The 71,854-nt window shown below is 40.3% G+C and overlaps 3 protein-coding genes and 1 pseudogene across 6 annotated transcripts in view; 3 read left to right on the top strand and 1 right to left on the bottom strand.

Annotated features, from left to right (window-relative positions):
• LOC148862382 (transcription repressor OFP8-like) overlaps positions 1–2,534 on the top strand; it is a 7,052-nt gene extending 4,518 nt beyond the window's left edge. The window contains exons 2-3 of the mRNA XM_088981413.1: positions 1,934–2,185; positions 2,221–2,534. Of these exons, the coding sequence (XP_088837539.1) occupies positions 1,934–2,185; positions 2,221–2,534 (566 nt within the window). The remainder of the gene's footprint in view (positions 1–1,933; positions 2,186–2,220) is intronic.
• An 11,249-nt stretch (positions 2,535–13,783) lies between these two features.
• LOC148862381 (uncharacterized) lies at positions 13,784–19,641 on the top strand. Of its 3 annotated transcripts, none has more exons than XM_088977806.1 (3): positions 13,784–14,048; positions 18,467–18,879; positions 18,963–19,641. In XM_088977806.1, the coding sequence occupies exons 2-3, from the start codon at positions 18,622–18,624 to the stop codon at positions 19,512–19,514; spliced, it is 810 nt and encodes a 269-aa protein (XP_088833932.1). In that variant the 5' UTR covers positions 13,784–14,048; positions 18,467–18,621; the 3' UTR covers positions 19,515–19,641. The 3 variants fall into 3 exon arrangements, 1 of the variants encoding a protein (XP_088833932.1); XR_016109824.1 differs by lacking the exons at positions 18,467–18,879; positions 18,963–19,641 and adding exons at positions 14,195–14,348; positions 14,487–14,565 and having other exon boundaries at positions 13,785–14,048; XR_016109825.1 differs by lacking the exons at positions 18,467–18,879; positions 18,963–19,641 and adding exons at positions 14,195–14,348; positions 14,601–14,823 and having other exon boundaries at positions 13,793–14,048.
• An 8,995-nt stretch (positions 19,642–28,636) lies between these two features.
• Positions 28,637–30,077, bottom strand: LOC148862380 (G-type lectin S-receptor-like serine/threonine-protein kinase LECRK1; annotated as a pseudogene).
• Positions 30,078–45,146: 15,069 nt separating this feature from the next.
• LOC148862379 (pyruvate dehydrogenase E1 component subunit beta-1, mitochondrial-like) lies at positions 45,147–70,823 on the top strand. Of its 2 annotated transcripts, none has more exons than XM_088977805.1 (15): positions 45,147–45,335; positions 46,105–46,195; positions 46,357–46,431; positions 47,267–47,347; positions 47,437–47,463; positions 47,598–47,660; positions 47,841–47,927; positions 53,651–53,776; positions 67,189–67,322; positions 67,418–67,490; positions 67,608–67,673; positions 69,294–69,332; positions 69,453–69,577; positions 69,665–69,779; positions 70,387–70,823. In XM_088977805.1, exons 2-15 carry the CDS (start codon positions 46,145–46,147, stop codon positions 70,453–70,455), a joined length of 1,131 nt encoding a protein of 376 aa, XP_088833931.1. In that variant the 5' UTR covers positions 45,147–45,335; positions 46,105–46,144; the 3' UTR covers positions 70,456–70,823. The 2 variants fall into 2 exon arrangements, with proteins under 2 accessions (XP_088833931.1, XP_088833930.1); XM_088977804.1 differs by having other exon boundaries at positions 45,148–45,737.
• Positions 70,824–71,854: the final 1,031 nt, after the last annotated feature.

Below are 71,854 nucleotides of genomic sequence, written 5' to 3'. Positions count from 1 at the left end.
AGAATATGCAGTTCTTTTAGCAAAACCCTCTCCACCTTCTTTCACATCTTCATCTAATCAATCACCACCACTTACCACTTCAGATAATACCACTATTGATCAAACCCCTTTTACTAATGTTTCACCAGATCCCATACAAAGTACACATTTTGAAACCCGACCTAGAAGATCATCCAGGCCTCATACAGTTCCTTCATATCTTGATCAATATCACTGTCAAATACCAAATCTTAAAGTCAATTCTGTTTTCAAAACCTCCAATCCTCACCCCATATCTTCTACCTATTCCATTCACAAATTATCTTCTTTTCATAGGATCTTTGCTACTCAAATCTCCCAAACTAAAGATCCTATAACCTATAATGAGGCTATAAAATCACAATGCTGGAAGGATGCAATGGAACTTGAGATCAAAGCATTATAGCAAAATAATACTTGGGTTTAACCGATTTACCTATAAAAAAACAACCTATAGGATGCAAATGGGTTTTTAAAACCAAGTATCATGCAAATGGCAGCATTGAAAGATACAAGGCAGGATTAGTTGCCAAGGGCTATACTCAACAGAATGGCATTGATTATCTTGATACTTTTTCTTCAGTTGCAAAAATAACAACTATTAGATGTTTACTTGTTGTTGTAACTATTAAAGATTGACATTTGCAGCAACTGGATATTAACAATGCCTTTTTGCATGGTGACTTACATGAAGAAGTTTACATGACTCTTCCCCCAGGTTTTGAAACTTCTGACCCTTCAAAAGTGTGCAGATTAACTAAGTCACTCTATGGTCTCAAGCAAGCAAGTAAACAATGGAATCGAAAACTCACTGGTGCCTTGTTGTCTCAAGGATTCACTCAGGCAATTTCTGATACTTCTCTGTTCACAAGACAAGTTGGTTCTCATTTTATAGCCTTGTTAATTTATGTCGATGATGTCATTTTGGCAAGTGACAACATTGAATTGATAAATGAGGTCAAAAGGTTCTTACATGATACTTTCAAAATTAAAGATATCGGCCAACTCAAGTTCTTTCTTGGCCTAAAAGTTGTCAGATCCACGGTTGGCATTAATCTCAACCAAAGGAACTATGTGATTGATCTCTTGGAGGAAACATGTTTTATAAACAACAAGCCAGTATCTACTCCTATGATTACCTCTCAAAGGCTTGATAAAGATATTGGTACTCCTCTAACAGATGTTACTTCTTACAGAAAATTGGTTGGCAAATTAATTTATTTATGTAGCACAAGGCCAGACATTTGTTTTGCTGTCCAACATCTTTCTCAGTTTTTTGACTGCCCTACAGACCTTCATATGCAAGCCGTACATAGAATTCTTCGATACTTAAAAACTAGTCCTGGACAAGGAGTGTTCTTCTCTGCTTCATCATCTCTACAGTTGAAAGCCTTCTCAGATTCAGATTGGGCTTCATGCCCTGATACCAAGAGATCTATCACTGACCATTGTTTTTTTTGGGGAGATAGTCTCATATCTTGGAAATCCAAGAAACAATAAATTGTTTCCAAATCTTCCTTTGAAGCTGAGTATCGTGTCCTTGTTGTTGTTACATGTGAAGTTTAATGGCTTACTTATTTATTAAAAGATTTGAAGATCCCTCAAGTTGCTCATGCTCTTGGTTTTTGTGACAATTGATCAGCTATTCACATTGCTCATAATCCTGTTTTTTATGAGTGTACAAAACATATTGACATAGATTGCCACATTGTAAGGAAAAAATTGCAAGCCGGTTTGATCCACCTGATGCCAGTAACTTCTGAAGACCAATTAGTTAACTGTTTCACTAAGCCCTTGCCACCTCACTCGTTCAATAGCTCAATCTGCAAGCTGGACATTCAAAACTTGTATGCTCCAGCTTGAGGGGGGCTATTAGAAGACTAAACTTATAATATTTACGAAATCAATGAAAGAGAATTATCTCTCCCTCCAAATTGCAATAAATTTCAACCAAAGGAGAGAAAGAAAAGGCTGAAGGAGACTAGGAAGACCCACATGAAGTACAAGAAGAAAGAGAGTTTCTACCATCTCAAATCCTTGTCTGCAGAAACTAATGGTGGTGGGTGGTTCAGCAGTGAAGACGAACTAGACGACGAGACAGAGACGTTTTTCTCATCGAGGAGCTTCTCTTCTGATTCCTCGGAGTCTCGTCACCTAAACAAGAAGAGTTCTCGCCGGAGATCAGAAACCAGAGCTGAACAGAGAAGAATTCCGATATGGGATGCTGTACGTTTTCCACTAGGGGGAAAGTGCAGGAAAGTTTCGCAGTAGTGAAGCGCTCCAGCGATCCTTACAGTGATTTCAGGACATCAATGGTGGAGATGATCATCGAAAAGCAGATATTTGCAGCCAAGGACCTCGAGCAGCTTCTGAATTGCTTTCTGTCGTTGAACTCCATTCATCATCACAAAGTGATCGTCGAGGTCTTCTCAGAGATATGGGAAGCTCGGTTCTCTAACTTGTCTTGGAGAAATCTGCTATTTCTTCTTGTTATATTTAGATATCTGAGAAAGTAGCTAGCTTTTTTTCGTTTTTGCTGTTAACTCTTGAAACTATAACTGTTATTTACTATGTTAATGGTACTCTTTCTGGTTTTTCCTCTCAAACCTTTGGGTTCTTCTTCTTACTTCATTTTCATTGTTTGTTTATTTCCTTTCTGTTCCTCCTACGATCTAATGGGGATCAGTTAAAGAAAAAAAAAGACAAGGCAGGCGAGAAGCTAACAAGAGGGAGAATAATACATGAAGATGCCTAGCAGAACAAATATAACAAAACAAAAGTGGAGATATCGGTGGACGCTTGGCCGCATCGGGTATTACCATTTTTCAGTTGGCCATGAAAGCAAAGCTGCGAAGAAGAAGGCGGGTTACGAGGGACGGGACCAGGAGGGAGAAGATCAAGCTGAATAGGCGGATCGGTAGAATCCTTTCTCTCCTCCACCATTTCATCTGCATCCCTTAAAGCATAAACCCGTTCATCAGCTTCTAGTTCTTGTCCTCTCTACTGTTAACAATCCCAACACCTAAGCCCATGCAAAACCCTAGACCTTTGGCGCTAACCTTATGACTCTTGTCCTCAAAAGCGAAGGCGTTGGAGGTGTCTCCCAATCTCAAACCCAACTCCATATCTCTCTCGTACAGACCAAGAAGAAACCCTCCGCCACCCTTCTTCATCTGTTAGTTATTTCAGTACTCATTTTACAAAAGTGCAAAATGGGTATTTGGAAAAAAATATGCATAGGTAAATGTTTTCATTCTGGGGAGGTTTTTATCAATTTTTTTAAAAGTTTATGGGAGGTTTTTGATGAAATGAAACTATATGAAAGGTTTTTATGATTGTCAGAAACTTCAAGGGAGATTTTTGTATTTTATACATTAAAAAAACTCAAAAAACAAAGCTTTGCTTTGGTACCATTTGAATGTAAAGACTGGGCAAATTTCTTAAATTATCCTTATAATTTAGTTAATTGACTAATTTTACCTTTATTGTCTATATTGTCTTAAAATACTCTTATTATTTCTTTGGGATAATTGTCTTAAACCTCCCCTTCAGTTAATTCATCATCTGTCATAAATAGTTCACATGTGACTTCATGTGACTCATATTTTTTCAAAATCCCTAAAATGCTCTTTTGTTACTAGACCTGTTCATGGGCCGGGTGGCCCGGCCTGGCCCCCGGACGGGCTTGAACAGGTATATAGGCCTGCGGGCTTAACCTCGGGCCAAAAAGCCCGGCCCGCAATAAATTCGAGTCGGGCTCGGGACTTGCCAAAATAGCCCGGTCCGACCTATAAATAAACCTAAAAACCCTAATTGAATACCCCTCTTTTTTTCACCCATTTCCCTTCTTTTTCCAACTGAATTCTTCTTCTCCACATCCTCTTTCCCTTCTTTATATATATTTTTTAATATAAATAAATTTTGAATTTATATATTTTTTTAATATAAATAAATTCTGATTTATATTGATTATTGAATAGGAAAATTTTCTAATTTTTTTATTAGGTCGGGCTTCGGGCTTGGGCTTCGAGCTTTTTATCAGGACTAGTCTCGGGCCCATGTTGTAGGCCCATTGGTTGGGTCGGGCTCGGGTTCGGGCCTAACATATTTCTGTTAATGAAGAGTAAAAACCCGGCCCGACCCATGAACAGGTCTATTTGTCACATAAAAGAATTCAAACATTTGAAAGCCTTTGAAAAAAATAAACCTCTACATCGACTTTCTCTGAACTAGGCTTTTTGTTGAGATTTTGGAAGGCTTGTTTGCACTTAAAATGACCTTTGACAAATATGGAGAAGGGCAGCTCGTAAGTGTTGACAGTTGCATTTCAGATTTAAGTCTATCCAGCTCCAAGGGCCCTGCACTTGAAGCTTGAGATCCCAAGCTAGTATTCTTCTGAGATAAAGCTTCTAAATCCTTCGAATAGGAATAACAATCTCCTGCATCTTTTGATTTGCATGTTTTATTTTGAGATCATGACAACCACTTCAACCCCATCATTAGCGTTCCTCTCTGTGACGGTTTTGTCGGTGTTCAGAGTAGCGTTTGCATTAACGTCCATGGAAAACCACTCACTGAAAACCAATATCACTAGAAGCTCGTTTGCAGGTCTACACCTTGCTAGGTAGCAATCAAATTCATGTATCACTACTAGTTTTTCCTGTAACGATACGAACACCAGCTTGCTATATTAAGAATTTTTAGCAATTTAAATTCAAATTTATTCAAATATCTTCCTGGCCTTCTAGGGTTAGTTTCTTTGTTCAATCGTTAAATGGGAATCCTTCAATTTGATTGGATTGAATTCGATTCGAATCGAATCGATCCAATTCAGCTCAGCTCCATTCCCAATCGAGAAGATACTTGTAGGGGTTGGAGTCGTCTCATTTTGTTTACGATTATGAGCTTTCAACCCCATCATAATCGAGGTGGTAATTGGGCGAGTTGAGTTGGGTTCTGTTTGGGTAGAATTTAAACCCATTCCATCTAATCTACCAACTCATTAATAATCCAATTAGATAGAATTAAATAAGTTGGGTTCAATCCAAATCCACCAGAAAATTACACAAAAATAATGAAAATTATACAAAAATAATCGAAATTGCATGAAATATATTAGAAATTAAACAAAAATACAAAAATGCATAAAAGTATTAGAAATTACAAAAAAAAAATTGAAAAAAAAAGAAAATTACAAAAAAAACTGAAATTGCATAATTATATAATAAGAATTATAGAAAAACAGAGAAAATGAAGAAAAATAACAGAATTTACAAAAAAAAAAACAAAGAAAACTAGAAATTGCAGAGAAAAAGAACAGAAATTCGAGAATGATATTAAAAATCATAGAAAAACATAGAGTGAAGAAAAATAATAGAAATTATAGACAATATAAATAGCTACTAGAAAAATCACAAAAAGTTGTAGGAAACCCACGTTGAGCGAAATGCCTGTCATTGTATATAAGGATACTTGTCATTTGGATATCTAGCAAGCAATAACAGTAGCCCCATTGCACACACGCCTTAATACTATTGATTCCAGATTCCAATGAACCTCTTCCCTAAAAAAACAGTTGAGAGGAGGCAATCCAAGAAAAAACCCTAACTCAAATGATGGTTTCTCTTCCTCCAACAATCTATCTTTTTCTAAACCATACTATTGTCATTAGATTAGGGTTCTAGCCCAAAGAGAGAGAGATTAGTAGAGGAGGAGACATGTCGCCCTCAAATCTCAAATATGTAGAGGAGGAGACTTATGTTCTCGGATCTGGAAGTTGTAAAAAAGGAGACATGTTGCCCTCAGATTTCAAAGTTGTAGAGGAGGAGACTTGCCATTCGTGGAGGAAGAGAAATTTGTCGAGATTTCTCTCTAAGATATAAAAAAAAATGATGAAAAACTATAATTCTTAATTGATGGATGTCCCTTGGACACACATGACCCAACCCATTTAAAATTTCGTTCTTGGGTTAACCCACCCGCTAAGAACCCAGTATTAAAAAATATGACCCAACCCGCTGATAAATGGGTGGGATGGGCGGGTTGGGTTAAAAATTGTCACCCCTAGCCAAGAGTGGGTTCAGATAGCATCCATTACGCCAATATCCATAAGACCCTTCTCTCCAATCTTCCATGTTATGCCAACCATGGTCACGGGTGAGATTTCCTTTAAATTGGGGTGATGGGTTTTTGTAGCAAATTAGGTTTGTGCTCCGAGCTCTTAGACTTTGTGCAAGTACTCTTAGTATATATTTGACATCTATGCTACTGATGTGTGGGTTGGAAGCACGCTTTCTCAGAAAACAGTGTCTTTTTTTGTTTGAAAACATTGCTGCTAGGTAGGATGTTTTTTGGAGCAACAATAACGTTTTCTATTTGGTACCAATGCTACAGGAAATGTTTTCAGCACTGGTACCTATTATCCAGTGCCACATCATGTCCCTGTCACTACCACCTCATGTCCCTATTGGCAGCAATGAGCTGCAGCTCCAAGAAACAACAAATTCAGCGTTGCTCCAAGCCATGCCTTTCAGATTTCCAAGGCATGGCTTGGAGCACCGCTTTTATGACGTGGCGCTAATGTGTCGCCATTTTTTGGAGCAACGATATCGATGCCAAACATATACTTTGTATGTTTGGCATCGATGCTGCAGGTACAGCACCGTTTTCTCACAAAACAGTGTTGTTGTTGTGTGGGTTGGAAGCACAGTTTTCTCAGAAAATGGTTTTTTTTTTTAGGGAACGTTGCTACCATGTAGGATATGGAAAAATAGTTCCAAACAAACAGACATTTCTTGGAGCACTATTTTTTCTGACGTGGCACTGATGTCTTACCATTTTTTGGTGCAATGACATCGATGCCAAACACACACTTAAACGGCTTAGTTTTGAATTCTAATTATGGTGATCGGTCATGTGCAACTCTGAGAATTTTGCACAATGATTTCTCCCATTGTTCCAAGGCTTCTAGTGTCTTCTCCCATATTTTGGTGCAGTTCGTTAGAAGTGTCTTTCGTGTTTCATGTGCTTCAAAAACCGTCTGAAACCGATCTTTGTTTATCACTTACACCGCAATGACTGAAGCAACAATATGTCTGCTTTTCATAAAAAAAAAAAAAAAGAGAAAAGAAAAAAAGAACCTTGTTCCCTTGTTCCTTTGGGTTTTATTTAGAAAATTTGATAAATAATGGAGGGTAAATCCGATATTTTTTTTCATTACGATTTAACAATTGCGACAATTGTAAGAAATAGTAAGGGTACTTTAAGACAATACTGAAATGATAGAGGAATAATTAATCAATTTCCTAACGTTAGGGGTAGTTTAAGAAATTTGCACTTTTTTTGTAAGAACAGCTCATGTGTACGGAACATGAGGTGTTCATTGGTCATTGGTCATAAGAATTCGACGAATCTTCTACTTTTGAATTAAAAAGGGAAATTCCTTTGCACCATACAATTTCCGATTCAATCAAGACTCGTTAGATGATAAAAAATCGTTGATTTGGTCAAAAGCCATTCGACCTGGTGATCAGTTTGTGGGTTGTATACTCAATGCATCTTCAATTGGGGTTTTTCTAGGTAACATTTTGACATCTATGCATCTCAAGGCATCATAACCCCTTTTTACCTCAAATTGCAATTTTTAATATTTAAAAAAAATAAAATTGAATTAAAAATATAAATTAAATATAAAAATAATACATATAACATATCTAAAACATATTTATATATTATTTATTGCTAATATATATCTGTGTGTGGCATAGTCTAAACCAACCAACCAGTCAATTGAACCCATGGCCCATGACCTAGGGGCAAAAATGATTCAGCCTCCAATCGGTTTTTAAAACATTGCTTCCCTTATTGCAATTGTGTCACCTCCGTGATACTTTTGTCAAGAGTTAAAAAATATCTAAAACCCACTTTGAAGGGATTTCATTCGAACTCTTTCCTATTTCCTGTTCTTTTTCTATTGAGCCCTAACCCAGAAACATCCCACCAGCGATCTTATTGTACACTGGTGATGCAGCGCGATCTGACTACTCTCTGTTGGAGGATGATCTGGATTTCAATCGAGCAACGAGCTAGGTGAATCTCCTTGCCCTGAGTTTAAAATCCTGTTCAGCAGTTCGAACAAAATACTGGCCTGGAAGAGGTGGTACTTTTTTGTCCGGAACCCCGAGCGGTGGCCCTTCCTGACTCATTGGCGAGTGGCCATTAAACACTCTGGGGTGAGGCTAGATGCGGAGACCAGAGTAGTCGTTAACTCTTGGAGGGACCTCGGCCTGGAGATGAGAGATATCTTGGACGAGAAGAAGCTTGTGCGAGCTGGGCTGAGCCCTCCTGGTATGCTTCCACCTCGGTGCTCATATTCTTTTCTATTTTGAATTTACTTCAGTTCGCGACTAACCTTTTTCTTTTTTCTCTTGCAATATCCATGCCGAAGGTCGATGCAGAGAACCTTCTAAGGAGCTTTTAGAGGGGGAAAACGAGGAAGGCCTCAAAGAAGTCTCGCCCGGAGACCGGTCCTTCTGCCCCCGTCCCGCCCGAGGTCACTGTGCCAGAGCCGATCTCAGCCGAGCTTCCAGAGGAGGAGGTCCGTCCCCAGCCTCCTATCGTGGACCTAGTTGAAGACCAAGATGAAGGAGCTCCGCCTTACGAGCCGGAGAGCGCTTCTGGGCCCGACCCTCAACTCTCGAAGCATAGTATAATGACCCCTTGGCTCGGGCTCTTCAAAAGTAAGGACGTCATATTTCCCGCTGAAGTCGTGGAGTGGGCTGACATGCCCACAAGCCAGCTCGGAGGTCAAGCTGCCAGTTATTGTATGGTGGTGAGTACTAAGTACTTTACCTTTATACTTCATTCAAGGTGCTTACATCTGCTTTCTTTTTGCCAGGTGAACTCTGCCATTCGCTCGTTGGTCTACCGGTCCGAGATCTGCCTGAAGCGAGCTCAGGAAGCCAAGGAGAACGCTTGGAAACTTTATCGCGAGCTGAACTTAGCTCGGGGTGAGGTTCTCCAACACGAGAACAAGAACCTCGATGCGATGATCAAAGAGCGCACCGAGATCTTCGAGACCGTCATTCAAGAGGCATGAGCTGAGGAGAGAAAGTGCGCCATCGAAGGCTTCAAAGAGTCTCCGGAGTTCCACAATCTCCATGTCGAGTATGGATCAAGCTCTTATCGGTTTGGCTTCAAGCTATGCAAATGGATGATGTGGCAAAAGTTTCTCGAACTGAACCTCGGAGTTGTCTCCATGTCTAACCTCACTCCTGAGATGAAGAAGGCGGCCAACAAAGAACCCAACTCTTCCAAAGAGGAAACCGACGATGAAGTCCCCAAGGCATGCTTGTCAGGTCGAAAGGACGCAGATGAGGACCACATGGAGACTGACTTGCCTGGCAGTTCGGACACATGATTCTTGCCTCTTTTCTTGGACCTTTATGATGTACACTCCGAGCCTCCGAGCTCGATTCATAGTGATAATTTCTTCTTTCTCTTTTGTACTCAAAGTTTCACATTAATGAAATACAAGTATTTTGCAATCTTTGTGAAATTTTTCTAAGTGTAAATAACTCACAAACCAGTGAACTAAACCAAAAATAGGAGTGGATTTTTTCTAAGTATTGGTTACCCTAAACTGTCGAGCTAATGAGCTGGACCACGAATAGGGATAACTTTGCATCATTGTGTGCGTCGATCCATAGTAGGAATAGATTTTTTTCTAAGTGTTGGTTACCCCGAACTGTCGAGCTAACGAGTTGTCCGCAGAGGTGGGCGAACACTGTAGGATATATACCCGACCTATCTGCACACGAGCTACTCGCTTAGGTGTTGGTTATCCCTTGGTGCTGAGCCATCAGGCTTGGCTTCAAATGGGATCAACCTGTTGTTATATGCCAAGGTGGGCTAGACATAGCATGGTTTGTACCCGAACTATCTATGCCTTAGGCGTGAAAACTGGTCTACCTATGCCAAAAAGGCCACTAGAACTTGTCTACCTATGCCGAAGAGGCAACTAGGACTTGTCCGCCCATGCTAAAGAGGCAACTGGGGCTTATTGACCTATGCCGAGGAGGCAACTAGGACTTATTGTGGTGTCGATGTCTTATGTCAACTCGGAATCATGGCCCTTGGGCTTCTAGGAGTGATTTGCTGTCCTCTCTACAGTTTGGTGATCCTTCTTGACCAATTCAGTGGTCACAATTTGTACCTTCATAGGTTGCCAATGTTCCATGCTCAAGGTACTTTCTTCCCTTCCAAAGTCTTGATCTCATACGTACCTTCCCCAAACACCCGTCTTACTCGGTACAGACCTTCCCAATTCGGTCTGAGCTTACCAACACCAGGCTCAGGTACCATAACCTTTCGAAGAATTAGGTCGCCAATGCGGAAGTGTCGCATTCTGACCCGGGCATTATAGTACCGAGCTACTCTCTGTTGGTAAGCTACAGTCCAGATGTAAGCCAGGTCTCGTACCTCCTCTTCCATGTCTAGGTTGGTGCGGAGCTCACCATCATTCATCTCCTCGTCATAAGCCTCTAAGCGTAGTGTAGGCACTTCGATTTCTGCTAGGATCACCGCTTCGGTGCCGTAAGTGAGGTTGAAAGGAATCTCACCTTTGGCAGTCTTAATGGTAGTCCGATAGGCCCAAAGGACACTAGGCAGTTTGTCTACCCACAACCCCTTGGCTCGAGCTAAGCGAGCTTTCAGTTTGCGAACTATGGCTCTGTTAGTGACTTTCGCTTGCCCGTTCACCTGGGGGTGTGCCATCGAGGTGAAATTTTGTTGAATTCCCATTTCGGCACACCAATTCTAAAACTCAATATCCTCGAATTGCTTCCCATTATCGGAGATGAGTACCTGAGGTAGCCCGAAGCGAGATACCATGTTCTTCCAAAAGAAATTTTGTATGTTGCAGGCTGTGATTGTTGCCAAAGGTACAACTTCCACCTACTTCGTAAAGTAGTCTACTGCTACGACCAGAAACCTCCTCTATCCTGTCACTAGCGGGAATGGGCCAAAGATGTTGATTCTCCACTGCACGAAGGGCCATGGGCTAGTGAGGTATTTTAGATCGGCAGCAGGTTGGTGGTGGATGTTGGCGTGCCTCTAACACTTGTCACACTTCTTGATGAGCTCGAGTGCATCTACCTTCATCGTGGGCCAATAGTAGCCTTGCCGCAACACCTTCTGTGCGAGAGCCCTGCCCCCCAAGTGTTTGCCACACAAGCCTTCATGGGTGTCACGGAGTACGTACTCGGCCTCTAAGGGTCTCAAGCAACGCAAGTAGGGGAGCGTGAAGGACCTTCTGTACAGTTGTCCATCTATAAGGACGTACTTAGCTAACTGGCGCTCTACCCTTCGGACCACATTGCATTCTGCAGGTAGGGTCCCGTGAAGCAGGTAACTCACGAGTGGGTCGATCTAGCTCGGTTCCACTTGTGCTACAGGAGCGACCTCTCCTGCCCCTCCGGGAATGGTAGGCCGAGGTAAGTCCTCTATATACACGATCTACATGGTATTACTGCTTGTGCTGGCTAATTGGGATAAGGCGTCGGCTTCAGCATTCTCGGACCTCAGAATCTGTCTAATGAAGTAGGAAATGAAGGCGCGCAGGATCTCTCTCACTTTGGCCAAGTAAGCAGCCATAGTGGGGTCGCGGGCTTCATACTCACCGGTGACTTGGTTGACCACAAGTTGTGAGTCGCTGCATATGATGAGGTTCTTTGCCTTCATTTCCCTTGCTAGGGTTATCCCAGCGACCGATGCTTCGTACTCTACTTCGTTGTTTGATGTTGCGAACCCGAACCGGAGTGCGTATTCCAACTTCACCTCGCTTGAGTCGTATAGAATCATTCCTGCACCACTTGCTTGCTGGTTGACACGAGGTCGGTTCTAATTCTGCTGGGCTCCTGGGTGCTAAAGTGGAATCGGCTATTGGTTCTACGACAGTGGAGGGGAACTCTCTGTTGGTACTAGGAATTGTTGAATTTGTTGCATCTAGACCTGAATTGCCCAGACGCACTGCACCAGGTTGTTGAACTGGGACGGCCCGACTCCAGGGGGAACCATAGAAGGTGCAGAAAAGGTTGTGCCTACCACTGGGGGAAGTGGGGCATTCACCTGTGTGGTGTTCGGTGGCATGGTTAGCGTTGGAACCCTAGGGAGTTGGGGTTGTCCCCTGGAGACATTCATCTCGCTGCTTTGTCTAGCGTGACTGGAAGATGTCATTGATGTAGAAGTAAGGTTGATAGTTGTAAGGAAGAGGGATGACTTTTTCGGTCGTTTCCCACAGACTGCACCAATTGATGCAGCGCGATCTAACTACTCTTTGCTAGAGGATGATCTGGCTTCCAATCGAGCAGCGAGCTAGGTGAATCTGCAAAGCAATGGATCAGAAAACCCGGGGTGGCTAACCTGGCGAGGTTGCTCTAATGCTTAAGTTAGTGTACTGTGGTGCGAGCTGAATGCTTTGAGAATTCGAGAGTTGGAGAGCTAGAGAGTTGAGAAATCACGCGTGCCTTTTGTCATTGGGGTTGGTGCCTTTATATAGTTGAGCTCTTGTGGGTTTTGCGGATCGGTTCCGGGATCTTTGTCCTGAGGGGATCCGTTTCCGCTTTAATTGGGGAGTAACGTATCAATTAATACAGTTTATCAATTCCACCCGATCCTGAGGGGATCCGTTTCCGCGTGATCCTGTGAGTTTTGGAGTCTAGGGAGAAACTTCCAAAGTCGTTATGTGGCGGTTCGGGTGGGTAGCCCCGAGCTGATACTTCGGTTCTTTAGTTCCGAACTGGATTGAATACCAAGGTGCCCCGACGCCGAGGTGACTCTGTGTCGAGGCGACTCTAGGCCGAAGTGACTTTATACCAAGGTGGCTCTATGCGTTAGTGACTTTATATTGAGGTGACTGAACACCCGTGCTCAAACTTTGCAAATTAGGTTTGCTAGGCTGAGCTGTCATCCCTTAGTCAGGTCATGTTAACGTATCCCCTTCTCGCTAGGTCGCGCCAAATCATCATTCATCAACTCGCATTCGTGGATGCAAAATCCATCGGTAGTGGGTCAGATGTGCTCCTCTAAGATGTTATCGTCACACGGGTCGTGATCTTCATTCCCGGAAGCCACGTATCAGCCGTGAAATCCAAACTTTGCCAAACGGTCATTGCCCCTGCATTTTCTGTCTGCTAGACATCACGAGCATCGGAGTCCGTTATCTTCATCCAGTCCTCCAAAGTCAATCTCAATGTCGCCGAAGGCAGGTTCTTGACTGGTCCCTCCCTGTTTGCAACCCAAACATATGTTCAAATGGGTATCGTGGCGTACCACATACCGATATAGTAGTTTGATCTGCCATTGCTGCTGAAAAATCCAAGCTCCAATGTTCGATTTCTGCTCAAAATGGTTGAATTTCCGGAGACTATTATTACATATTCCATCTCTAACGTTTTGCTCTTGTTGGAGGTAGCAACCCTTTCATTTGCAAAATCCACGGTTTGAGCGACGTCGTCTAGTCTTGAAAGGTTTTGATCCTTTCCAGCAACCATCCACCAAATTAAGCTAGCGAAACTTCGAAGCCGCAATAGAGATTGATTCTTTCCCGATACTTACCTTGTACTTCAGGCCGAGAGTCAATTTAATATTTGAAAGTATCCGACGTTAAATTATCGTCAATTAGAAGATAAAATGTCCTAAATACACCCAGTTATATCGAATAATATATGAATTACCGAATAAAATTATTAAAATATCCCCATTATCCATTTCGACCACTTAAGTGAGAACCACTGCTCACGCTTAGATTCCGAAACTCAGCTACCTCACGTTGGTGGTGTCAAGCGAATGCGCTGCTGGAAAAGTTGATTTCGACGATCGAACACGATGCTGACAAGTTGAAGTCGATCCAGAACCGTTGCCAGAGAAGATGATTCCTATTGCCCATCGCTAGAACATTATTGCGCCCACTTTTTTACTCAGCAGTTGCCGGAGAAGTCGACTTGTTGGCAGTGTCAGAAGAGACAATCAGGGTATGTTTATTTGCTATTATTTTCTATCATTTTCTATGCATTTTTTAACATCGACTTCTCCTTGATTTCTCTACAAGTGAGTTACTAAGATTTTAATTCAATATTTTTTAGGGTTTTGATTTTTTTAGTGTTTTTCATTGCTTTAGTTGTAGACACGAGCCGATCGCTCGTAAGGCCATTGATCTCATTGATAACCTCTGTCATTCTGATCATCCCTCTATTTCTGGCAATTTCAATACTCGGATTACTGAACGCCTTTTTTCTTTTGCTTTGTCTTGGAGCCGTCAATAGGTCTACCCGGTAAGGTTCTTCACTTCTTTTAGTAATTTTTGTTTTCATTCTGGTTAGATATCGAGTTCTTTACTTCTCCTCCATCCAGATTCGAACTTGAATTTCAAAGTCTCCTAATTTTGATCTTCTTTGTTCTTCTTATTCAAGTTTTTCTGGACAAATTCGAAGTGTTTTGCTTCATCTTGATTGGATTTTTCTATTAAATTGGAGAAAATTTTGGCAAGCACATAGATCTGCGTTTTCAATCTCTGCTAGTTTCAGAAATGCAGGGTCACTTCAATCCAAATTTCTTAAGAACAAGATGAAGAAAGAATTTCCGCCTCCAATCTTCTGAAATTTCGTAATCTGTCATTTTGGTGAAAAAAAATCCACTTTCACTTTGTGTGCTCTTTTCACATACAACTGTTCGCCGAAACATTTTTAGATCTTCTTTGCCGTATGAAATGGTTCAGATCAGAGAACCATCTTTCTTCGTCGTATAAAATGTTTCAGATCTGAAATCTGTGTGTGGTTCTGGAATGGAGTCCGTATAAAAACTCCCATCAGATCTATGCGCGGCTCTAGAGATTTTGGGGGAGTTGGGGGAGAAGCTTACCACCTTTCTTCGCCATGCTCGGAGTGAAGAGGAAGGCTGGAGTTGAATGAACTCTCCTCTCCTCTTTGTTCGTTCAACCATAACGAAGATAAAAGGGGATTAGGAAAATAAGAGGATAAAGGGTAAAATGGTCTATATATTTTCATAAAGGGTAATTTTGGTATTTCAAATTTTTTAACCCACACTTAATATCACGTAAGTCTTCTAACTGATGATAATTTAATGCCGAATACTAAATTATTGCAAACGGAAAAAATTCGGATACTTGATTATAGCGATTTAAAATTTAAATACTAAATTTAAACTCGACCTAAAGTAGAGAGTACCTATCGCAATTTCCCTTATATAATCCTCAATCTTTGTAAAGAAGTATACGTTTCACCGACCCGGAGAAAATCTCATCTTTATCCTTAGTTCGAGGTTACGTTGAATCATCAGACCATTCGACTAAAGAACTTGATGATGCAACCTGGATTGTCAATGACCATTAAAACGCATAGAAGAGCGGCAATAAACACATTGGAAGAAACGATTGTCAATGACATCTGAGCCATTTTCAACCGTTCTTCTTAGTTCGGCGCAGAGCATTTTTTTGTTGCCAACAACCAATAGATTCAGAGATGGAAGGGGAATACTAAATGAAATGAACTAATGAAATAAAAACAATAATAATACTAGAAAAGATTCAAATAAGAGAAGATGAGAGTGTGCCATGATGGAGAATTAGGGAGAGCACTCGGTGTAAATTTATGAGTCCTTTGTGGGCATTTCTTTTCGTTTTGAATTTCCCTTAACTGAACCGTAGAATTTCTGATTTTCACGGCGTTCCTTTTATGCCCAATTCAACCAATGAAATTTAAAAGGCTGACGTGATCGTTTTTGGTTCATGCTTCCCGCGGACCCACGAGTTCACATGATGCTAAATCTTTTATTAATTTCACACTACACGCATCACACCACCAAAAAGCTAAACTTTTCCTTGCAACTTCTGGATCGCTTTTGATTCTTAGCTTTTTATCAGCGACGATGGCCTCATGAGATCACTCATACACAGCAAGTTGCTCAACATGGAATTAATTATTAGATCCTGTTTGGCATCAATTCTAAAATTTTTCATCCTTGGAATCAATCCAAAAAGAATGAATTCTAGATTTTCTTAATTCTAGGAATCAAATGTAAGTGTTTGGCAAAGAACTTTGATTCTTGTTTCCAAGAATCAAAATGGCTTTTGATGGTGCGTGATCCGGTCGGTTCTAGCTATAAACGATCTTGTCTCTGACTGGAGCAACAGGGGGCATGAATCGGAGAAGAAAGTGGGGGATCTCTGGGGAGGAACCCGGTGAGATTGCTTCGAAGCTCAAGTTAGTACTCTCTCAAGGGCAAGATAAAACCAGATGGCGCAAAGTTCATATACCTTGTTCTTGGGGGTAGGGAGCCTTTTATAACCACTCCCCGCACTCACTCCTAAGCTTCTGTCAGGTCGGGTATGATTATCTCTACGCTCCTACCAGTTTGGGTGTCATCACCTCTACTGGGGCAGAACCGCCACTGCTCTCTTTGTCGGAGCCGTCTCTGTAATTGGAGATGGCGGTGGTAGGTGACTGTTGATATGCGGTTGTCAAACGTCAGATCCCAAGTCAGTCAGGTGCGCCACCCCTAGATACGGACTCCTTCGGTGTCAGGCATGGTACGGTTGTTCAGTTCGGCGTCCTGGAGGCAAAGTGCTGAAGTGGTGAGCGAAGTGGTCTTGAGTTCGGATAGAGGTGTGTCTCGAACTGCCATGGGGCGGGCCAGTTCGGGTTGTTGCCCTTTGTGTTCGTAAGGCTCGGGGCCTAAGGGAGAGCTCGGGCTCCTTGTGGGGAGTTCGGGCTCCTTGTAGGGAGTTCGAACCGCTGGTTCCTCCTTTCGGAGCTTGTGTCTTGGGCGTGCTGTTGTGTCGAGCTGTTGCCTTTGCAACATGTTGAGTGATTATGAGTTCGGGCCAAATCTTCCTTCATCAATTGCCCCCCGCTCCTCGCGCTAAGGGACTTGCCCTAGCGCGGGGAGTTCGCGAGGTGGTGGGTGGATTTGTCTCTTACTTCGGATTGGTTTTGACAGATAGCGCGAAGTGCACGTTGTTAGGATTTTTTTGGGTTTCTCGAGCGCCAAAAAGACAGGAAACGCGCCAATCTGTCTATAAATGCTGACAGACGTGACGGTGCGCATTTCTTTCAAAATTCAAAAAGCGCGCTGCTGGGAGACGTGACAGCGGGCATCTTTTCAAATTTGAAAAAATGTGATGTTGTTGCCTTTAATGCGAGGAGACGTGCGCTAGCGTTCTTTCAGTTTCAGAAAGACGTGCGGCCAGTCATGTCTCAGTCTTAGTAGACGTGCGGCCAGTCACATCTCGGTCTCTAGAGACGTGTGGTCAACGCGACTGTGGGCCGTTGGATTGGCTTTGATCTGAGCCGTCGATTCTCGGTTACTGTGGGTATAAATAGTGGGGGACCCCAGTCGTTGTCATTATCCTACGTTTTGCTTCTTGAGCTCGCATCCAAGTTTCAGCTCACGTTCAAGCCTTTAGCTCGCGTTCACGTTCACGTTCCCGTAATCCGTTTGTTTTTTTTTTTCGGGTCAATTTTTCCTGCAATCCTTATTCTCCTTCTGATGTCTAGCTCGAATAGCTTAGATAGTTCTTCAGGGGGGTCAGATGCAGGTTCTACGAACCGAGTTGCATCCCCCGACAGTCCTAGTGAACCTGAGGTAGAACTCAAGGAAGAGTTCGAACCCGTAGGCCGAGTTGCCTCGGGTAGTTTGGCGTCCTTCTCTCATCGAGGTCGGACGTTAGACAAGTTTGGGCCCTCGACCATGACGCTCGAGGGGCTTCGCTCCCTTATTACCCAGTTCAACTTACCTAGGGAGTACACCTACTTCATACCCTCGGGCAGTTTCCCTTGGGAACACGGTCCTGATGAGATCGTGATATTCCGGGAGCAGCTCGTTGCGGAGTTGCGCCTACCTTTCCACCCTCTCATTGTCGAGGTTATGAACCACTTCAGCATTACTGTTGGCCAGCTTCACCTGAACTCCATTCGTAACTTGGTGGGGACAATCTCCCTATTTTGTGAATAGGTTTTGCCTTTAGACCTAGAGATCTTCTCCTCTATATTAATGCTTAAGAAGCAAGCGAGTCCCCTTCTCGGGCGTAGGCGGGCGTATTACCTGTCTCTACGCCCGGGTTTTAAGCTTCTACACGAACTTCCCAACAAGGTCCCAGCGTGGAAACGGGACTACTTCGGGGTGCGAAGTGCATTGGGGTGGCCGTTCCAAACCGGATGGGAGATGGCTGCCCCTGACGCCGGTGTTACGCTTGATAAGGAGACGGCGAAGGGCCTCTGGCAATGGGCATGACTTGGGCTAAAATGTCACCATTATCTGGCGGAGGTCAAGTTCATTGAGGTCGGTCTGAGTTCGGGTAGGTTCCTTACTCAGAGGTTTGTCTTTTGTTTTGCTCTGTTCTTTCATTTTTTTTGATGCCGAGATCTTTTTGCAGGTGTGATGAACTCAGAGAAGACTCGTGGTGGGCACCTATTTCACGGAATGAAGAGGAGGAAGCGAGTCGCCAAACGAACTCATGCCGAGCTGCCCTGAGATGTGAAGCCCGAGGTACTAGACTACCCATCAGTGGATCCGCTCAGGGAGCCCGAGATGGCCCCTACAGTATATGAAGCGGCAGGGGCCCCTTATGCCGAAGCTACTTACACGGGGGCTCCCGCTTATTCTGAGCTTGCTTATACGCGAGCTGGGCCCTCAAGCTTGGGAGCCCAAGGTGAGTTTAAGAGCGTGTTGTCGTCGAACCACACTCTTCAAAAGAGTAGGGAGGCCATCTATCCTGAGGAGGTCGCGGCATGGACCAAGCTCCCTTTGAACCAAGTAGCTTGTCGTGCTGCCACTCATGCCATGGTGGTAAGTCAAATTTCTTGCCGGGCTCTTTGCTTTTATCTTTATTGTTGTCATTCTTTTGATCATTTGTTCTTTCCTTTTGGCAGGTGAATTCTTCTATCCATGCCTTGGTGGCCCAAGTGGAAAGGAGCTCAAGGCAGGCGCGAGTTGCCGAAGAGGCTTTTCGTGCTGCCGATGCAGCTTCTCGAACTGCTGAGGTGGCTTCTCATGCTGCACAGGCCAGGCAGGCAAGGTCTCAGAGAGATGTCGAGGACATGGGAGTTGTAATGAAGCACATGGCGGACCTGAGGCTAGGTTTGCAGCATCAGGTTGAATACCTTCAAGAGGATATTAGGGAGAGGACACAGATCTTTTCTCAAGGCATTGAGGATGCCAAGAAAAAGGTCGTCGATGAATACATTCCCTCGTCACGCTTTGATGACCTGATGGTGGACTCGTACATAAGGGGCTTTAAACTGAGCCGGTGGATGATCTGGAATACGTACCCCGAGCCCGATATTAGTGTCATATCCACTTCGCGCATTACTCAGGAGATGGCTGACGCCGCTGACGGTGAGTCGGATTCTGAGGGCGAGGTAGGACCTTCGGGTATCGTTGAAGTGCCTTCTGATGATGAAGAAGTACCTTCGGGCCTGTGAAATGTATTTTTTTTTGAAATGTACACAAAGTATTTTGCAATGGAATGATTTTCTTTTGATTAAGTGTTGGTCGCTTTTTCCTCCAAACTGGTCGTATTGCCGAACTGACCATATGTCGATGCCCTTATTAGTTCATTGTTGGCACTTTGCCTGAGCTTTTAGTTTGCATCTTTTGCCTTTGCTTGTCCATGCCGAGGTCCTTGTTAGTTCAGCATCCTAGCCCTTTGGCTCTGGTAGTGACTTAATCCACTTCGCTTGGTGATCTATAGGTAGTATCGTCTCAAGTTAACGACGTTCCAAGCTCGGGGTACTTGTTTGCCTTCTAAAGTTTTGAGATCGTATGCCCCCCAAGCATTCTCTTTACTCGGTAGGGCCCTTCCCAATTCGGTCCAAGTTTGCCCACACCGGACTCGGGTGCCATGATCTTACGGAGAACCAGGTCGTCGACGTGGAAGTTTCACTTTTTTACTCTGGCATTGTAGTACCGAGCTACCTTTTGCTGGTAAGCTGTGGTCCGGATGTATGCAAGGTCTCTTACCTCGTCCAGTAGGTCGAGGTTGGTATGCAACTCATCTCTGTTTGTTTGATCATCGTATGCTTCTAGTCGTAGTGTAGGTATTTCAATTTACGTCGAGATTACCGCTTCAGTGTCGTAGGTAAGGTTAAAGGGGGTTTCTCCTGTGGCAGTTTTTTCCGTGGTTCGGCGAGCCCATAGAACACTTGGTAGCTCGTCCGCCCACAACCCTTTAGCTCGATCTAGTCATGCTTTCAGTCTGCGAAGGATAGCTCTGTTCATTACTTCTGTTTGACTGTTTGCCTGTGGGTGTGCGATCGATGTGAAGTTCTGCCGAATTTCCATATCTTGGCACCATTCCTGAAACATGATATCCTCGAACTGCTTTCCATTGTCGGAGATCAGTACCCGAGGTAACCCGAAGTGACATACTATGTCCTTCCAAAAGAAGTTTTATACATTTCGGGCTGTAACTGTTGCCAGCGGTTCAGCTTCTATCCACTTTGTGAAATAATCTACCGCCACCACTAGGAACTTCCTCCCACCAGTTGCTGGTGGGAATGGCCCCAGGAAGCTGATGCCCCATTGCGCAAAGGGCCATGGATTGGTGAGGTACTTGAGGTCGGCGGCAGGCTGATGGTGGATGTTGACATGTTTCTAACACTTATCGCATTTTCTGACGAGCTCGACAGCCTCTACCTTCATTGTTGGCCAGTAGTACCCTTGTCGAAGTGCCTTTTGGGCGAGGACTCTGCCCCCCAAGTGGCTGTCGAACAGACCTTCATGAGTGTCGTGGAGTATGAGCTCGACTTCGGCAGGCTGCAAGCAACACAGGTAGGGGAGCGTGAAGGATCATTGGTACAACCGTTCGTCTATTATGACGTATTTGGCCGCCTGGCGCTGCACCCTCCTAGCTGCATTGCGGTCCGCAGGGAAGGTTTCATCTAGCAAGAAGCTCACGGGTGGGTCGATCCAGCTCGGCTCTGCTTCAAGGACGGGAGCAACCTCCTCTGCCCCACTCGAGAATGCTAGGCCGAGGTAAGTCTTCTATGTACACGATTCTCATGGTGTTGTGACTCATGTTGGCTAAATGGAACAAGGCGTCGGCCTCAATGTTCGGGATTTGCCTAATGAAGTGTGACTGGAAATTGAGCAGAGCCTCCTTTACTCTTGCCAAGTATGCGATCATAGTGAGCTCGCGTGCTTCGTATTTGCATGTAACCTGGTTGACCATGAGCTGGGAATTACTGCAGATAACTATGTGTTTTGTTCTTATTTTTTACGCTAGGTTCAGCCCGGCTATCAATGCCTCATACTCTGCCTCGTTGTTGGATGTCGCGAATTCAAAGCATAGTGAGTATTCCAATTTCATGCCACCCGGGCCGCATAGCATTATTCCAGCCCCGCTGCCCTGCTGGTTCAAGGAGCCATCTACGTGGAGGATCCAGGGTTCTTCATCCCAGTTCACGTTTGGCTTAACCAGGAGAGATGCCACACTTGCTGCTACTTCACGGGGTTCAAACTCTATTGGCTTGGGAGCTTCGGTTTCAACCGAACTAGGGATCTCGGGTCCAACCGGCCTAGGGACTTCGAGGCTAAACATGCACTCGGCGATAAAATCTGCTAAAGCTTGGGCCTTAATAGCAGTTCGTGGCTTATACTGGAGGTTGTACTCGTTGAGTTCGATGGCCCACTTCGTCAACCGACCGGAAACCTCGGGCTTGAGTAAGACTTGTCTCAGTGGTTTGTCAGTCAAGATGATGACAGTGTGAGCCTGGAAATATGGGTGGAGTTTCCGAGCTGCAATTATCAATGCGTATGTTAGCTTTTCTATCTGCGGGTATCTCGTCTCTACTCCTTGCAAAATTTTACTAACACCCGATCTACTTCTTTTATTAGTACCGAACTAACCACCTCGTCGCTTGCCAAGAGATACAGTTCTAAGACCTCGCCCTCCTCGGGCCTGGCTAAGATTGGCACAATAGCGAGGTAGCTTTTTAGCTCGTCGAACGCGAGTTGGCAGTCTTGGTTCCATTTGAACCCTTTGCCTTCGATTGCCTTAAAGAATGGCAGACAGCGGTCTGCCGATTTGGACATGAAGCGGCTCAGAGCGGCTATGTGGCCGTTTAGGCTCTGAACCTCTTTTACTTTTCGGGGTGGTCTCATATCTAGGATGGCCTTTATCTTGTCCGAGTTGGCCTCAATACTGCGCCGGTTGACAATGTACCCTAGGAACTTACCCGATGTGACATCGAAGACACATTTGTTTGGGTTCAGTTTCATGCTAAATTGACACAAAATTTGGAAGACAGAATCTAAGTCTTATATTAATTCCTGTAAAAAATGTGTCTTGACGACCATGTCGTCTACATAACATTCTATTTTCGTCCGAAGGGCATTCTTCAGTCTGAAGAATGCTCAGAGCAGACTCAAAAGCCAGAAAGTTGCTATGAGAAGACTTTTACAAAAAGGAATGACCTTGTAGTAGTACAAGGCAAACTCGGTTATGAAGCTAGTTTTTTCCTCATCGGACTGGTCCATCTTGATTTGGTTGTAGCCCGAGTAGGCGTCCAAAAAGCTTAGCAACTCATGTCCCGAGGTCGCGTCCACTAGGCGGTCAATTCTGGGAGGGGGAAGCAGTCTTATGGGCAAGCTCGGTTCAGGTCGGTGTAGTCGACGCACATGTGCCACTTGCCGTTTTCCTTTTTCACCAACACTGGGTTGGCTACCCAGCTCGGGTAATGAACTTCTCGTATGAAGTCTGCTGTGAGGAGCTTTTCGACCTCCTTGTCAACCGCCCACCAACGCTTCAGGGCTAAGTTGCGTTTCTTCTGTCTAATGGGTCTAACTACAGGGTCAGTACTAAGTTTGTGATTTATAAGGCTAGGGTCAATACCGAGCATATCGGCCGCGGACCATGCAAAAATATCTAAATTTTGAAGTAAGAAACTCATCAGTTCGGTTCGTAAATGCTCCTTGACGGAAGCACCGATTTGTAGCGTTCGAGCCAGGTCCATAGCCGAAGTCGAGATTGCGACCATTTCCTCTGTGGGCGAAGCTCATTCCTTGCCCTGCTCCGTAGGCCGCTCCAGCTTGAGGTCGTCGGCCGCCTTGGTTTTTCCCTTCAGGGCGGCAACATAACACTTGCGGGACTCAAGCTGGTCGCCCAGCGCTACCCCCACACCGAAGTCTGTAGGGAACTTCATTGTCAAATAGTAGGTGGATACCACTGCCCGTAGGATATGCATAATTGGCCGCCCTATTATGGCATTGTAGGGGGAGGGGGTCACGACCACCAGGAAATCGTGGTTGATTCTGACCACACAAGGCCATGTGCCGACTTCCACAGGTACTGTTATTTTCCCGAGGGGCCTGACTTCCTCTCCGTTGAAGCCCACCAGAGGAGTGTTCGTGGGCTTCAACTTGCTTCTCTGCAACTGAAGCTGGTCAAATGCCGACTTGAAAAGGATGTCTGTCGAGCTACCTGAATCCACAAGTATGCGCCTGACTTCGAAGTCGCTGATCCTTAGTTTTATGACAAGCGTGTCATCGTGGGGGTAGTGGACACCTCGCGCATGGTCTTTCGTGAAGAAGATCGGTTCTTCCGTCTTTGGCCTCTTTGGAGGATTCTGTTCTTCTCGGGCTGCTTCGCGAACTGACGTCTGGGCCGCTGCCGAAGTACAACATGCTACCACCGATCCCACTATCACGTGGATGGTTCCCCGAACTGGCCTCTCTTTTGGAGGCTATCTTTGCTATGGTTCGACGAGCCTGCAACTGGATTTTGGGGCATCTCTTCCGTGCTCCCTTTGCCGACATGTCTTATTATTATTATTATTATTATTATTATTATTATTATTATTATTATTATTATTATTATTATTATTATTATTATTATTATTATTATTATTATTATTGTTGTTGTTGTTGTTGTTGTTGTTGTTGTTGTTGTTGTTGTTGTTGTTATTGTTATTGTTATTATTATTATTATTATTATTATTATTATTATTATTATTATTATTATTATTATTATTATTATTATTATTATTATTATTATTATTATTATTATTATTATGCTGTACAAAATTTCTCAAGTACCCGCAACAGATGAGTCCCTCTATCTCGTCTCGGAGATTATTACACTATTCGGAACTATGACCGTGATCTTTATGGAAACTACAATACAAGTTTTTATTTCTCTCGTTTGGGTTTCCTTTCAGATGAGGTGGCCATTTGATGTATGGGGCATCTTTGATCGTCATCAAGATCTCAGTCCGCCTCGTGCTTAAGGGTGTGTAGTCGGTCCGAGCTGCTAAGGGAGCTCAGAACGGTTGGCTCGTCTTCGCCTCCTGGGCTGGCTTTTTCTTGTCAACTAGGTTGGAGGGCTCGCCTTCCCTCTTCCTTTTCTCGATCCCGCTTTCGATCCTTTGGTTGATCTCTTCCTCTATTCTCATGAACTTGTCCGTGAGCTTGAGGAATCCGGCTACGGTTGCAGGCTGGTTAGCTACCATGTGCCATTTGAACTCCTTGTGCGTTACTCCTCTCTTGGCCGCGAGCTGCACCGCGGGGTCCAGCCAGGGTATCTGCAAGCACACGTCATTGAACCGCTTGATGTAGCCCCGATTGGACTCTCCTTCCCTCTGGACTACTCCGAAGATGCTTTCCTCGATTCTGGGGCACCACTTGCTGGTAACGAAGTGTGCGGTGAAGACCTGCATGAATTAGGTCCAGCTTCTTATTGACTCGGGGGCCAAGTTCCTGTACCAAGTGCAGGCCACCCCCTTGAAGGTGGTGGTGAAGGCCACACACGTGCACGATTCACTGGCCCTAGCTAGGTGCATTTGAGACTGGAAGGTGTCGACTAATCGTTGGGGTCGAAGGACCCATCATACTTGTCCAAAGGGGGGAGCTTGAAGTCTCTGGGCATGGGGACTGCAAGGAGTTCTGATGAGAGGGGAGAAGGAACTGAGAGAATAGGGGCAGCTTTTACCTCATCCGAGCTTGTCTCTTCTTTACCTCTGAGCTCGGGCAGGACACGGGTGGCAGTTTGGCGACTTCGCCGGCGCCTTCGTTGCTGAGTGGGCCTGGTACTGGCACTGCTGACCTCTGTGTTGCCGAGCTTGATGGGCCCAGACTGTTGGTAGTCTGCCGCTAGGACACTGAATCGATTCTCTGTCAGCGGGAGCTCAGACTTTGAGTGTTGAGATACTGACTTGCCGGGCGAGGTCCCCGATCTACCGGCGAGCTACAAGGCGGGGGGTGATCTTTCCCCTCGGCCTGGGGATGAGGCCTGGCTCTTGTGAGGGTTCTGAAACTGGGAGGCTTCTCCTCGGTGATGGCGTCCACCCTGAGGCGAGGGCTTAACCGACTTTGGAGCAGGGTGCCGAGGTGGAAGCAGTGGTTGGTTCAGATGCAGTTAGGGGAACTGCTATTGATAGTGATACTGAGAGATGTGGTGCAATACTTGGTGCTGCTGGAATTGTTGCATTTGGGTTTGCATTGCCCGCATGCATTGCATCAGGTCGTCAAACTGGTTCTGGTTGGCTGCCAGTGGGACAGTAGTTGGTTCAGTAAATGTTGTTTCGGTAGGGAGAGGAAAGGGGACATTCAGGGCGGGAAGGCTTACGGGCGCCACTATTCCTGGTGCATTCAGGCTGGGGATCCCATCCACCGGAAGGGGGATGGTGAACTGTCCGATGCACACCACGAGGGCTTGAAGTTGTTCCCCGGTGGTGTTCATCTCCGTGCCACGTCCAGTGTTGTTAGAAGAAGCCATGAGTGTTGGGGTTTTTTTTTTGGAAAAATGAGGTTATGAGAGTTTTAGAGAGAGGCTTTTAGAAGCGTTCCCACAAATGGTGCCAATTGATGGTGTGCGATCCGGCCGGTCCTATCTGTCAACGACCTTGCCTCTGACTAGAGCAACAGGAGGCCTGAAACGGAGAAGAAAGTGGGGGATCTCTAGGGAAGAACCTGGTGAGATTGCTCCGAAGCTCAAGTTAGTACTCTCTCAAGGGCAAGATAAAACCAGATGGCGCAAAGTTCACATACATTGTTCTTGGAGGGTAGGGAGCCTTTTATAACCACTTCACGCACTCACTCCTAAGCTTCTGTCAGGTCGGGTATGATTATCTATGCGCTCCTACCAGTTCGGGTGTTATCACCTCTGCTGGGGCAGAACCACCACTGCTCTCTTTGTTAGAGTCGTCTCTGTAACTGGAGATGGCGGTGGTAGGTGGCTGTTGAAGTGCAGCTGTCAAGCGTTAGATCCCAAGTCAGTCAGGTGTGCCGCCCCTGGATACGGACTCCTTCGGTGTCAGGCACGGTATAGTTGTTCAGTTCGGCATCCTGGAGGCGAAGTGCTGGAGTGGTGAGCGATGTGATATTGAGTTCGGATAGAGGTGTGTCTCGAAGTGCTATGGGGCAGGCCAGTTTGAGTTGTTGCCCTTTGTGTTCGTAAGGCTCGGGGCCTAAGGAAGAGCTCGGGCTCCTAGTAGGGAGTTCAGACTGCTGGTTCCTCATTTCGGAACTCGCGCCTTAAGCGTGCTGTTGTGCTGAACTGTTGCTTTTGCCACGTGTTGAATAATTATGAGATCGGGCCAAATCTTCCTTCATCAGCTTCTTTGGTCTTGGTTTGGGTCTTGTAGCGTAAAGTTATCAATCTTAAGCCTTACCATAGGTGTTGGCAAAGGCGATGTGGTCATTGGCATGCTTGAGAATCAAGTCCACTCTCATTCTCTCTCGATCTGATTTTAGGACCAAAAATATCCAGTGAATGTAGGCCTGCACGGCGGTCCGGTACTGGGTAGAACCTCCTCAATCCCAATAACGATTTAAGATGATTTAGTAATTTTGTTTTAGTATAAAAAAAAGAACAAATAAATCACAAATCATGACACTAAATCGTGATAGTCAATAGAAGGGACGGAGAAGAGAAGACATGCAGGAGGGAAAGAATTAGCAGGAGATGGAATCAAAATCGAGATGAGGAAAAAAAAAAGGTGAAAAAGAAAATCCAAAAGTTTATTAACAATGTCGTTAATAGCAATCTTCCAAGCTCCGTTTATTTCGTAGGAATCTAATCGTTCCGATTACAACTGTTTGATTGGGCGGAACGGAATTGATGGTACACGATTTAGAGTTACTAGCTAGATCATAAATCGGACGTCGGTTGTTTGGTTGGCGAGCGGAGCTGCAAGAAGAGAAAGTACAGAAAACCTGAAATGGTTAATCTGGTGTGGTCACTCTAATATTAAAAGTCAGTGGCTAGCTGTGTAAGTGAATTAATACTTGAATGCAAGAGAACTAGTAAGTACAAATCGCATGTACCTGGGTCTTAGGGGCTGATGTCCTTAATAGTTGGATTGTCGTGGGTTTTACGATTTTCCTCCAGAATCCTCGGCCCGAGCCGTTAAGAGTCCATTCTGCCCCAAGAGGTAGATAACATGCTAACCGATAAGGCCTGTCGTGTCTGACTGATCCGAACAGGATGATGATAAGTCCTACGATCGTGCGGCATGATTTCGAAGAACTTTGAGATAGCTGACATGCTTCTAAAAGTCTGATACATGTCACCTCGGTAAGTTAGGCAATCCCGAGCTACTCGGACCTCGGTCATTGTTGAGGTGCCCGAGGTGTCCTAGCCCACCAAGGTGACAGGTGGCGCTGAGATGGCAATATGTGTTAGGTCACAATCTAGTTGGTAGGTCACGTCCACGTGTCCTCCGTCTATTAGGTCTGGTTAAATCACCCCTCATCAAAAATCCCATTCCCATTTATGCTTGAATGACATTTTCCCTTTTGAAGGAATAGTCATTTTCTGTCTCTTCCTTGGAATTGAAAATTTCATTCCTGCTGATTTCGCTTCTCATTCTCATCCCTATCTGAACCAAACAAACTATGAAAATGAATCATTCCAATTTCGAAGAATTTTGATTCTTATTTTGATTCCGATTCTGGCTGTACACCAGTCGGACCCTTAGTTATTTAACCAAAAAATATATATATTTTCTTAATTGGACTTTGAAAGAGGATTGTAAGAAACAGAAACAAGGGTGAAGGGTGTTGCGGTGGCAAACGGGCCTGGGGTGCCGGTAAATGTGGTGGCGTTGGAGAAACATACAGAAATCCCAGGCGATGGTCAATTTAAGTAAAGTGGCATGGCAGAGAATTCTGAGAAAACTGAGAGCTGCCCATTATAGAAATAGAGATTCGGTAAGAGAAGATGGGGTCGAGATCGTTTGTCAAGACAACACCGTTGATAGCAGAGATCGCCGTTAGAGGGGGTAGAGGAAAAGGAAGGAGAGGTAATGCTTTGGTGGGGTGGGGTTAGTTTTGATGGATCATTGTTATATTTATTCAAGAAAATTACCTTCGTGCCCCTGCTTTCACGTGTAAGTGGGACATACGTGTTCGTATTTTAAAGTTAAGTGGGACATACGTGTTCGTATTCAACAAAATTACCTTTGTGATTGGCGAGTGCACCCGCCAATCACAAATGCCCACGTCCGCGTATTTAAAATTTACTAATTTAACGGATGTTATCTGTTAGTTAAAGAATCCGGTTGAACCGGACACAAAAAGACAAATAAAACTTGAAATACACGTTATACTATTCCTCTTTCTCTCTCTCTTCGTCTTCTTCTTCTTTCCTGTTATACGCCCAAACACGGTTCCTGTAACTATTAACAACAGAAAACGCTAGCAAAATGAATGCACAAACGAAAAATACCACTTCGATTATCAGAATGTCCGTTTTGGTTGGATATTGTGGTGCCATTTGTTTTGCTTCCGCTTCCTACCTTGACATACACCATGGTCGAATCACCAAGATTCTTTCGCCCATATCTCAACGGAAGCTTCTGTTTTCTGCAATCTTCATTGCTAAAAACTGTAGCTTCACAGTTGCAGTCCTCCAAACAGGCGTTTTTTCAATCTTCTTGACTGGTAATGGACGATGAAATAGCATACGGATCATCTTCCCATGCGGTATGGTCCAAAGAGAACATGCTGTACTCGATGTTTTGGTTCACTTCCATTAGTATTCTCTTTACTTACTTTCCTCTCGCGTAGCCCCAAGTAAGTTGATTTCTGTCAATGAAATTGAGACCAGGTAGACATCTACAATCAGCTTTTTGATCCATGAGAATACAATATGCATTCATGCCGCATACCCCCGTGGCATCACAAAAATCATTCGTTGAATTCCATTCCATTGTCCAATCACTGCTATTTACATCCAATTTGGTCGAATAGAGCCGGAAGAGCCCATCGACATCGATTGTCATGCAGTAAACCGTCGTCGTCGTCCTTCCAGTGGCAAATCCACCGTTAGTTACATTCTTTACGTTGAAACTGGTTCCGTTGAGCAAGTAGAGATGGCCATCGATGTTAAAATTTAAACTAACGTTGTTTCCTTGGCCATTAGTACCTGAAGCCCAAATTCCCAATAAGCGTAAGGGGCCGTGTCTGGGGTGTCTACGGGGTACTGCACCAGATTTCCATCCTGCTGCATCTTGAGCCGAAATCTTCCTCCCGAGTGGTCGGTTTCTGAGACGCTAGAGAAGAGTTCTGTTCCAGCTTTTAGACGTTGACCAGGTAAAAGAGTGTCCGTCGTTTTGTCAAATCTTTGCCATACGACCTCCCCGCTTGAAGTATAAAGAACAAAGTTGCCGGAGTCAAGCATAGAAGCGAAAGAGGCGGATCGGGCACCTTCGGGGGATGGATTTGATGGTTTGGTATTGTGCGGATTATAAGATGTGTCTACCGTCATTTTGCAAGACTAATGTAGTATTTCCTGGCACTGGCGGATCTTGTCTGTTTGTAGTCCAAACGACTGTTTTTTGGGGAATTCCGGCAAACCAAATTCCAACAGCAAAGCCATCGCCGTATGGATAAAACCCGAAAGCAAATCAGCCAGAAGGTGAGAGACATGATGGGGTTTTGGTGGGGGAGAGAGATGAGCCCAAGCTTATGTTAGATGGTCTTTGTTGAGCAGCTGCTAATGAAGAAAATACAGAAATAATCAGAAGAAACAACAGTACAACAGCCATGAAAGAAGCTCAGAAAGAAGTTTTCTCTTCGGGTGAACTTTGGCTTCGTAGTCCCAGCGTTGTGAAAGGTAAAAGGCAAAAAAGATGAGATCTTAGACCCATCCACACCCGCCGCCGGTGGCTTCTGCATTCAGTGAGATCACTGGTTGCAGATGGATGCTTCTGGGCTAGGGGTTGGCAGAGAAAGTAGGGCTGTTCATAAGAATGCCCAACCCGACCAAACCGACCAACCCACACCGACCCATCCCGAGTCGGTCGGGTTTTCATCGGTACTGGTTGGTTTTGGGTTGGGCAAATATATAAACCTATATATCGGGTCGGTTTTTGTTTCTTGTGTAAAAACCAAAATCAGCCCGACCCGAACCGAACTAGTCTTCTACTGGTTCGGTAGTTCCAAGTTTGAATAGTTTCCTACTTAACTATAACTAGTCTTCTACTAGAACTAGAAGGCCCATTAGGCAATTACAATTAAAATAGGCAATCTATCCTAGTTTCTAACTTTCTATAATCTTTTACACCAAATAGGCAACCCATTAGACAATTACAATTAGAATTCAATTAGGTGTCTTTTTGTACAGGAGCAAAACCGAAACTGATCGAAATCGACCCAACCCAACTCAAATCGACCAGGTCAGTTTGGCCTATCAGTGGATCGGTTTCGATTTCCACCTCAGGTAACCCGACCAGGTCAGGTCGGTTGGGAAAACCCCAATAAACCGACCCAACCCGACCCATGAACACCCCTAAGAGAAAGTATGGGAGGAAGAATAGTGTAAAGCATGTTTTAAGTTTTTTATCTTTTTGTATCAGGTTCAACCAGATTCTTTAACTAACGGATAAAGTTTCGTTAAAATTGATAAATTTTAAACACGCCAACGTGGGTGTTTGTGATTGGCGGTGGTGCACAGAACGTGGGCTTTGGAATGATTTTTCGATTCCCATCCAAATTCGAATCAAAAAGCTATTGCAATGTCACGTCCAAACATGATTCTCATCCGATGAATCGTAAGAATCGTGACTTCGTGAGAATCGATTCTCCGGATGGATGCCAAATGTGGCCTTATATTCTGCACATGCGTGTTCACTATTTAATGATGACAATTGACACCCCCTCTTTTTTTTTTTAAATAAATTGCAATGCATTAATCAACCAGAAATATCACAAATAAGTAAGTCCTCCACAAACGCCGGAGGCTCATGCTAGATACAAGGATTAACGAAATGACAAGAAGCCCTAACTAAGCTGTGGGCCACGGTGTTAGCTTACCTTTTGACACAAGCCACTGAGAAGTTTACACCTTGCTGTAACAACGAGGAACATCAAGAACAAGGGAGTCAAATTCAGACAGGTCTGAAGCTGGAGCACGAAGGGCTTTCCATACTACTAGGGCATCAGTTTCAAATACCATATTTTGGATATCCATGCTAGTCACCCATTTAATTATTGCTATAAGGGCCATTACTTCCCCTTCTTACGAAACGAATAGACCAGGAACTGTGGACGTGTTACCTTTCACGAAGGCACTAAGCTCATCACATATAACTATCCCAAACCCAGTGAGGTTACTACTCGTGAAAGAGGCAGCATCAACATTACACTTGAAGGAACCAGGAGGGGGAGCACACCAATTACCATCACCTTGGTGGTTAAGATTAATAATCATGCCCAACGGCTTCTGTGTTTGAGCTTGCTTCCAATCATGGAGAAGCTGCAAACTCCCAGTAATAGCATGATCAGGTAGCTTAAAATTATTCCTCCACAGCTTGGAGTTATGTTGAGACCAGATGCTCCACAAAACCATGCAAGCACGTTCAGACTTGTCATAATCAATTTCTACTAAAAACTCAAGAATACAATCAGCAAAAGATGCATAATTTGACACATTTACGCTGATGCCAACCTTAGACCAACAAGCCTGAGCATACAGACATGATAAAAAGACATGGCTCAGACTTTCAATGTTAGTATTACAGAGAAGTATAACTTGGATTATGCCCACATTGGGCTACTAGAAAATCCCCCCTGGGGAAATATTTAGCCTTGAAAACACGACAAAGAAGAGCATCTGGGTTGGAAATGATATTCCAACCTTGCTTCGCAAGCATTGCTAAGTTGAAAGTTGGCATATCTCTAAACCCCATACCACCATCTTCCTTCCTTATACAAAGCTTCTCACATCTAAGCCATTTAATGCCCCTGCCATTAGAGTTGGAATTACCCCACCAAAATGAGTTCATCATTCTCTCCAACTCTTTGCTAAGAGAGACAGGAAAGGTACTCATGCAATAGGAGGGGACAGCTTGAGCCATAAATTTAATTAAAACCTCCTTACCCACATGAAACAAAAGCTTACTCTTCCAACCTTGCAATCTTTGCCGTAGACGATCCCTGATAAATCTGAAGACTTCCTTCTTCTTCCTACCTATCAGAGAAGGCAAGCCTAAGTACCTCCTTGTGTTAATAGGATTAACAACCCCTAACACGCTAGTCGCTCTAGTCTTCACATCCTGAGGCACATTTGAGCTGAAAAATACACCTGACTTCTGAAAATTGATTGCTTGCCCCGATGCTTCTTCATAGACTTTTAGGATATTCTTCATGGCATTACATTCCCTTTCCTCTGCCTTGAAGAAGAAAATTGATTGCTTGCCCCGATGCTTCTTCATAGACTTTTAGGATATTCTTCATGGCATTACATTCCCTTTCCTCTGCCTTGAAGAAGAAAAAACTATCATCTGCAAACAAAAGGTGAGAAACACTAGGCGCACCCCAACAACTACGACAGCCAGAAATCAGACCTTTTTCTTTCAGCTTTATATATCAAAGCAAATAAGCCCTCAGCACATAAAATAAATAAATAAGGGGAAAGCGGGTCACCTTGGCAAAGACCTCTACCAGGAATAATAGGCCCAACCTCCATGCCATTGAAAGCCACAGAATAGGAAACTATAGTGACACAAAGCATGATCAACATAATCCATTTGTCAAAAAAAAAATCCAATTTCTGCATCATAAGCTTGAGAAACTATCAGTCCACCCGATCATAAGCCTTGCTAATGTCTATTTTGAGAGCAACCTCGCCCACCTTACCCTTCCGCTTCCTCCTCATAAAATGAATAAGCTCAAAAGTTACCAAGACATTATCAGTTATAGCTCTCCCAAGCACGAAAGCAGATTGAGCATTCGAAATAATGTTAGGAAGAAGAACCTTAAGACGATTTGCAAGCACTTTTGAGATGATCTTGTACAACACATTACAAAGAGAAATAGATCTCAAATCTTTCATAGTTTTCGGGGACTCACAATTCGGAATAAGCATTATAGTAGTGTCATTTAGTGAAGCTGGAAACTCTTCTTTGGAAAGCCAAGACATAGCAACTTGAAAAATATCTTTACCAATTAAGGGCCAGAATTTTTGATAGAAAGCTGGATTTAGGCCATCCGGACCTGGGGACTTGTCCGGATGCATTTGGAAAACAACTTCCTTAAACTCCTCAAAAGAAAATGGAGATAGCAACTTCTCATTGTCTTAGTCTGAAACTTTAAAATCAACAAAATCGAAACCATCAATAGCATGACTAGAAGACAAGGAAAACAACTTAAGAAAATAGTCCTGGACCACTTGACAAAGACTACTCGGGTCATCATGCCAATTACCCTCATCATCCATCAATCTCGAAATTCTATTGGTTCTTTTCCTCGTGGATGTTGCCGCGTGAAAATATTTAGTATTGGCATCACCATTGCGAAGCCAAAAACTCTTGCTACGCTGACGCCAATAATCTTCCTCCTACCCTAAAAGCTTTAAAAGTTTAATTTTCTTTTCTTTAACAATCTCAATATCTGAAGGAATACTGTTATCCCTGAGCCTCTCAATAACTGCTTTACATTGAGCAATATCCCTGGTGAATTTCTGATTCAGACCCGAACCCCATTTAGCAAGAGCTTTGCCACATTGATCCAAACAAGAAGAAACATCGCCCATCCTTGACAAACTCTACGCATCCTCCACCGTTTTATTCAAACCTGGCTCCCGTAACCACCAATTTTCAAAGCGAAAGCGCAGCTGACGATGAACACGAGAAACATTCACTGTTTTCTAATAGGATTAGATTATGGTCTGAAATAGGAGCAACCAAATTTCAAAGCTTTGCATCCGAAAATAACCCCAACCACTCTCCTAAAGCAAAAGCCCTATCAATTCTTTCCTGGACCCATGCCTCAGTCCATCTACCTCTCTCCCATGTGAAGCAAGAGCCAATAATAGAAATCTTGTAAAGGTGACAACCTGAAATAGTCTCACGAAACCCAACCAGAAGCCAGTTATGATGATCCAATCTGCCCTGCTTATCTTCAAGAAAAAGCATGTCATTAAAGTCTCCAATGCAACACCATGGCAGCTTAGAAGAAGCACAGATAGCACGAAGAAGATTCCATGAGTCCCTCCTACGACTTCTATCTGGATAACCATAAAAGCCTGTTAATCTCCAAGGACCCCCTTCTCATCATCACATACTTGCACATTAATATGATTATTTGAATAATCTAACAGAGAGCACATTAAGAGTTTCAATTAAAAATATAACATCTTCCTTACGAGAACGAATAAGTTCTCTAAGAGCACGAACTGCACGAGGATTGCCAAGTCCTCGGCAGTTCCAGCTTAAACATATCATGGTTCTCGGCAGGCCTGGGAACTAGGTCCTACCGTTAAAAAAATGACCAACTAGAATATCATCCTCACTGTGTAACTGAATACTACTATTCCCAACTTCACCATTTTTGTCTTCACTGTCCACGACCATATGGTCCGTTTTTAGTTCTGAATTTGAAGTTTCCACTGCTCTTCGTTTCTTCCAATCATCTTGCAAAGTCAGCCCATTATCTTCACGGTCCAGGCCCATATCACTTTCTTTATCTGATTGCATGTGCTCCTTACCAGCTTTATGATCTTCCTGACTAATTATAGAAGCATGCAGACACGTTGCCAAAGTCTTCAGCATATTGCTTCTTTTACTGGAGCTTCCAAATTCGACAGTGTAAGCCTTTCCATAACGGTTATTCATATTAGCCATGCACGATCCCATATTTTCCGCCCTAACCTCATGCAACTTACCATACTCACCCTGTATTATCATATCATTATCCCGTAACCACCGTTCCCCACCATGCACGTTGGTTCGTCTATCCGACGCTTGCAACCACTGCCCCCATTCCTTCTTGACTTCTTCGCCGTTTGCAGAGAATAACTTGTCACAAAATCGATCTGTATGCCCCAATAAGCCACAAATGAAACAAAAGTGGCTCAACCTTTCATACTTAAATCTCACCAACGACCATTTTACACCCATCCTTCTGATCTTCTTCCATCGCTTCAGGGGATTCCTCACGTCCAGTTGAGCCTTTATTCTCATAAAGTTCCTCCACAACCCCGAGTTGTTGTTGTCATCATATTCTACAAACTCCCCAATGAAATTACCTAATTGTTTTCCCACGTTTACAAACATAAAGCCTACTAGTAGGTCATAAACTTGAACCCAATAATCAACATGAAACAAAGGTATTTGATTAGGGCTCTCTCCTTGCTTCAAATGGTGCAGCAATAGGATATGATTATCATAAGTCCACAAGCCACCCTTCAAGACACGTTTTAAATCCACACTATGAAAGAATTGGAATAAAAAATGTTGATCAGATATAACCTTAATACATACCCCCTTACCTGGACGCCAAATACTCACCATTCTTGCTTCATGACATTGAAGTTGATACTTCTATCAGTGAGGAAATGACCAACTAGGCACATGTCGTATCTCACCAGACTTTCACTCTCGATCCCCTGTTCTAGGATCAGTTCTTCCTCCTCTTCATCCATCAATGATAACGCCGCCATATGTTGATCCATCACAGATAAGAGAAACAGTAGGGAAAAGAGTATTCCACATGTGAAAGCGGTCAAAAAAAGATGAAAACCATCGCTCAAAAACACGAAAAAGACAAATAAACAAGGGCACAAACTCTCACATACGGAAAAAAGACAAAACTCTAGCGAGCGGAGAGAACAAAGTATGACACCCCTTCTTCTATTCGGCTTATCGTTAAAGTTCCATTGTATTGTAATACAAAACTAAAAGTGAAAAACACATCGGAATCTAATTCCCATAAATTAACTTTAGTTAAGGATAAATGAATCGAAGCAAAAACAAAATCTAACGTCAGCAAGAGATATTTCCCATATTTGATTCAAACACTACGTAGCAAAGTATCTTTTATTTGGTCACCGGGAGCGTCTGTACTGTATCCCATCTGTCAAAGTGTCAATAGTTTAAGTATACAATCTACTCCATGCAGCCTACACGAGTGACGAGTCACCGACATAGCGCACGTATTAGAGGATAGAGAGATTGGGGAGAGAGGAAAATAATGAATACATTTTTCACAGTGGTTTGGATGTGAATTTTTCTATCTTAAACAAGTTTCTTATATTTTAGGGTTTAATTTTTTCCAGCCGCCGTAAAATTTTCACTTTTTTTAGGCATAGGTGCTTTTGAAGTTGTAAACTCATCCTTAACTACAACAATAATCCTTAATTTGTAATATTAATTATATGCATAAAATAAGGATGGAGTTGGGTGGGTTTCAAAGTTTAAGGTATCGATGTCATCATTGTTAACTCCTATCCTACACCATTAAATTCAGTTCCAAACAATTCATAAGCTATGTTTGGTTATGGTGTACTAGTATTTATACATGCTGGTACAAATAAAAATATTGTAAATTCTAGTTTAATTTTATTGTGAGTTTTATTTATCTTACTCCAAGTCTTATTTTTATTTCATTTGTATTGTAATCAAACAATTTTGTTGTAGATTTTGAAACAAAAAATAAATCCGAGTTTGTGCCAAAATCATTTGCACTACCATATTTTTGCATCAACACAAATAAATTTGCTCTGCAACCAACACACATCCTAAGTGAGAAGATTTGATACTTGGTCTTTGGATTAAAAGAAAATAAATCCACTACTATATACAAAACTTCATATCATACTTCATAGTTCATACAGTTACCGCTGATTGCAGGAATCTTCTGCAAGATTTTCAATACGTTTTAACCTCCTTTATCCCTTGTACAGGTAATAGGGCTGCCTATGTAATTGTAAAATTCACTACTTGGTCCTTATCTCCTGACTTTCTTGTTCATGTCTTGGAAGAAGATTTGGTGCAATGAATTTAGCCTAAAAACTGTTTCAAAAAAAAATTATTATAATTGCCATAAAAGTTATCCTTTCACCAAAAAACCATTCTATTTGGACAGGAATTTTAACCTTTGGGCATTTTCTTTTCTTAAACTACATTTGTGAAAATTAAAAAAAAAAGATTATTAAAGCTTACATGATTGTAATATTGTTTTATAATAATTAAAACTTTCATTTATTCAAATTAATTTCCAAGTGTGTCTATCAGTGTTATTTTTTCTATTATATCCATGCATATCTATAAACGTCTCTTAAACTTGCATTTTCAATACTTTTTTGCATTTTTTTAAGATGGTTTGGTTATGTGCATAGAAGACCATCTACAACACTTACCTAAGTTGATCTATTGAGAAAATAAAAATGATTTAAGGGCTAATAGTTTGTGATCATTTTTTTAAAGGGGGTATTATAGGAACCAATTTCAAAAGTAGGGGTATTATAGTCAATAATACGATTCAATAAATGTTAATAAGAGTTAATAATTTAAATATAAGACTTGATGACAAAAGAAAAGTAGTTGTTTAAATTACTTTTATGTCCTTACAATTAAAGAGGAATCAAATTCAAAAAGCAAGATATTTTAATCAAACAAAATTTTCTCTCATTTACACTTTCAAAATTAGTATATTAGTATATGTATGCAAAATATAATTATATATTTCAAACATGTTTTTATACATACATATGTGTATATATATATATATATATATATATATATATATATATATATATATATATATACATTTGTATACATATTTACCTATATACATACATATTTGTATATATTTACCAATATACATACACATTTTGCATATGTATTTACATATATGCATAAATATTTGTATACATATTAAATTTATATATGTATAATTTTAGGGTGGGTTTATTAGTGAACCTGAGACCGACTCGAGCCCGGGCTTGAGTCCAACCCAAGTGCATCAAATTACAGTGTGGGCTAGACTCAAGTTGGGAAAATCAAGCTTGACCGTAGACTTGGGCCTTAAGTCCAAATTTTAGGGCTAGGCCCGGGGTTGATCATAAACCCGCCCTAACCTGCCCGACTTGTACCCCTATTTTCCCATCTCCATCTAGTATCTGGTCTCCTCGACCAAGCAGGGAGGGGGATGGAGACTACCTTAATGGAAATAGAGTGGAGATGGGATTAATAGGAACACCCAATTGGGGACCAGGACAGGTAGGGGGAGTGAAGTGCATACCTTGCCTCAACCCCAATTAAATATATATATCAAAATATATTTAAAATATTATATGTTTCATTGCCTCCATCTGGATTGAGGTCAAAGATGGGAATTAATTAGAAGATAAGGACAACCTTTTGCCCTTGATATCAATAAAAAGTAATATTTTATACAATAACTAAAATAGGGTAGTTTTTCAAAAATATCAATAAAGGGCATTGAACATTGTTGCTCATCTTCCTCCTCTCGCCAGTTTTGTTGAAACATCTTGATAGATTCATACATCGTAAAATCAACAGTAGCCGATAAGACATTGAGAATTATACTCTCTTTCGGCCCTGGTTCAGCTCCTTGGAGCAGGTCTTCACAGCTTGACCTTCTACCTATGCACAGGCCAAAATGGTGCAAGACTGAAAGTAGCCAAAGTTTCTCAAAGTTTGGTTTCTTCATTTAATTACTGGATCGGAATTCATCGCTTCGCATCGCTGTGGATGTTGGATTTTAATCTCATAAGAGATTAAATCCAATGGGTTTGATTGGTCAATTACATGAGAAATTGCACCTATACACTTGTTTAAAAAATAATAATAATAATAAAATAAGTTTTTCTCTTACAAAAACCCAGTTTTGAACTTGTCCCACATTGGAAAATTATAAGTTTTGTTTTCAATATTTCAATAGGAGCTTATTTACACTCCTTAGAATTAGTAGAAGAGAGTATGGGGATTCAATACCGCGCAACGCGTGCGCACGCATGTGCACGCATGTGTGTGGCGCAATGAGGCACTTTAGAGGCGCACTTTGCTCGCACTTCGCGCGCACCCGCGTGGCTTGCGATGGGCGGCTCTAGTTTTGGTATGTTGACGAGTGTTGATCACCATTGATGAGATCAACGGTCACGATTCGATCGGGTGTGATCAAGAGGCACAATTCAAAGTTAACAGTCACCAACTTTTTAAACAGTCACAATGGTTGAAATTGTGACAGTTCAAGGTGCATTCTCTAAACCAGCACCTACCTTTTCCTCATACCTCTTCACAAGTTATTTAAGGAGCATGAATCAGACTCCAAAAACACAATTTTGAAATTCACTATCTCTCTCTCTCTCAGTCTGGTCTGCTACAGTCTCACAGAAGGTTTATTTGGAGACTCTTCAACTTTGCGGGTTGCAGATTCTCGCCCAAGGCTCTGTTGTATCCTGGGAACGAATTTACCTGTAACCCAACAGCAAACTCAGTAAAACTGAGTGGGGGGGCAAATAATGTTCTAAAGACAGTGTCTTCATATGCGCCTCAGAGCTTCTCCTCCTAAGTTACAATGGCCCCATCTTCCCCAACCGTGGAGAAAATTTTGGAAACCAAGTTTGATGACAGAATCTTGTCGCCAAGAAACCCGAGCTCTGTGCTCTCCCTCCGGTCAGCCATGGTGGTCCTATGTCTTCTTCCCACCATGATAAGTTCGTAGTCGTCCTCCAGAGATCCAATTAGAGGAAGCACATGCCCCTCATCCGCCACGACCGATTCATGGTACAAGACAGATTGCTTGTTCATGCTTTTAAATTGAAATTCGAGCAGAACTAATTCATCAATCTTCTTCTCAACCTCATAATCGTCACTATCGTCACTGTCGCTCGATAATCGGAGCCTTATCACGGTGACGCTCACACCTGGGTGATATGACATGCGGTTGGCATAAGCCAGTGTCTCACAGTTGTCGGCTCCGCCTAAGAAATAAGAATATCAGGAATGCCTTATAGGAGAAGTGTTGGCTAAGCATGGCGGGCCACCGGTAATCGTGGTCGACGAGGATCCCCACCGAGCAAGGTGCACCGACGAGTACGTTTAGGTTAAGGTTAGACAAAGCACTGCCCCTCCCAGCAGCCATGTTGGAATAGTTCTTGTGAAAAGGATTTGAAGGGGTTGCCTCCGACCCAGATGCTTCCGAAATAGATCAGGGCTTTTGGTTCACATATAACTTCATGTATATCTATTTCTGAAATATTCATTCCATGGACGAAGGGTTTATTGTTGGTCAACATTCTCCCCCTCTGCTCGCCTTCCTTTGCCCTCAGATGCACAGGAGAGAAAGAGAGATATTATTGGATTAATGGAGGAGAAATGGGTAGAGGAGCTTCGTGTTTGATTGGTTCGGTAGAAGATAGACATTGATGGGCGGAGGTGTTGTCGGAGGTGGGCGGAGGCATGCCGGAAGCGGTGGCAGGTGACTCTGATGAATAAACTATGAGAAGAAGAAGGTGAACAGTAATTTTGTCCTTTTTGATATTTTAAAAAAGTTAATTTATTTTTAAAATTTTATTAAATTTATTAATTTTATTGACATTAGAGTCCAAAAGTTGCCCTTATATGCTATAATCCCTTAATTTAAAACTTGGGATCCGGATGGGGAGTACGATCCCCACTCCCAATCCACACATTGCCATTGCTATAAAGATAGCTCCAATAATCCCTTAATTATAAATGTAGTATCAAATACTAGTGGAAATTATTTGCATATTGATTTTCCTTTATTGTAATAAACACCTTTTTGGAAATAAACTTTTAATTAAAAATTTTGGGGATTCAGGTCCCCAATGAGGAACCTGTCTCCATCAGGGATTGGGGATGCAGGCTAAATTTTTTCCCTCCAAGGATTAGGGTCAAAGACAAGAATTAATTTAAAACTTGGGATTAGGACATAGAGTATGATCCCTATTCCGAACCCACATATTGCCATTCCTACCCAAGCGGTCATCCTCCAAACCCATAAATATAGTTCCAATAATTATGGTAATTATAAATGTAGTATAAAATACTTATGAAAATTATTAAAATTTTCTAATTATTTATTTGAATAATTAGAAGTTTTATAATTTTACTTTCACTAAATTAAATTACCAAAATCAATAATTTTTAGTGATTGAATTACCAAAATTATAGTAAATATCAAAATTACTGAAAATATAAAAAAAAATATTTATATTTATTGAAATTAATTTTCCACAAAAAATTAATTTACTACAAAATTTTAATTATTATCTGACAATATCATTAAATACTAATAAATTAACCGAAATTACTGAAAATATTGCTGATAATACCAAAATTATTGAAAATGTAAAAAATAAATTTAAATTTATTGAAATAAATTTTTCAATGAAAAATTACCAATAATTTTTAATTAATAAATTTGTATTTATTAATATTTTAATTAATTACCATTTTTAAGTGATTATTGATTTCAATGATTAGTTTTCAAAAAATTTTGAAATTAAATTACCAAAATCAGTAATTTTAAGCATCTAATTTTTAGTAATTAAATTTTCCAATTTACCAAAATACGTAAAATTATAGTTTAGGTGTTGCTATTTAATGAATAATATCAATAATTATTGAAAATATCAAAAATATTTCACAAATTAATTTAATCACGTTTTTTGCTTTTGGTTTTTATTTGGTTTATTGAGCATGTAGTACACATTAAGAGTTGTTTTAGGATGAATTTTAGGTGGGAGATATAGTTTAAGAGAAATTTTAGGATGGGGGGGGGGTGGTTCCCTAAGTGTTTGGGAACATGTGTGAGAGAGAGGGAGAGAGAGAGAAAGAGTTGGAGTGGGACTCTAATGAAGAAGAGAAGGCTGCCACGTGACTACATGTAAGGTCTAGGTTTTAGGCAAGTTTCCATTTGTGTAGATTGGGAGAGATTTATAGAAAAAATATTATAGAGAGATTGCCATGCTAGGTGGCAATTCCATCATTCCATGGGTTTCTAGAAGGAGCCTTGCACCCCCTCTAGAATTGCTCCCTTAGGGTAATGGAGCACAAAGAAGAGTTCGGATCTCCTACACAATATGACCTACACATTTTTCTGTACATCCAATCATAATGTGCCAAGTCAGCATTATACGTTTAAACTTCTAGATGCGTGAACTAGTTAACGGATGTTTGGAAAATTTTCAATTTCTTTTGTTTTTTATTTTTAAATATTAAAATAAAATAAAACAAAAACGAGAAAAAAAACCCTAAGGATTTTTAGGAAAATGATTTGCTTGATCTCTCAAAATAAACTCTATTTCTAGTTTTGCAAGAAAGGGAAAATGATAAGATTTGTAGTTTATTTTCACGTTTCCTTTCTTTATTCTATCTACAACTGAGGACAATCACTCAGATGCCCATTCACAGATTCTTTCATGATAATCTCCACATGGGCATGGGTACGTGAACACCTGAAAGGCTGAAACTCTTCATTTCACTCCGTGTGTACAATCTCGACGTCTTCATACAACATCGTTGCTATTCATTACTTCCTTTCGGCACCACAACCTGGGAGACGAAGAAATCCCATAATGTGTTTCAACTTTCTGGCTTTTGAGTCTGCTCTGGTTGCTGCATTTGTCTTAATTTTTCCTTTTTGTAAAAGTCTTCTCATAGCAAATTAAACAGAGAATACAACCTTAGAATCTTATACATAAATTTCCCTTCTTGAGAAGAAATGGAGGAGCGTGAAACCTTCATTGAAGAAGAAAGGGTTTTTTTGTCATTTTTAATTTATTTTAGTATTTAAAAATAAGGAAGTAAAAGAAACATAAGTTTTTCCAGCATCCCTTAACTAGTTCACACATGTGAGAATTAAGCCGTGCAATGTTGATGTGGCACATTATGACAAGATGCGTAGGAAAAATGTGCAGGTCAATTGTGCAGGAGATCCGGACTCCACAAAGAGAGAGAGAGAGAGAGAGAGAGAGAGACCAGATAACACACACCTATTCAGGGGATCTAAACCTGACCTATCATGTTCTTTAACTTAAACATAATGCATGATTACTTTTAATAATATAAAAATAATGTACTAACCTATACGTTTAAATCACCAACCGATGGTGGTTTAGTTGGTGGGTGTGCTTACATGTCCTAGGAATTTTTAACAGCTTCACCCATTCTACAAGGGCAATAGCTACACAAAGTTGAACAGTCTGAATTAAAGTGGTATATGCGATGACATGATACAAATAATTGATAGACTGTTAATGATATAGACCTATTAGATACATTCGAAAAGTTTGAGTACTGCATAGACACGTTTTGAAGTCCAGGGACTTACTTGAGACAGCCCTTAGGCTATGTTCGGTTTGAAGGAAAAAGGTAGGGAAAGAAAGGGAAATGTAGGGAAACATTTACAAACCTTGTATATGTTTCCTTGCCTTTCCCTACTTTCTCCTTCAAACCAAACACAACCTTAAAGTATAGGGTACTGATCAGAAATTTTCCCTATCTCAAAATCCATTAAAACCCATTTAAAATAGTAAAAATTTATGAAACAAATAGAAATTTAAGTTAATACAAAATTAATAAAAGCATTTAAAAAATTAAATTAATAAAAATCAAATTATGAATAAAAACACAAATTAATTAAAAATAAATACCATTTAAATTTAACTTAAACTAAATTCAGATAAAAATAAATGTTAAATATTTAATAAAAGGTAATACCAATTTATCTAACAATAATAACTAATTGCAATACTAATTTTTAAAATCAATTTAAATCATGTTAAAGCATTATTTTAATTAATAAAAGTTTAACAATAACTGGTAAATTGTACTAATTTTAATCATAATTGTGATTATTCTAAAATATTTTTAAATTCCATTCAAAATAATGAACTTAATAAAAGTTAATAACAATAATCATTAATTACATAGTCTTAAAATAGTCATAATTGATTATAAAATCATATAACAATTAATAATAATTATTAAAAGTTATAATTTAAAATAAATCTAGACTCCAATTAAAACTATCAAAGTTAAAAAAATTTAAAAACCAGTACACAATTATTAATTTATAACTGATTTTTATTAATTAGATTTAATAAGGATTCATAAAAATAAAATACATTTAAATTCCAGTGACAATGCAAATTTATTAATTTCAAAATTAATTTGTTTAATTTAAATTCCATATAAAAAATATAGAAAATAATAATAAACCAATCAATTTTAAGAAAGTTACAACTAAAAAAATAAGTAAAAATGTATCTAATTATAAGATATAAAAAATAATATAAATTTATTTGAGTATGAAAAATTTGTCACTCTTTTAATAAGGAGTGATAACGCAACTTAAAGTGCGATCAGAAAATCTAAAAAACAATGCTTGAGTTGGGATTGTACAAAATAAAAGCTGGGGCCAAGTCAGGTTAGGGTTGATAAAAACCCATATGGAAGCCGACCCGTTGAGATCCCCATAAGTTAGTTAGGTGAGATCGTGGAAGCCGAGGACAAAAAATGACCGAAAGTTGGGACTCCGTGCCGATACCCAACACCAGACTATCGGAATGATTGGCACGAATTGGATGATGGTTGGGTAGTTGCGCTTGTCACTGGGCCCGTACGCTATACGAGTCAACCTCTTCCATCTCTCACTCTTGAATGTACGTTACACACAAACACGAGGGAATGCTAGCAAACAACGAGTGTGGGCAAAACATACAACTACACTACTACAGACGTGGTGAGGCCCCACCAACATCTGTCCGTATCAGTTATCACGTTGTCTTTGTGCTAATCAATATTCAACGATTCCTTATATAATTTAATTTTTAATAAATATTCAGAAAGCATATTTTTTATTTCTGAGTAGATGGGCTGAATTTTGATTTTTGAATGGTCAGCTCCAAAATTTCGCAGTTCAGCTTGACTTGCAAACTAACCTGTCCTTTCTCACATACTTCAGCTGCCGGCCGGACTTTAACATTAGAAGCCGGCGAACACTGCATCTGCATTCATAAGAAATAGTGTAGGGTAATGCATCCCCCTCTTCTATCATGGCCGGGCCTTCTCTGATTTAGCTATCTTAAGTTTTAACCCAGCAAAATCTCTTCCTTTAATCTCTTTTGTGTTCATAGATCTGCGGTTAGGTCCTAAAATCAAATGTGTCGGGACATCTATTCTTGGTGACAGACATTGGTGCACCCCTTGGTGACCCATCGATAGTTAGGTGTAGATGCGGACAAGTCCCAAGAGGGGATCTCGCTCCGTGTCATCGGCTCCTCATAAGACCGCTCTCTTTTTTTTTTTCTCTCTCTCTCTCCTCTCTCTCTCTCTCGCCCTGTATCTGGAGTCCTTTAAATTTCGGTCTCGTCTCGTATCACCAGTCCGATCTTCTTGTTCTTGTTCTTCTTCGTCGCCGCCGTCGTCGTACAGGTCCCTATTTTTTAATTCCTCCATCTCATTTATTTATCATTACCAACTAATCATGTTTTTCCGTTTTCTAGATTAGTCTGATTCGGTTTAAATTTTCGGTCGGTACAGGCTCCTCTTCACTCATATATGGTGTTTGTTTTGTGTTTAATATTCTGTTGAATCTTCGATTTTGGTTGTTGAAACCGTAACTGTGTTCGGATGCCAAGTTCCGATTCTTTCTTTCTTTTTTTATGTAGAACCAGAGAAATAATAGATCATATTACTCTTCGCATCCTAGATTCTTTCTGCTTTTTAGAAGTTTTTATTTATCGTTTTAAAAAATAGAAATACGATGTTCGTCATTTAATTGGAGCAATATCCTTTTTAGTTAATTCTTAGGGACGGCCATTTGAAACGAAAGAGGAAGGATGTTGGGGATTATAAGGCAAAAAGTTGGTTCTGCAGGCTTCCCTGCTTCGGTAAAACCCATCATTTCTACAATTTAACATTTTCTTTTGGACGTATGCTTCAATTTTTTCCCTCACCCGGTTGAATTCTAATCTGTTTATTTGCTTTGCTTTGATTGAGTAGTTTGTTATTATTGTTATCTTTTTTTGTTCTGATGGATGCTTTTTATCAGATCGTGGGACAGGCCTTGCAGAGGGTCCGGCCTACCGCATTTGCATCACGCAATTACTCAACTGCATCCAAAGAGGTACTTGTAGTTCTAGTTAATTGCATCTTCAGTGCAATTGATACAGAATTTACTTAAGCTTTATATTCAATATTGTTATGGGTTGGTTTCTATTGTCATATATTGTGGAATTGTATGTCCGGAGAGACTCATATTCTACACCCTTATGTATGCATATATTCAATTGCACACTCACAATTTTGTTACTCCAATGCAATTAATGCACAATGCTTCATTGACAAACCTGCAATTAAGAGGGTTTTCTCTAGAAATGTCTCTTGAGATTTTGAAGAAATACTACTGATAGTTCCATTTGCCACATTTAGTTTCCTTTCCTGACTTGTCGACGAGACAAGGTAGACAAATGATTCTAGGTGAAGGATAGATTGCATATTGTGGGAGAGTTCTCCAACTAGAAAACTAGATAGAGAGGGGGTAATTTGCTTGTTTTCCTGGCACCAGAGATATTCATCTTCTTATACTTTTCTTCCTTTCATTTTTTTCCTGTTACCAATTATCTCAATATCACCAAGCCTACATGTTTCCTTTCCTCGAATATCTTCTTAATTTTTCTAGGAGCCTGGTAGCAATATGGCATGGAATTTACTACTACAATGCCTGTGCTAGTGCTACCACTAAATTAAATTGCTTGTGAAATATTATACACCATAAGCTAATATAGCATGTGGTCTTCTTTAGAATTTCATTCTTACTTTTTTCTTTTCTGGATCTAATAGCATAATGCTTCTTTCCCCTTCCAAAAAAAAAAACGTGTTCTTTCTTTACAATCATGATCACCGTATCTTTTGCATATTCTTTTTCTTTCCAACTCCATTGAAATAATAATCTTTCACAGATGACAGTCCGGGATGCCTTAAATTCTGCACTTGATGAGGAAATGTCTGCTGATCCTAAAGTGTTTTTGATGGGTGAAGAGGTAATTAATGAGAAAAAAAAGTTGGGAACACTTTGTCATAGCTTGCTCCTTTATTGCTTTCTTATGTTTCTTTCCTTCCTGTACTGCAGGTTGGAGAATACCAGGGTGCATACAAGGTTAGTATGGCTTTATTGTCTGATTTTTCCAAAGATCTTTTGGAGAAGCATAAAATGGCTTTGTCGTATTTAAAGTATATATTTGCCTGGTTTTTCTTCTCCTCTAATTGTTATCTTTAACCTGCATTTTCCAGATTTCTAAAGGTCTTCTGGAGAAGTATGGTCCTGAGAGGGTTCTTGATACTCCTATAACAGAGGTTGCTCCTGATACCTAAACCATCCATTTGACGTGTTGTTTCTTTGCAGAACTATCATAGTTATTCCATTAGCCATTAATATTTGTCAATTCAACATGCCTGAGCTTGCCTAAATATTCTTATTTTTCTTCCATTTTAGTTGTCTTCTTGCTTTGTTTATTTGTATTTAACTTTCCGCAGGCTGGTTTCGCTGGAATTGGAGTTGGTGCTGCTTACTATGGTCTTCGTCCTGTTATAGAGTTTATGACATTTAACTTCTCCATGCAGGTTAGAGTTATTTTCTCATGTTCCCTTTTGGTAGAAATGATATTTTAGGGCCATCACCCAATATGGGTCCTGGATATCCAGGATCTTGGGAGGGGTAGACACTGGGTATGGACCTAACTTCACATTTTTTTTTTGGCACAAAGTGATTACTCTCAGACTTGAACTTGTGATCTCATACTTGTCATCCCATGATATCAAGAATGCATCGAGCATGGCCTCTGGTAGAAATGATGTTGATACCCCCTTTCTATCTTGGTTTTAGACACCAATTGAATAAAACTCACCTTTATTATAAAAAAAAATCTATTTCTCTGCTATTGTTTTTGAACTGTAGATAAAAATCATCTTTCCATGAATCTATATCTAGCGGTGCCAGATTTGTTAATGAGTGATATTGATCTTTGCATACAATAGGCCGTATAATAATATGTTATTTGTATAAATAGTGTATATGACACTGAAGGGATAGGAATTGTGGAACAGGGTTTATGTAGCTTTGGACAAGATGTTTTTGAGTTTCTATAAAAAATTATTTTATACATTATGCATGGAAGTTACATTTTCCTTTATAACCTTCATTTATAGGTATGGATATAACAATGTATTAGGTGAACATAAAAAGGGTTTTGCTTCCTGTTACAAGTCTTTGTTCACCATTAAAAGAAAAGTAGCTTGTTCTTTTCTTTCATTGAATTAAAAGTGGAAGACTGAAGGACTATAACTGTTTATAGCATTTCATTTATAGGTATGGATATAACGATGTATTAGGTTAGCATAAAAAAGGTTTTGCTTCCTGCTAAAGTCTTTGTTCACCATTAAAAGAAAATTAGCTTCTTGCTTTCTTCTGACATACTAACATTGAGTTCAAGGTGGAAGACCGAAGGACAGACCATAAGTGTTAATAGCAGCCTGAACCAACTTGAGAGAGGGGATGAGGGATGGGAAGGGATAGGAGTAATTGACTGTGGTGGAGGTGGTGGAGAAAACATCTTACTGTTTTTATGATATCTCAAGAAAATAGAAGCAGAAATGACCTTTTATATGAAGAGTGACAAAGATTATCTTTCTAGTGGTGTATCTTAGACATATATTATATAATAATATAAATATATTTTTTTTGAAAAAGGTAAAGTAAAAGCCCCAAAGAAGGAGCAAAGACTGAGAACAGACTCTCAGATTACATTACAATTCAAACATACTATTAGACCTTAATGGAAGCCTTTCACGTCTGCAGTCCAGGACACTAATTTTCCCACTGCACATGAAACAAGACAGTCTGCCTCCTTTGCTTTATTTTGAAAGATTCTTCTGTTTCGCTCCGTCCATATGGAACTGATCACAGCTGGAGGGATAGCCCACCAAACAATTCTAGCCAGCTTAGAAAGAACTTGCAGATCCCAACTCCATAACAGTTCTGATACCTGCTTTGGCATGACCCAGGAAATACCTTCAGAAGAGAGGAAATGGCTCCATAATCCTGCTGCAAAAGGCAATGGATGAAAAGATGGTTGTTGTCCTCCTCTGCTTGACCAGACAACTCACAAAGCATGTTCTGAATCAGAATTCCTCTTCTTGCCAGATTCTGTTTAGATAGGTTTTTATCCAAAACTATCACCCACAGCAGAGCATTCACTTTGAGAGGAGGAATATGAGTCCAGATTTTAGCAGCAGGAAAATTTTCAATTCCTCCACCAGATAATCTTTTGGCAAATGAATTCACAGTGAAAATTCCATCTGCATTCTGCTCCCAGATCCAAGAATCTTCTTCCAAGGGGTTCAAAATCTGTCTAGAAAGCAAGTCTAACAGATCCACCACTTGGCCCACTTCCCAGTCTTGGAAAGGTCTTCTGAAAGCAGGACTCCAGGCAAGACTATTTCCAATCAATTCACAACAATTTTCCACCATTGCATCTTGTAAAATATTAATTAGTAGAAATTAGAGAATGTTAGTTGCAAAATGAGAAATTGGGTTTTTCTTAGACCATCAAAAAATTTGAATATCCTTAAACTATGTAATTGAGCTGGCTTCTCAAAACTTCATTGATCTAGAGAAAGCACAAGGTAGAGTTCCTAGAGAGATGATATGGAAGATAAACAAGAAAGGAGTGCCAAATAGCTATATGACCTAACTATGAAATGTGCCAGGGTGCAACATCTAATGTTAGAACATCTATTAGAGAGACATAAGATTTTATAGTCACAATAAGTCTTCACCAGGACTTAGCATTTAGTCCTTATTTATTTGCACTAGTCATGGATAGATTGGCTAAAAATATTTAGGAGATCCCTGGTGCTTTTTGTTTGTTGACGACATAGTATTAATTGATGAAACTAAGGAAGGATTAAATGCAAAATTAGGTTCATGGACAAATACCTTAGAAATAAGAAGTCTCAAAATAAGTAGTACTAAAACAGAATAGACTATATAGGCAATGTAAATTTAATAATAATAAGATTGCAAATCAAGAGAAGAGTGTTGGGCAATAAAGAAGCAACATGTCCAAAAAATAGTATGGCAAAACTGTGAATGTTGAGATGGATGAGTGGGAAAACTAGGAAGGATAGAAATAGAAATGAACTCATTTGAATAAACGACAAAATGAGAGAAAGTAGATTATGATGGTGACATCACATAAAGAGAAGGACATCTACATCACTTGTAAGAAAAAAATGACGTATTACAAGTTGAAGGGGCTAGAAGAGCTAAGGTCAGCCTAAAAAAGATGTTGGTTAAGTGGGAAAACTAGGAAGGACAAAAATATAAATGAACGCATTTTAATAAATGATAAAATGAAAGAAAGTAGATTACGATGGTGTGGTCACATACAAAGGACATCAACAGCACTTTTAAGAAAAAGTGATGTACTACAAGTTGAAGGGGCTAGAAGAGCTAAGGTCAGGCCAAAAAAGATGTTGGTTGAAGTAGTGAGAAATGATTTAAGGGCTCATAATTTGACGATGGATATGACACTTAATAGAATGGAATAGGGAGACAGGATTCATGTAGCTGACCCCATATAGTTGGGACAAGACTTAGACGATGGTGGTGTCGTGGTGGTGGTAACGGTTTGTCCGCTTCAACATGTTTAACATTGTTGTCAAGGTGTTGCCTAGGCGACTAGGAACCCTTGGCTGGGTGCCTCGCCAAAACGCCTTGACTTTTAGCAACTAGGCGCCCTTCTAGGCGACTAGGGACCCACCTAGGCGACAAAAATGACAAGGCGGGCACCTTTTATAATATCATTTATATTGTTGTATCTTATTAATGTATGTGTTAATACATTTTATTATATGCTATATATACATATATCAATTATACTTTGTTTTAATGTTTTACTATTGAAATTTAAAAGATCAAAGGGTTTTAAGAAGAGAAAAAGAAAGAAAAAAATAAAGAAAGAAAAAAAAGAAAGAGGAAAGAAAGAATAGAATAATAAAGTTCTTTTTTCTATTCTCTCTCTCTCTAATTAAATAAAACAGAAACTCCATCCTTGTTTTTTTTTTCTATTTTACTTTCCATCTTGAATATTTATCATGTAAAGCTAATAACCTTCTTTAGCTACTAATTAATATGAATTCGCTCTACTAAATACTTATTATAGTAGTATTATTTTTGAAAATAATGAAATTAATATATGTAAAAGATTTTTATCTTTTAGATGTGATGATTTGCCACAAAGAAACTAGCCAAAAGTCAGTTTTTTATATTATAAAATTTTTATCGCCTAGGTGCCCTAGTGTCACCCAGAATCGCCTCGACGCCTTGAAAACTATGATGTTTAATATATTTGTATTTGAAATGACCAAGACATATCATTACCCCAAGGAAGTTGTTCTGATCGGTCTATTACTCTATTTCAAGTGGGGTATTAGAAAACTAAAGTTAAGTAAAAGTAGGTACTTGTAGAATAATGTAACTTTTAGTTCCATACTTGGCTTCCAAGTTTGAGAGCGAAATACAATACCACATTGTTCCAAATAATTTTCCTGAATCGTTGTTTCAATCCATACGGAGCTTTTGATAGAGGATATGATCCCTGATTGAGTGTAGCAGTGAAACAGGATTCATCTAATTGATTCCATCTACTTGAGATAAATTTGATCGTGTTGGGCTGAGTTTAATATTACACCAAATAATTTACCTTCTTATTTTGGACAAAGTGGTAAAATATAAATTTCACTTGGGATATGTGTGTGTGGGCAGGTTTGTGTGTGCACATTGGGAATAACAAAATCTAAAATGAAATCATTATTATGCTCAATATATGGCCATATGGGTATGTTTGGTTACTGCAATAAGTCCATTTTGTGTAGCTTCCTGTGGTGCAATAATTATCTTAATTTTTCCTGCTATTTCATTTTCATCCATTCTAGAACTTCCTAGGCATTCTTTAGCTGTAGAATATACTTTACCACCAAATAAGATGTGCAAGACAATCAATGAGCTGCCTGCTTTTTAAGCATTGTTAGAGGATGGAAGCTGGTTGTATCTTCCTCTTCTGTTAGGATGAAAGGCTTCATCCTAACAGTTGGGGGAGTTTTTATGGATGAGCATTGGACCATATTAGCCATGTACTCCAGACCAATGGGCATGAGAGACCCTTGAGGGTTGTTGATCTTCATTAGAGCAACTTGCAAGTAGTGGGTTAGCTAAAAAACAAGGACCAATACCAACAGATGAAGAACATTAGATGCTTGACAAGGGACAGAAATACCACTTTTTCTTGGGTTCAAAGATCACCAAATTGCTTTGCCAATACTCCAACCAGGCAAGGAGTGAATAGGGAGCAATTATTTTGGTTCTTCACATGTAGAATGAATGAAAAAGAAAAAAAAAAGGGTTAGCTGATCTGTTCAGCTTATTTGACTAAGGGATGCTGGACATACTATTCGTAGTCATTCTTTCATTCAATTTAACAATGTTTCACAGTTTTCCATATAAAATGAGTTGTATGCTGTGTATTTGTTCTGGAGTAGTAAGTTTTGCCATGAAAGAACAGTTTGTGCTCTGTGAAACAAGCTCCATATAAATAAAGACATTCTTTTACTGTTGTTCTATTTGTCATAGAGGACATCTCATAAATGGTTAATATTTGTTTATTTGATGCTTATTTTACAAGAATTGTGATTAATGATTATTCTACTTCTAGAACTTCTAGCAACTGAAGAAAAGAACATAAATGGAACAACTTTTGAAACAACCATCTCAATTCCTTGAAATTTGATTTCATATTAAAATACTATGTGCTCTTAAAAGTACTCCAATCCTGAATTCATGCCAGTGCTTCTGTAGTCATGGCATTACGCTGATGTGCTTTATATTTCCCATGTCACCTGCAGTATCAGACCATGCGTTTAATAGATTGTGGAATGTGGGTGTTGAATTCATCCTCATAAACATTGTTCTTCATGTTTGTGATTTTTCCTTGCATTAATGTTTATGTCTTTCATCCTCATGTTTGTTTTATTGTTATACTGTCTTAGTGACCTAAAATATTATATATTTTATACCTGCATAGAAGTCATCATGAAAATTGAATATTTCATACTTCTAATGTAAATCCAAGTCTCATTGCACTAACTTGGTTTGGTTGACTCCATATAGTTGGGACAAGGTTTTGTTGAGTTGAGCTTAGCAATAATTTGGCTTGGCACTTGTTGTATGCAAAGTACTGCTTTCTGGATTAGATTCCATATGGTTTGAGATTTGGGTTCTGCTGCAGGCAATTGACCATATCATTAACTCAGCTGCAAAATCGAACTACATGTCTGCTGGTCAGTTATCTGTACCTATTGTTTTTAGAGGACCAAATGGTGCTGCTGCTGGAGTTGGTGCACAACACTCTCAGGTATGTGTCTCTCTTGTAGGTCTAGAAATTCTTTTGCATCTTAATCTGCTGTGAACAGTGATTTAAAAGGCTCGCCTCAGGCGCATTTTAGGGTAGGCGCCTCGCCCAGGTCCTAGGCGCATGCCTGGTGCGCCTTGTGCCTCAACCCAGGCATATGCCTTTTGAAAATTTGACGCTTTTTTGCTTTTTGACGCTCACTGAAGCTTCAGAACCCCCTATTTGGTAATGTTGTTCATTCATTTATCCTAATAAAATCTCTTCTTAAAAAACAATTAAAACTATAAAATCATTATTTTTTTTGTGTGAGAACTAAGAATTTAAGACCTAACGTGGAATTGTTTGGGCTTGCCTTGAGGGGCGTGGCACAAAGGCGGCTCGTAGAGTCAAGAATGTAATATGTTTTACATGGCTACTTGAAGTTATGCAATTGAGAAAAAAAGAGATTGTGGGTTTGATATGGTTGAAATGGTTTATGTATTTGATTTTATTTTTAATTTCTCAATTGAATATGCTTTACATGTTATATTTATGTATTTTAATTTTAGATAATAGGTTTTTTAAAACATTTATTTTAAAATTTAAGTTTATATTTTTATTAGTATTATGTTTAATATTTTTTATTTTTTATTTTGTAGCTTTTTTATTTTTATTTTTTGTGCCTTGCTTAAAAAGGCGCATGCCTCGCCTTGCGCCTTGCGCCTTGCGATTCAAGTGCAAATTGACCCCTACGCCTTTCTTTGCGCCTTGCGCTTTTAAAACATTGGCCATGAAATGAGGCTACTAATGTGATACTCTCTAGACTAACATGTGATGCCTATGCATCTTATCTTTCCAGTTTTGACAGGGCTGACGTTTTAAACATTATATATCAATGGAGTTAGATAACACTTTCAGTTCTTAAAATTAGGTGGCAAAAAACGAGTCTAGGACTGATGCAACTTATGTGTGAAGAAATATGCTCAAAGAAATGGAAAAAGAAGAAGGAAATTGGATTGAACTTCATTAATATAAGGTAGATTACAAAGAATTCATAAGGTTGGGGACTCTCTCAACTCTCAAAAGAAAGCTCTAAGCTTCACAAAATAAAAAGAAAGAACTTGATTGCCTTTAGCTTGAGACTACAAGGCTTTATATAGAGAACAAATAAACTAGTTGGAGCATTAAATGTAAAACTATTTATTGGAGCATTTAATAAAACTAGCTATTAGAAATCCACTAACCAAAGTAGCTGTTGGAAGCCCATTAGTGAGTTTTGTTGTCTCCTTTTAAAATGTTCTAGTGCTTCTTGAGGTATGATCTTGATCTTTATCAAGGAAGGTGCAAGTTGGTGTTATGCCCCTTTAGATGCCACCTGCTTAATGGAACTGATCACATTAAATGCTGTCCACTTTTATACCTGTACTTATTGGATGCATTGTAAGCATTTGCCTTAGATGTTGCTTATGTTAGGGCATGACATCCTACCATCCTGTGTTACTAGTGAGCCTTGATTTGCATTACCGAATTTTCTAAAATTTACTAGAAAAGGTTTCTTGCAAGAGGAAGTTAAGGTAGATTTTAATGGAAGGGAACTCCTTTGGTTGTTGATGAACCTCATATTACATGATAGTGCCTTGTCTTTGGTGACCCCTCTAGTCTAAGCTCATAGGAAATTAGGTCCGGGAATTGAGTAATCACTTCTTAATTTCCTCTTTTTAAAATAAATTTCCTAGACATTGAATGAGATGATTCATTAGAAAATAAGGGACTTGAAAATTCAGTATTATAAGTATCAATTGATGTTCTTGGCAATGTGAATCAAATCCGGTGACTCCATAAGGGCAGTTGTAGAGAGTAATGGTAGCGGAAATTTGAGGAATCAGGTGCATCTTGGATCTCATAGGTTTGATCGTTGAAGATGGGTGACTTTTATGGATAATAGTGTTTGTGCTATTAAGTGAAGGACGTAGAAAGTTTGAGGAATCATATGAAGATTTTAGAAAGATGTCTTGTTGGTAGGTTTGTGTCTTGACCAACATGAGGAATTGGTTGAATCTTGGGCTATAGGACTGGTCGTTGGTGATTGCAGTAAAAGTTTTTTTTTTTTGGTAGTGCAGAGAAGATGCCCTTAATGTTCTTAGGTGGGAATGGTCTCTTGGCCACTCCTCAGAGTTTTGAATTGATCTCTAGTTAGGGATGATATTTCTAGCTCGGACCCTCTTGGCGTGTTATTTTATATTATTTATTCATACACATAAGAATGTGCAAGTGCACGATTTGGGTAGGCCATGCAAGCACACAACTTCCTTAAAAGAATAGTTGTGCATTGTGTACAACATCAGATGTGTTGCTACAAGGAATGAAATGATCCATTTTGTAGAAGCAATCAACCAAACATAGATGGAATCATGTCCCTATAGAGTCTTAGCAAGGCCTAGCACAAAATCAATGCTAAGGTCTTGCCAGGGAGAATGTGGAACACGGAGTGGAATGTTGAAACTACAAACCAGTATTTTGTTTCCCTCCCTTTTCTATCTAAAATGTATGACATTGCTTCATAACCTTAGCTACTTCCCTTTTGAGTCTTGACCAATAGAAACTGTTTCTACTGTTGCTACAGTAGTCCGAACCAGTAAGGAGAAGAAGAAAGAGAAGGAGAAGAAGAAGAAGAGGAGAAGAAGAAAGAGAAGGAGAAGAAAAAGAAGATGAAAGAACTGTCAAACCTGATAGCTAAACCCTAATAGTGATTAGGCTCTAATTAAAATGTACAAGGACTAAACTGCCCCTACTTACGTATGGGACAGAGAACCTCTAATAAGACTGCCACATAAGCTCATAAATTAACCAAGGTGAGTTGACTAATCTACCCTTATTCGGCTAACTCTAACACTCCCCCTCAAGCTGGAGAATATATGTCATATAATCCCAGCTTGTTACATATATAGTTCACTCTCCCTGAGCTTAAGGCTTTTGTAAACAAATCTGCCCACCGATCACCTGAGCCTACATATTCTGTGCTTATCTCTCCAGTAAGAACCTTCTCCCTCACAAAGTGGCAATCAATCTCTATGTGCTTTGTTCTCTCATGAAAAACATGGTTGGATGAGATATGGAGCGCAGCTTGATTGTCACAGTACAACTTCATAGGTTTATCCATGTGGAACCCGATTTCTTGTAGGAGATTCCTCAACCACACTAATTCACATGTAGTGTGTGCCATGGCTCTGTACTCGGCTTCAGCACTGTTTCTAGCCACAACCGTCTGCTTTTTACTCTTCCACGTCACAAGATTTCCTCCAAGAAATGTGCAGTAACTTGTAGTAGATCTTCTATCAGACACAGAGCCCACCCAATCTGCACCCGTGTACCCAACTACTTCAAGTTTTCCTCCTGATTTATACAATAGCCCATGGCTCGGAGCTCCCTTCAGATATCTTACAATTCTAAGAACGGTATCCCAGTGAGATATACGAGGGTTCTGCATAAATTGGCTCACCACACTGACTGCAAAGGAGATGTCTGGTCTCGCGATAGTCAAATAGTTCAGCTTCCCCACTAGTCGTCTATACCTTCCAGGATCATCAAATATTTCCCCTGTATCACTGCTCAACTTAACATTTGGTTCCAAGGAGTCTCAGTCGGTTTTGCACCTAACAGTCATGTTTCGTCCAATAGATCGAGAACATATTTTCTTTGGCACAGGTTTACACCTTGTCTTGATCAAGCAACTTATATACCCAAGAAATACTTCAATGTCCCAAGGTCTTTTGTTTGAAAATGATTTTGCAGAAAGACCTTTAGTTTGTCGATCCCCAATTTGTCACTGCCAGTTATGACAATATCATCCACATAGACCACTAATAAAATCTTTCCAGCTTCTGAGTCATAGTTGAACACTGAGTGATCAGCCTAGCATTGTTTCATTCCAAAATTCTTCACCACTTCACTAAACTTCCCGAACCAAACACAAGGCGATTGTTTCAACCCATAAATTGCCTTTTTCGGTCTGCACACCTTACCAGCCTCCCCCTGAGCAACAAACCCAGGTGGTTGCTCCATATATACCTCCTCTATAAGGTCACCATGAAGGAAGGCATTTTTTATGTCAAGTTGAAATAAGGGCCAATCATACATAATTGCCAGGGAAATTAACACACGGACAGAGCTAATCTTAGCCAGTGGAGAGAAGGTCTCCATGTAGTCCACTCCATACAACTGTGAATAACCTTTAGCAACAAGTCTGGCTTTTATACGCTCCACACTACCATCTGGCAAGTATTTAACAGTATACACCCATTTACAACTCACAACATGCTTACCAGGAGGAAGAGTAGTGAGCTCCCACGTGTGAGTATGCTGAAGAGCAGAGAGTTCCTCCTCCATTGCCTGCCTCTACCCAGGTGAACTAAGAGCCTCTTGGACATTGTTAGGTATGGAAGTAGATGACGATAGTGAAACAAACTGGCAATGTGAGGCGGAAAGGCGAGATACTGAAACAAAATTGGAAATGGGATGGAGAGTAGAATTGCGTTTACCTTTCCGTAAGGCAATGGGTAGATCAAGTCCTGAGGGTTCAGCAACAGGAGCAACAACAGGATCCGCAGACAAGGTAGAAGCTGGAGGAGGGGCCGGTGTCGTTCGACATGTATACACTTGCCAAATTGGTGGTCGTTCAGTAGGGATCTGCACTGGATGAGGTGATGAGTCAACTCCAACAGGAACACCTGGAACGGGATCACTGACCGGAAGAGGAAGAGGAAGTAAAGGTGGAGACGAAGATGCTTCAGTTCCTAAGAAGGGAACAGACTCAAAAAATGTGACATCAAGACAGACATAGCACTTCTGGGTAAGGGGATTGTAACACTTGTACCCTTTTTGAGTCCGAGAGTAGCCAAGAAAGACACACTTAATGGAGCATGCATCCAACTTGTCTATTCCAGGACTCAGATTGTGAACAAAGCACACACAACCAAAGATACGAGGTGTTAATGGAAATGGAGACAAGGTGGGGAACAAGAAAGAGAAGGGAGACCGACCATGAAGAATAAAGGAGGGCATTCGATTAATGAGGAAACACGCAGTAAGTACAACATCACTCCAAAACCGTTTAGGAACACTCATATGATGAAGAATAGACTGAGCCGTTTCAAGGAGATGACGGTTCTTCCGTTCAGCCACCCCATTTTGTTGAGGAGTGGATGCACATGAAGTTTGATGAATGATGCCATGCTGTTCTAAATACTGTTGAAAGGAAGTAAGAAAATGTTCACGACCATTATCTGGATGAAGAACTTTGATTGAAACACCAAATTGTGTACGTATTTCAGCATGGAATTTTTTAAAAATAGAAAATAATTCACTCCTTTCTTTCATTAAATAAATCCATGTCATTCTTGAACAATCATCAATAAAAGTGACAAAATACTTGTAACCATTATAAGACTCTATTTTGATCGGGCCCCAAGCATCTGAATGAACCAAAGCAAAAGGACTCAGCATACGACTTTCAACTCTAGGGCTGAAGAAAACACGGCGATGTTTCCCAAACTGACACGACTCACACTGTAACACTGACAAATGACTCAAAGATGGAACTAGTATCTTGAGTGCCTTGAGAGAAGGATGTCCCAGTCGACAATGCCACTGTAGAGGAGTGAGTGAAGTCTGAAGTGCAACTGACGATCCACCACCGTCAAGATAATACAATCCACCAGCTTCATGCCCCCCACCAATCTTCTTCCCCGTTCTGAGATCCTGAAAAACACAAGAGGAATGGAAAAAAGTTATAGAACAGTTAAGAGTCTTGGTTAATTTACTAACAAACATAAGATTGAATGGAAACTTAGGGACATATAGAACAGATGATAAGGAAAGAGAAGCCATGTCAACATTGCCAACACCACAGATGGGAGAGGAGGAACCATTGGCAAGGGTAACAGTTTGAGATGTGGAAGTTTCAGATTGAGAAGAGAACACACCTGGAGTCCCGGTCATGTGATCAGAGGCTCCAAAGTCAATAATCCAATGAGAGGTTTTAGATGACAGGCAAGCTATACCTGAGTGGGCAAGAGTAGCAGTTTTGTGCTGTGAAGTGGACTGAAGGTACCGCTCATACTCATCACGCGGTACACTCACCATCTCCCTTCCGAAAACAGATGTAGATGTGGAAGGAGTTAGGTCTGCCTGTTGATTATCACTGACGTCAACCCCACCAGCAACAGCATGATTGGCCCATTTAGAGGGAGGGCGGCCATGGAGATCATAATAGAAATTTACCGAATGTCTTTCCCTGCCACAGTGGGTATACTTCCTTGTAGAGCTGCCTTTTTCTTTTCCACGGCCTCCCCCTGAGTCACGACCACCACCACGTTCAAATATGGAACCACCACGACCTCCTCGGGAGGCATGTCCTCCCCCTTTCGTACCATGTCCACCTCCTCTGGCTGTCACAAAAGCTTGTCTATCAGACTGTGTGGGATTCTCTGTCTGTCCCAAAGAAATCCTGCGAAACCGAGCAAACACTTCCTCAAGTGTAGGAAGGGTAGAGCCCCCCAATATTTGGGCCCTAACTGGTTCATACTCTGATTTCAACCCCACTAAGAACCTTGTGACATCTAGTTGTTCCCTCTGTTGTTGCTGAACCTTAACATCTGGAGTGAGAGGATGATAGACATTGAATTCATTTCTAAGGTTCTTCATACTGGCATAGTACTCTTCTAGGGTTTTATTTCCTTGTTGCAGACCAAAGTACTCCTGATAGAGCTGATATACCCTTGTAGTATTATCTTGCCCAGAATACAGTTTCTTGGCATGTTCCCATATGTCCTTAGCTATATCTAAGAACATGAAGTTGGCACTTATTTTGGGTTCCATATTGTTCCATAGCCATGTCATGATTTGAGCATCCTCCTATTCCCAATCATCAAACCCTGGAGAGTCAGCCGGTGGTTTATCTTCTTTCACATGCTTCACTTTTCTCTTTGACTTGAGAAAAACTTCCACCGACTTGGCCCATGGAACATAGTTCTCACCATTCAGTTTAATAGAGGTCATCTGTACACTTAGATAGTCAGAGGAAACCACCACACTAGGTTTCTGATCACTACAGCCATCTCCCATTGCTGCCATGATACTCTTTCAATGCTGCCTCTAATATGACTTCCCAATCACCAACTATGTGCTGCTGTCAAGAGTTTGATGTTCCAAAACCTACAGCAGTCCCTAAACACAATGATAGATACACACGCCTTTGTTCTTATCCACACTACTACTGATTTCACAAAAAACACAGACTACACCGACGTTAATTCAGCACTTACTAACCACATGCAAGCTCTCTTACAACTACTCAACAGAGTTTGTGCATCACAAGCACCACCACACAGCCATAGCTGTCACACACAATACAGACTTGCTTTAACGCTTTTAAGAGGGCACCACAAGACCAACAAGAACTCAACTAGTACCATTGCATTACACCTTGCACCATTCGGCCACCTACAGTAGCCCCTACACCATTCGGCCACCAGCAGCAGCCCTTACACCATTTGGTCACTGTAAACACAGCACGTTCTTGGAATTTTTCCAAGAACCAGGGCAACAATCAACCTAGTTCTCTAGGTTCTGATCAGTCCTCTCAAGTTCTTGAAGATTTTCAACCCAGAAATACCAACAACACAAAGAGAAGCAATAACCAACCTTCGTTTGAGAGCTTCAGCTAACCATTCACTGCTGAAGTTGTTTTCTTAGGAAAGGAGGTTCTGTGCACCAGAAAAAAAAGAGGAGCTGAGATGTTTAAGGCCTGGGACGAACCACTTTTCTCCATTGACAGCCCAGAGAAGAAAAGGAGAGAACTGAAGTTGTCACGAACTGAAACAGGTCACGAACCTTGCTCTGATACCATGTCTGTACTGTTGCTACAGTATTCCGAACCAGTAAGGAGAAGAAGAAAGAGAAGGAGAAGAAGAAGAAGATGAAAGAACTGTCGAACCTGATAGCTAAACCCTATCAGTCGACCTCTTAATAGTGATTAGGCTCTAATTAAAATGTACAAGGACTAAACTGCCCCTACTTAAGTATGGGACAGAGAACCTCTAATAAGACTGCCACATAAGCTCGTAACTTAACCAAGGTGAGTTGACTAATCTACCCTTATTCGGCTAACTCTAACAGAAACGATCTTCAACCATTGCAATACCTTTGTCCCTTCCAAAATGACTTGTTGCACCTCCTAAATATAATTCTCAAATTATCTCTTCCCTAAGTGAGGTATTGGGAAGACAAGGATGAGTACCTTTGAAGAGAAAGCCATCATGTAATGAAAAGTCTGGGTATGTTGCTTGCTGTCCTGACTGCAAATATGCATAGATAATGCTGAAATCTCGACATTTTAGGGTAGTCTCTTTTGAGCAAATCAAAGCCTACCACTTGTACAACCATAATAGAGAGAATATAGACCACTCGGCTAAGTGCATCTGCTACTTGTTTGGTCACAAATTTGTATTTTTGGAGGAATGCAATCCACATCTAGCATGCCATTGATTCGACCTCTTTTGAGAACTAATGTGCTTCAAGGCCTCATGATCTGAAAAGAGAACAAATTCTTTGGGAATAAGATAGTATTACTAATAACATAAGGCCTGCACCATTACAACATAGAATTCCTTGTCATAGGTGCTGTATTTTTCTTGGCTTCATTAAGTTTCTCACTAAAGAAAGCCATTGGGTGATTCTTTTGGCTAAGAGTTCCTCCAATCCCAACATGAGAGGCATCACAAGTTACTTCAAATACCCTTGAAAAGTCTGGGACGCAAAGGACTGGTGTTGCTGTTAGCCTTTTTTGATCTCTTCAAAAGCCTTGGTTTCTGCATTAAGCCATAAGAACTGGCCCTTCTTGATATATTTAAATTTATAGGTCCAGGAGTCTAGCCTGGGCCTGGGCCGACTTGGTCTATAATCATCCCAATCATTGGTGTCCATTGGTGGTCTATATGCCAATATCAGAATGGCATATACTTCAAACTAGTTTGGATTATCATAGCAAGCATTTCCCTCCATGGCTCCATGCATGGTTCTTACCAATGTTTATAGTGATTGGAGAAACATGTGGGCAATTTAGAAAGGTTGATGAAAATAATCTCAACTGGTAATTCATCTGGCATGCAAGGATACTAATTTACGTGGATGACATGAATGCAATCTCCCACTAGATGTAGAGTTGTCGTTTGTAGGTAATGTGGTAAAAAAGAAGAGGGAAAATGGAATTTATCGTTTTGGTACAAACCGAACCACTACAAGCTACGAAACAACAAGCTGAAGGTGTGAGACATTGCGAAAAAGGCTGAGTTGTGCCTCCTTGTCACTCCTTAAAATCGCATTTCCCCATGCAATTGGAAACTTGCAAATCGGTTTCAAACATCCCATGGGCTTTTGGTAGACATGCACTTGTTTACCATCCATCCTTGAATTACTTTAGAAGATGCTTAGACTATTATGACAGAATTGAATTAAGTAGCAATAACAGTGTGTCACCGGGTTACTTAGCTCTCTATTTATAGAGTTTAGAAGCACCTGAATAAACACAAAGACAACCCAATGAATAGAGGTGTGTCTCTCCTAAATAGTGTCAAACACCTATTCAAAGAGACACAAATAAGAAGACACAATTCATCAAAAAAAAAAGACAACCATTTAAAAACAATGGGCCGTATTAAGTAGATTAGGCAATGGTTAAAATGGTTAAACAACTTAAAAACATTTAAAACAGTACTGGCTTAAAAAGGATACGGTGTGGTACTTATAAAAAAAAAGGGATATGGTGTGGTGTGCATGTACACCCACAACCATGCTTATGCCCCAACCTGGCCTAGCTTGGGTCAGCACTTGTGTGTGTGTGAAAAGCACCCCCAGCAACTGTTCAAAGAGACACAATTCATCAAAAAAAAAAAGGAAGACAACCATTTAAGAACAATGGACCGTTTTAAGTAGATTAGGCATTGGTTAAAATGGTTAAACAAGTTTAACTTAAAAATGTTTAGAACAGTACTGGCTTAAAAAGGATACAACTTATCAAAAAAAAAAGGATATGGTGTGGTGTGCACGTACACCCACAACCATGCTTACGCCCCAACCTGGCCTAGCTTGGGTCAGCACTTGTGTGTGTGTGTGTGTGTGTGTGTGTGTGTGTGTGTGAAAAGCACCCCCAACCCCCTATAAGCATGTAAGAACAATGTATAACTTATCCTCCCCCATTGGGTCTCTACCAAAGGGAGAGAAAGTTATCTTATTAGGTGGACTCCACTTCCTTTCCCAAGCAATGTGGGACAAGGTGTTTTCACATGCTCAAGAGGTTAGAAAAGAGCTAGGCAAAAGCTCTTCAAAAAGGGAGGGAGAGAACAAGAGAAAACAGTTAGTCATTTGTTCATATCTTGACCGTGGACCATTTGAAGAGTAGAGGATTTAACATGGCTAGTATGTGTTTCCTGTGCAAATAACAAGAGGAGACAGTTATTTGTTCATATCTTGCACAATTTCTGGTTTCATATGGAATCTCTTCACAGCATTTTTTGGGGAAAGAAATTTTCAGCCAAGGTTTCCTTCAGAAATTTTCTCATCATGGCCAAAGCTCAGTGGCAGTAAGAAAGCAAGGTTGATTTGGAGCTGCATACTTTTGCAATCTGCTTGAACATCTGGAAGGAAAGAAACAGTAGAGTGCTTGAAGACAAAGCTTGGAATTTGGATAGGCTGGTGGCGGCTGTTGGCAAGTCTGTCTCAGACTGGGTCTTGGTGCTGCCAGAATTCAAACAAGTCAATAAAGTGGACCTTGGATACAGGCTTTGCAGTTAGTACAGAGGTCCAAGCAGTTTTACGAGGGGCACAGATTGCTAAAGTGTTGAACTTCGGGAGTTTTGTCATTGAAGGAGACTGGGTGGCTGAAAGAACCAGAGACTATAGCTTGATCTTTCAGGGGAGCAATGAGAAGATTCAAGTGGCTAACTTCCAATTTAACAATTAGAATTCAGTGGGAGAGGAGATTGGCTAATGGGCTGGCAGACCCACTAGCTAAGCAAGGGGTGCACAGGGATCACTTATTCTGGGCTTATTAATTGTAATTTTGCTTTGTTTTTGAGTCAGCATCTCACACCTCTTTGGGGAACTCTTTGCCTTGCCGTTAGTTCATCTTGATTAATTTTAATGAAATGCTTTATTGCTTATCAAAAAAAATTGTAATATGGATGATTTGTTTTGACTTGTATTGGTGTTTTAGTGTTGCCTTAACACTGATTGATTGTAATACTTTTTCCTTTTAATGAAATTTTTACTTTTACTATCAAAAAATGGGAGGGAGAGATTGATTCATGTATTTTCAGTCTCGCCTCCAAAACTAATTAATACAACAGTTCAGCAATACAAGCTTAGGATTTTGGTCAAGGGAAAGGATCTATTTGTGGATTTTTCTCAGCAGGATGATGCTAGAGAAGCCAAACAATCTCGTGGGTTGAAGGTTGAAGAAGATGGAGATAAGCTTAATGGTAGTGTGTGTGTGTGTGTGTGTGTGTGTGTGTGTGTGTGTGTGTGTTATTATGTTTTTTTTTTTTTTTTTGATGAATAGTGAAAGGGGAGTTTTGAAACTTTGCAGCATATAGTAGGACATATGAGAGCTTCTGGATTTGAAAAGTTGGTTCATTTATTGTGTAATGGTGTCAGCAATAATCTTGTTTTTTCATTGAGAAATGGGGATGCTTTTATGGGGAGGAGAAAGATTCAGAATGGTGGAACTTTACAGTTACAAAGGGTTAGAGGAAATAAGATGTCCTGGTGTAATCTACATTGGAACCATGATTCCAATCTAAGGAGCTGAAGTTCAAGATACGTATTCAAAATCAGCTGATGCTAGAGAGGTTGTTTCAGGTAAGGAGAGGAGGAAGGAGTCAACCTGAGATGAGATTTGGCCAAATAGCTTTAGAAGCAACATATCCGATGTGGAGCAACATAAGGTCATTGGGTGTTCTGATCTTGAGGTTGACAAGGAGAGATCATTGGGGCAGAGCTGCTGGAGCTGGATCCTCATTATGCCAAAGGTGTGGTGTTAGAGGATCAGGTAGAGTTCATGCTAGATTTTGTTGGGAAGATCAATGATTGTGTTTCTGCAGGAACCCAAAACTTATTTGGTAGTAATTGATCAGGTACACAAGGTTGACAAGAAAGCTGACTGTTGACAAAGACATAGGGTTAAGAGATTGGGTATTTTCTTCCTAGGAGGTGAGGAACATACCAGATAAGTGTTCAGGGAAGCCTAGACAAAGTTCAACTATCAGGTTGGTGAAAGGACGTTCAGGGAATAGAAAAAGCAGATATGACTCTGGCTTGTAGCTGTTGTGTTGGGAAGGGATTTTGATTAGTATAGTTGAAGATTTGAGGTCTTTTAGAGTGTGTTGGCTAAAGGACTGCCTGATAGGATCATGAGGGTTGTATATCAGGTTGTCTTAGGTACTTTTTTAGTCTTTTTCTGGTGGCCATTTTGTATGGTATAGACATTCCAATTAGTAAGTGGGGTGGGTGTTGGCTTGTTTGAATTTGGATTGTGAAACCTTATCATCTCTGTTTGTACCTATTCTGTCTTTTTTTTTAATATTGTTTTTTTTTTATTTTTGTAAAAAAAAAACTAAGATCATGAAATCTTTAAATTACAAGAATGTAGAGGTACAGGGAGATTCTAAGGCTGTGATGAGCTGGTTAATACAAAACAGCACAGACCATTAGATTCATAGGCATGCAATAATGGAGGTAAAAAGACTAGGATGAGAACTGGGAACAAAGACTGATATAAGCCAATAGTATGGTGAATGCTTTGGCAAGACAATGACTGGACAGGAACCAATTGTATTAGGAAGTAGCTTCCCAAGGAGGAAGTTTCTAATTTGAAAGTTAAAAAACAGATGCGTTCTAAATGGGTGGTGGGCACACTTTTGTATATATTCACCTCGGTTAAATTTAATTACATTAATTTTCTATCAATATAAATGAATACTGCCTTATTTATTACTTTTACAAAGCTAAGAAGTAAAAAAAAGGCAAAAACAGTGGCAGGAAAAAAGGGACTATAATAGATTCTCTCTCTCTTCCCCATTTCTATCCATCCCCCTCTTCCTGTTTCCTTAGGTTTTCTTTTTATTGCCAATGAAATAAAAACCAACAAAGCTTTTTGGTTCTATTGATCATTATTGATGGAGAATCATGTATTTTATGGACAAACTTAACTGCTTCCCAAGGCTTTAAAATTAGAAACATGCAAGTCCTGAAATTTAAATTTGGGCCTTGGGCAAGTACATCTCGAAAAACTAGATTAATTGGGAAAAGATTTCTGGAGCAAATGTTTAAGTTCTTACATACCATTTCTTAGTCCCTGAAGAACATTTCTATATGATTTGCAGTGTTATGCAGCATGGTATGGTTCTTGTCCTGGGTTAAAAGTATTGGCTCCATACTCATCAGAGGATGCTCGTGGCCTTCTAAAAGCTGCTATAAGGGACCCTGATCCTGTTGTTTTCCTTGAAAATGAGTTGTTGTGAGTAGTTTGGCAAGTATGATTGTGTGATGAACTGATATTTGTTAGATTGTTATCATTGATTTGGCACTGTCAATGTGAATGCTGTGCTTCAGGTATGGTGAGTCTTTCCCTGTTTCAGCAGAAGCTCTCGATTCTAGTTTTGTTCTTCCAATAGGAAAGGCTAAGGTCTGTTTTCTATTGATACCTAGAATATTTTGTTGAATCATTGTTCTATAGGCACCTAATAATTATCATTATCATCGCATTGTCTATGTTTCTTTGTCTTATGTTTACCTTTGATAGATTGAGCGGGAAGGAAAGGATGTTACAATTACTGCTTTCTCAAAGATGGTTGGTTATGCACTTAAGGTTTGTCTGACATTCTTCTAGCTGTATCATATTCATATTTGATGCATTAGTGTAAATGATCTGGATATATCATCCGGTTTATATATGTACTGTGTTTTGTCTTGGTCCTTTTGCCTGCAGTTGGTTTAACTATGGTTAAATTGGATTCTGTGGGAGGTAGTCCGAATCATCATTTTAAAAAGATATCTGGTTGAAAAGTTTCAATTGCTTTTGGTAATGTATCTAGATTGATTGTGGAATCTCCTAAGTATGGAGTCTATTATTAACTTTTGTCATATTTTGATGTTTTAAAACTGGACTGATGGCTGGCCCATTTTTTCTAGGTTGAATGGGTCGGCCCATTTTACCAATAACATTCGATATAACTATTAAATAGGATTAGGTTGTAGTTCTAACCTTACTCATATATGTACTTAAAGAATGATGGAAGGGGGGAGAACTGCTGACAAATAACAAGAGGGCAGTGAAGGTTGCCATTGGTGCAGGTGCTTCTACTAGACCTAACTATGTTGGTTTCTTGGTGATGGGTTGAACAGTCAACCATCCTAGTCGATGACAGCTGATAGGTTGGAAACCCTTGTCTGGATGGGAGTTTCAGCTTACCTTTGATAATTGCTTTGAATTTAAGATTCAGATGTCATGAATTTTATGTCATCCCTTCTTTCTAGTTATAGGTGTGAATAATGTTAATTTTAAGCTGATTTGGTACCTCATCAAATCATCATGAGTTTTTTCTTGACTCAAGAAATTTATTTACAGAAGTGGATCAGCTTGTTGTCACAACTGTCAAACTTTAGGATTATTGTATGAGTAATTTGGAACTGCTTTTATTTCTTTTCCTGCAGTGCTATATGCATAGACCTGTTCACGGCTGGGTTTTGGCAAAATCTAAGCCCAAGCCCAGCCCATGGACAGGTCTATACATGCTTGAATGTTGACCATAAGAGGGTATTTTGTATTAGTTGAATACTTGAATGCATCAGAAAAACATGATAAGTATCTAAAATGCTAATGCCCATTGTTTTGACAGGTTCTGAATCACATGATTTGTTGTCATTATTGGTTTTACCTTGGGGGAGGGAGGTCATCTAGTTTTCTTTTGTGATTGGTTTTATATTTCTTGTTTTACATCTGAATTTTAATTGTCTTAGTTCTTTTGGATGTCAAGTTCCTGGATGTTTCACAACCTCAGCTGGGAACTCACAGTCATTTCCCCCTTAGGCTGCATTTGGTTGCAGTGCTATCTTATTTGCACTAGACAAATGATTGGGAATGAAAATTCTAGTTTAATTTTGTTTTGGATTTTATTCCATTCTATTTCACGTCATGTTTTACTTCATTTGTACTGTAATCAAACAAAATAAGGTAAAATTTGAAACAAAAATAAATCAGAATTTGCACCCAAATCATTTGCACTACCATAATTTTGCCTCAGTGCAAATTTATTTGCACTGCAACCAAACACAGCCTTAGCATTTAATTGTAACAATAAAACGAATTTTTCATGTTTCTATGTTGGTCCTGGCAATGTGGATGAAAGCTACATTGAATGTGCATCTTTGAATTTTCTTAGAATGTCTTTATAATGAGCAATCTCTAATTCATGTCAAATACACCCAGGCTGCTGATATACTTGCAAAGGAAGGAATTAATGCTGAGGTAAAGTCATTTAAAAGACATGAAAATCCACACTTCTCAAATTCTTTCTTAGGTTATCAAGCAGCAAGCTTGAGAAAAGCTTCAAATTTTTACTATTTAACGGTTTATCGGTTGATACAGATTATAAATCTGCGTTCGATCAGGCCACTAGATAGATCAACAATTAATGCTTCTGTCCGGAAAACCAATAGACTGGTAACAGTTGAAGAAGGATTCCCTCAGCATGGAGTTGGGGCTGAGATCTGGTTTGCTCTTTTTCCTGCCATACCCACTCCTGCCCATATTTATTTAGGCTTCATATATTTACTAACGAGTTGTGGTTCTTCCAACAGTACGTCTGTTATTGAAGAGAGCTTTGGCTATCTTGATGCACCAGTAGAGAGGATTGCTGGAGCTGATGTTCCCATGCCATACGCTGCAAATTTAGAAAGAATGGCCGTTCCACAGGTTGGTCTCTCTCTCTCTCTCTCTCTCTCTCTCATGAGTTACAGTTCTGTCTGACATGTATTCATCAACTTTGAAGCCTGCCTCATCCTTTGGTGCAAATTAGGTTGTATATCTATATGCTTATTTGCATATTTAGGACTTGCCTATTATTAAACCGTTATGAATTCTAGCAAATCATACTGTTTGGACCAAGATCAAATGTGCTTATAACAGTAAATCAACCATTTTCATTTGGATGGTCACAGAAAACATTGGGTAGCTAAGAGGTGAATTATGGTCTTATTTGATTAGGTTGATACTGTTCTAACAATATTCAATTAATTGTGGATCTGGCGATCTTGTGTGCTTCTTTCAAGATCCAGACCACGGAAGTTCCTGGCAAACTTTCTGTATCATAAGATTGCATGGCATGAATAGTGCGTGCATAGTGCCTGATGATGTCTCAAAGGGATACTGACCCCTATGACCATCCAAACCTATGAACACCTATTGTGTATGCACTCCAGAATATGTCCTCTTGTACTACAACTGGGCAACTTTTTTCTTATAGTTCTTCAACCTCGAAATTTAACCACAATCTATTCTTTCTGGATGATGGTTTTTACAGGTTGAGGATATCGTTCGTGCTGCAAAAAGGGCATGCTACAGATCTGTTCCCATGGCTGCAGCCGCTTAGGTGCAGATACTTGGCTTTTTCTGTTTTTTCCTTTTCTTATTGAACTTGTCAAGGGGTTGCATTCATGAAAGTTCCGAAAAGCTTAGTTTGCTGTGGAAAACATTTAATTTGGGCCCTTTTTAGAAGGGCTTATTGTATTCCTTTTTCTCCCCATCCATTATTGGGGTGGGACTGCGCATTTACCTGAGAGCCCATTGGACACTAAGAAGATAATGAATTCTGAGACGAGCATTTTGATATGCTTGGTCCTTTTGTTTTTTGTATAAATGCCCATTGATGATCATTGAATATGTAATTGGGCTACTGTGTTATGTTGAAATTCCTGCATATGCAGATTTTGTTGCTATTTCATTCAGGTTTTATTTGAATTTTTTTTCTTGATAAATAATGTGGAAGTTACAAGTCTTTTCTAAAAGAGTAGTATCTATTTGAAGATGAGGAAAGGCATACCAAATGGTAGACCTACAGATTTTGACCGAGTCCGGATTGGCTGACCACGTCACATTGCTGGCCATGAGCATCCAGCTATACATCAGGAATATCGGTGTTTTGAAGTACAACCAATGTTCCTGATGTGTGGCAGGATGCGTGTGGCCAGCAATGTGTCGTGGTCAGCAGATCCGAACTCGTATTGACCTGCTATTGTTACAAAACTGCATTACAGATTTCAGGGCATTTATTTTTAAGATTCAAAACCTGAAGACATTGGGTTCATCTCTTACTGCTAATGCCAGATAACTTGCACTCCACACTGTTTAGCGGAAGAAATTCTAGTACTATACCATTAAGCTTCAAAATATAGGTATTGCAAATCGTATCCAGAAGATTGGAAATGGACACATGTTGTGACATTCATCGAAAAGATGGGGATATGTTAAAGCAAATTGTTGCAAATATTACAAATACATCAATAACACTAATCTATAGTTGAAGTAGCTATCAGCCTATCATTAAGGGTACACCAAAAGGGTATAAATGCACAAGAAAGACATTTTAAGGTTCTATGTGAAGAAATTTTGATATAAATACAGTAATACATGTAGATATTATATAACTTTATTGGTAATGCATCAATAAGAGTCCAATACGGGTGCTCACCGTTCGGTTCATGGTGGGACTATTTTTTAAGCCGAACTGGTAAAACCAGTAATCGAAATTGAACCAAAGCGATAGGTTAACCATCGGTTTGGTTTATTGGTTTTTTGGTTTTTATATTTTTAGTATATTATAAAAAAATATATAAATATATAATAAAAACTAGAAATATATATGTGATGTTATATTTAAATAATAAATAATATATTATATATTATAAATATATATATATATATGTTTATATATAATGCATATTTATTAATTTATGATATATAAAAAATATAATATATATAATATACATGAA

Source organism: Nelumbo lutea, chromosome 3 (assembly GCF_056320005.1).
Source record: "Nelumbo lutea isolate HS-2025 chromosome 3, American lotus-T2T, whole genome shotgun sequence".
In the NCBI taxonomy this organism is placed as follows: Eukaryota; Viridiplantae; Streptophyta; class Magnoliopsida; order Proteales; family Nelumbonaceae; genus Nelumbo; species Nelumbo lutea.
This window is presented reverse-complemented; position numbering and strand designations above follow the sequence as displayed.

Excerpts from the sequence above, each read along its gene's own strand:
- LOC148862381 (XM_088977806.1), top strand. The coding sequence starts at position 18,622 with ATGGCCCCTACAGTATATGAAGCGGCAGGGGCCCCTTATGCCGAAGCT. Across the intron at positions 18,880-18,962 it reads CTGCCACTCATGCCATGGTG|GTGAATTCTTCTATCCATGC; the intron begins GTAAGTCAAATT and ends TCCTTTTGGCAG.
- LOC148862379 (XM_088977805.1), top strand. The coding sequence starts at position 46,145 with ATGTTGGGGATTATAAGGCAAAAAGTTGGTTCTGCAGGCTTCCCTGCT. Across the intron at positions 47,661-47,840 it reads TTGATACTCCTATAACAGAG|GCTGGTTTCGCTGGAATTGG; the intron begins GTTGCTCCTGAT and ends AACTTTCCGCAG. Across the intron at positions 69,780-70,386 it reads AAAGAATGGCCGTTCCACAG|GTTGAGGATATCGTTCGTGC; the intron begins GTTGGTCTCTCT and ends TGGTTTTTACAG.